This window comes from Carassius gibelio, chromosome B10 (genome assembly GCF_023724105.1).
Source record: "Carassius gibelio isolate Cgi1373 ecotype wild population from Czech Republic chromosome B10, carGib1.2-hapl.c, whole genome shotgun sequence".
Classification (NCBI taxonomy): domain Eukaryota; kingdom Metazoa; phylum Chordata; class Actinopteri; order Cypriniformes; family Cyprinidae; genus Carassius; species Carassius gibelio.
Genome location: NC_068405.1, coordinates 19,666,924 through 19,739,012, shown reverse-complemented (window position 1 = coordinate 19,739,012; position 72,089 = coordinate 19,666,924). Strand labels below are relative to the sequence as shown.

The window sequence follows — 72,089 nt, the reverse complement described above, 5'->3', positions numbered from 1 at the left end:
GTGGGCTCATAAAGCTGTTTGAGTAATCCGAACAGGTGATGTTTCTAACAGCTGACTGGCTACAATAGCATGGCTTTCTTAAAAGCAGAGTCTGCTGCTCTTGCCCTGACAGCGTGGATGACCTCTCGTGTGGGTCTTTTGTTGGTACAGTGCCTAGAGAATACATCCATTTGCATTTTACAATTGTTTAACAAATAGTCAACCATGGCAGGCTATTATCCCCCGCTGTGACCCCAAAACACATAAACACACATACACACACAGCTGTGGCCTGGCACACAGGGGTTTGTTCTCATTTACACAGGAGAGAAAGCATGCACCAGCTACATCTGTGAGAATCTGTAAACAATGCATTAATGCTACAGAATAATAGATGGATAGATGGATGGATGGATGGATGGATGGACGGACGGACAGATAGATAGATACATAGATAGATACTACAGAGATGTTGTTGAGTCAAGGACGCAGGCTTTGCAATGGTTTATGGAAACAAATAGTTTGTCTCATTAACTTTATTTTACATGTCTGCTCTCAGTAGATCATTTTCAGGTAAATTCAGTGGGCAGTTTAAATGAGTCAAGGCTCCACTTTCCATAAATCATTAGAGAGTATTTTAATGTTTCAAAGTGACTCTGTTCAGAAACTGAGTCGGTTGTACTCCAAGAAAACATGTTGCTCAGAGTGTGCTATGAAATGATTGCGGATAGAATTTGCTCTCAGACGATTCTGATCAGGTTTTTGATTGCAGGCTTTTGTACTTTGTCACTTTTGGGACATTGTTGAGGTGACATAATGGGAATTTGTTTTTCGCAGAAGAAAAAATCTGATAAGCAAGAGATTTAAAGTCTCAATTTTGTTCTCTGTTTAATATAATTGCTGTGTAGGAAAAATAATTGGGATATTTGAATTTGTTGATACAATGCTGGCTAATTATTTTGTCAACTTCAAATGTTATAATGTATTAACTGACAACTTTGATATTTTAGTTAGTTGACTAAACTTAAAATTTTGCATACACTGTAAGTTAAAAAAATTATTTATTTACTTAATACAGTGTATTTGTTATCTGACTGAATGAAATGGTATGGGTATACGGGCAAGAGTTTTTTATTTGTTTATTTTTTTTCCAAGGAAAAACATTTATCGGTTTATTTAATTATTTATTTTTAATTTTTTTTTCCTAGACAGTTGTCAGATTAAATGGGAACAAACAAAGACTTTTGCTTGAGTCTAACCCTAATAATCAAAAAATGCCTCAATCCTGAAACTATGTACTGATTTCCCTAATTATGATATTACAGAAAATTTGAATGAAATTTGAGTGGTGCAATCCATACATTCCTTTTAAAGCTCTTATTGTATTTGAGCAAGTGTCTAATTTGAGACTTTTATTCTCTTAATAACTTCTGGAGAAGCTGACACTTGACACTCAAATAACTGAGGTCACGTTCTCCTGAGTTATGAAATGGCAAACTCTGAACAATAAAAATTTCCTCAGGGTGGCCATAAAAGCATCCAGTTTGATCTCAAGGCGGGGGTGAGGGGAGGTTTTGTGTATCCAGCATAGGCAGAGTTAATGTGAGGGGTTAATTCGGGTCTGGCTTTCATTATTTGGACAGTTTTATTGCAGTTGTCTGCACAGCTTCCTGTGTAGTCCCTACACAGCTGACATTGGGCGGTCAGAGCCAGAGACAGTCAGACTCAAGAGTTTACTAGTAAGAAAATGCTTTGCATATGAGGATCCGTGTATGTGTGTGTGTTTGTGGATACTGCTGTTCTTGTGTGCACTGGGAGATTCCCTCAGGGCCAGAACAGGTTGCAGCTGTACAGAACAGTGTTGTTGAGACATAAGAAGTGTGCATGAGTGTGAGTGTGTGTAAGTTCACTGTGTTTGTGTTAAGACAGCTGATGCATGAAATGGAACTCAGGTAAGCGCGGGGGCCCGCGGCTGTCTCATGTCTTCCACTGAGTGATTTTACTCTGGCGCATTGATTCAGTTTCTCACAAGCTCACAGCATGCAGGAAGAATCATCTGACCGACAGAGGCCTGATGTTTGACAGTTTAACCCCTCAGAAAGACACCATGCAGAGAGGGTTACATTACATAGACCAGCAGACACATAAACAAACCAGCAGAGGGACTTTTTGAATTAATACATTTTAATTCACAGTTCCCCAATTTAGTTAATTTTCAATCTAAATCTATTTAATAAATTGTTACTTATCGTTACGTACGTATATATGAGCCTCATGTCGCTCATGTCAAAACAAATATCACTTTCTTTCCTGCAGAACACTAAAGGGGCTGTTCATAAAGTTAATAATATATTTATTTATGTATTTATTAGGGTTCTGAGTTATTAAAAGGCTTTAGAAAACTCCTTTCAACAGAAGAAAGAACCGGTTGAGGTTGATTAAATGATGACCACGTTTTCAATCTTAGGGTTAACTATTCTTTTGACTTGCTTTCTTTTTCTGCAAAATTTAAGAACTACATCCACTGGTAAAATGAGGACACAAGCCCCATTCAGAGCCCATAAGTGAGACCTGCAGCTTGTGTCAGCCAGCCGAGCATTCTGGGAACTCTGAATAATAAGTGTTTAGTCCTGATCAATGGGAGCCACCGCGCTGTTAGTGGCAAAATCAATACAGTTTTCTTTGCTATTACAATGGGCTGTCTTGTTGCAAATGAGCTCTGAAACAGAGTTGTCTGGAAGAGATGTCGAAGCAGAGCAACCTGCAGAAGTTCAGAGTAATAAAGAGGTCAACAGCTTCCATTACTGCTGCCGTCTGCACCGAGAACAGTCATTATATTCACTGTTTGCTGCTCTTTGTGTTTCCTTGTTCCAGGAAATGAAGGTTGAAAGAACAATATGACCAACAAACATTAAAATTGCTGTTTGCAACCATTTTATTCCCGCAGTTGAACATCATACCGTTCAAAAGCTTGGGGTTTATTGTTCATGTTTTCGAAGGTCTCACCAAGGCTGCATTTATTTAATTAAAAGTAAAGTATTGAAATTTAATTATTAAGGACTTGCGAGTTTCGATTTGGTAAATAACAATATACCATGGTATGTTGGTTAATATTTTTCTAGCATGCACAGCCTTCACAGCAAAAAAGAAGGAAAGAAAACGTTTCAGACTACATTTTGATAAAGAAAACTTTCTTGCGCACTGATGAATCATGTGCATTAAAACTAGAGACATTTTATAGCATTTCAAGACAACATGACATCCGGATCGAAAACTCTATAAAATGTAAATTATTGAAATGAGATTTTCTGTGGGCATCTTGCCTCTAAATCGAATGAAACATGAGTATGTCGTGAGCTCATGAATCAAATGCAGTCAGAGAGTTCAGCTCACTGTGAGAGGCGTACTCCAGCTGAGTGACCTTTAACGCAAGCCCCTCGATGAGACAGGATCGTTTTCCCCTGAACAGATCCATTAGGATTCTGTGTGCCACTTTATGTGGCTGAGATGAGAATGGTTGTGTCTGTGAAGTAAAAAAAATTGTCTAGATGTTTGCATTGTTGTTGGCTTCAGGAAACTTCTTTGGTGCAAATAAAATCAATAGTAAGTTTCAAAAGATGTCATCACAGTAATGTATTTTTCTCTGTCTCAGATCCTGGTCCATTTAGTTCTTTTTCAAACCTTGTTTCTTTTGTCTCTGAGGAAGGCTCGGGGTTAATGGCACAAATGGTTCAATGCATAGTGTGATCCCTATCGTCACACTGCCTGATAAATGTGACCTTGCTGTGACCTCTGCATGCAGAGGACTGACATGATTTTGCAGACTCAGGCACTGCAACGATCTTCCATTATCTGTGTGTTTAATATAATGCCGTCAATAATGAAGTGTGTGTTTTTTTTTTAAAGGGACAGTACATTGAAAAATGAAAATTCAGTCACCATTTACTCCTGCATCTTGTTCCAAAACTATGACTTTATTTCTTCGGCAGAACACAAAAGGTGAATGGCATAAGATATTAAATCTAGCATTTTTTGAAATATATAAAAATAAATGAGATTGTGCTTAAAAATATATAAACTTGATTCTAACTAATATATACTTAATTCTTCTAATTTTTTCTAAAAATAAGACATAATATCTTATGTAATTTTGCGTGAAGTTGAGTAAATGCTGGCAGAATGTTCCCTTTTGCCTGAACCATTCCCATGACACCTCAGTCATACAGAGCTCATATCCAGATCACAAAACCCACTGCACTCTATCTCTATCTCTCTCTTCCTTATGCATCTATTATTCATCCAGTCTTTTTCTCTCATCGCCGCACCTCATACTGCCAAAACACTGGTGCTAATAAGGCTCATAGCTTTCCTCGATGATTATGTGTGACAGCTTGGTCAGGAATTAGCCTCACTTTCACCCCTCTGAGAGGCACAGAGTGCCGGTGGCGCCCCGCGGTCAGTCTTCTGACACTCCCAAATGGAGTCAGGCCCGAGAACTGCCTGGATCCAGCACAGCCAGCCTCCTGTGCCCGGGGTCTGGCCCGTTCTGTTTGTTCAGCAGACATTTTAACCTTCATCTCAGAACAATAAAACAAGAATAGAGCGAATGTGGGCGCGTGAAAGAGCGAGACAGTGGGGGTATTTGACACATCTCCTTAAGCCACTGTGTGCTTTATTATCTTTGGCAGGCCTTATTGGTCGTGCTAATCAAGTGAACGATTTGCCACCCTCATTCCCGGCAACTGACAAATGCGTTACGATCCGGGGGGAACGTGCGACCTTGAACGTGTCACCTGCGAACCAGCTGGTGCTCTCTCTGCCAGCAGGAAACGACCTTTCGGAGGTCAATAAACTAAATAATTCACAAAGGTTATTCGCTTTGCGCTGAACGCACAACAAATCTGTAACTCCTCTGCAGCTGGACTCATAGCACTGATCTAGTTTCGATCACGTTTGCGACACAGGACGTATGCTTGATTTCTTTGCCCTCTCAGACATGAGCACCTCATGAATTATTCAAACATGGCTTTGATGTGAAACACTTAGTGGCATTTGATAATGCAGGGTGTTTATGATGTGTACACTAACTTCACAAATTTGGCAGAGATGATGCAAGGCTTGGCACTGATGTCTGTGCTAACAAATTATGATCATTGAAGTTATCAGTCTACAGCTGCGAGCCTCTCCAGATCACACGATTCCCATATGCATGAGGTAAGAGAGGCAAACGTCATGCTTTAAAGGTAACGTTAAGAATGGAAACATCAACGGCAGTAGCCAATGAGATGGAAGCTGTTCTGTTGTTTAGTAAGTACAACATTAATCTTTCACAGGATGGACGACACGACAGCCAGCCATAACTTCTGACAACTTTTTAATCTTCTCTCAGTACCATAACATACACAATATAGGCTCCACACATGCTATATGCATTATAATGTTACCGAATAGCACCTGATACTACAAAAATGTGCCAGCAATTCACACTACTGGACAGAAAACACATCTGCTAGTGTTAATAATTTGTTATCATTGCTAGCCAATTGTTATAACTGAGTGGTAAAAAAAAAAAAAACTAACAAAAAAAAAAACTTCTGTATTTGTTTATTTATTTAAATCAGTAGGGTCACCTAAATGTAAATGCCTAGTTCTTTCATGAAACTCTAGATGGCACAGGCTGATGATATTCACAGCTTTAAATGATTTGGCACAAGCTGATTGGTTTATGTTGCATATGCAATCAATAAATTAGCTGTTTTACATTTAAATGGCTGGTTAGCATCCAGTTGAACATTTTGCAGCACGCTCTGAGAGTTTCTCTAAAACCCTCCACCTTCCCCAGCTCCACCTGTATATATCTGCTACGGGTTATTATATATGTTATACGCTAATATATGCTAGTTGCAAATCTCTTGTGGTAGTTTGTTGTTGTCATATTTCATGCGTTTCTTTTCTTAATTTTACTGTTATTCTACAAGCTGGCAGTCTGTGTCCAGTGCCTATTTCTTTACACAAGTCGTGAGCAATAAAAATGTCTTTGTACTCTTTTAACCAAGAGTTGTGGTTTGTGTGGGTCTTAATGCATCCTTGTTTTGATATAACTAAGGTGTAGTGTATTACTAAGATTGAATCACTGTGGCCAACCCCAGCAGGTGGGGTTTGTCTGAAGATTAGATAAAACAGGCGCTGGCTTCCATATGGCAATGAGACTCAGTAAAGATTAAATATGTTTACTTACCCTTGGACTAGGTACGCCAAAGCAAATGCATCCATATGACTTAGTCAAAGATAATGACTAATTCATGATACAGTTCCTCACAGGTGTTTATTGGATGGACTTAAATGTCACCATGTAATTCCCGTCTGCGTCAGGATGGCCTCAGTGTTTCCGCTGGCCTTGTGCCACTCTGTAATCATACACTGCATAACTGATGTCTCAAAGCTGCTGAAACATCAGTATTTTCTAGCAGATGCAGAGGGGTTGTAGCTGTTACATGCATCAAAAGCTGCACACACCTGGCAGCACGCTGCAGGATATTTCTCCTGGACGCAGGTCTGTCTGCAGTAATGACTGTGGATCCAGTTGTGATGTCTGGGAGGATGTGTAAAAGCACAAGTGTCATGATTACCAGAAAAAGTGCTTATCTAAATGTTTCTGTCTCATATGTAGTGCTGGAAAATATCCCACTGATTTTACTGAATCAGTGCATCTCTAATGGTTCTCTTAACAAAGCGCTTTAAAGGCAATTCCGTTCTAGGGAATCATTTCAAAACTGTTTGAATTGGTTCAAAACAGCTCTCTCTCTCAAATATGTAGAATAAGAGCCACCCCACCAAACCCTAAGTGCAAACTCCAAGATTTAATAGATAAAGATTTAATTTCATTAGCATTATGTGTTGTGACCGGATCCATCCATGATTCTTCTGAATTCTGAACTGAATCCTTGAAAACTAACTGCGTGATTTAGTTGACCAATAGAGTTTGATCTGGAGTTTGCACAAATAAATATCAGAGTTTGGATTACAATGTCCGATTCATTTTAAATAGTCAGCTCTTCTCAACTGGTTTTCTTTTTCATATATACATAGGTTTGAAAAAAATCTGATTCATTATAGTGAATCGGTTCATTCAGACGGATTTAAATGATTCACAAAAGGATTTAAATCCATGCAGAACATTTAAGGTCTTCTTTTTCCTAGTGGAATTTAGTTTAATTAGCTTATTCATATAAATTAACTTATATTCTATTTTTTTATTTTTATAATTCATTTTTCAGTTACATTTAATGTAAATCAATACTGAACTTTCAAGAGGTCTTACTTTACAATAAAAACTGTATGCATACATGGAATTATGAATTTGAATTGCGGAAGCAAACAGAATGCAAAATTTCTTCACGCAGTGAGAGAGTGAGAGAGGAGTACGTGAGTGAGGGGTGGGGGAGAATTTCACAGTGTGAAGGACAAAGTTAGTGACCTGTAGATTATTCAGAGGAGGCCATCTGAAGGTCATACTGAATATTTTATCTCTCTGCTCTCCATAATTTGCTTTCAGCAGTTGGAAACTGTTTAATCACAGACGGCCGCGTAGAGGTCATCCTTACATCAACATTTGATCTGTTAGCAGCATAAATTATAGAGGAGCTACAATTGCTTTTTAAACAGCAAAATATTTGTATACGACCAGATGTCTTGTAAGCAGACGAGTTTTTAAAAAAACTGCACATGGTCTTCACAGTAGAGGTTAAATTTGTTTGCCAGACATAGATAACAGTGGGCCAACGAGTGGTCCAAAGGGCATCGCTTTCACACTATGAAGGGTCACAGCTGCTATTGACTAAAGCGCAAGGTTGATGTGTCTCATTTAAACTCTATTTGTATCTGTCCGCTCATATTTATTCTATAATACTAGCCTAGAACATTCATATTTCCATTGTACTAATCTGGAGTTCTTCATTTATGTGCATTTGAGGACACTCACACTGAAAGCAATATGTCATTGATATCACAGAGTCATGGAAATGGTACTTGTGTAGCAGTGCAGTCAGCAGTCATTGATCTGCAGTGCCGTATGCTGAGATTTCCCCGGAGTGAATCAGCCCAACTGCCTGTGAGTGTCTCAGAGGGACCAGAAATACGTCTGGGACTGCAGTGCTGTCCAAGTGCACTAGTATCACTGTATCTTCACTGCAAGTAAGTGGTGTGACACTACACAACTAGACTGCACCTATTAAATTACTGTGACATAGGGTGAATCACATGAGCTCCACTTCTATTTTGATTTGCATTTAGTGCAAGCTACGTATAAACTGCATGATTATGGTTCCAACATGTCAGTATGATGCTATACTTATATGCTGTCCTCTAGATATGATCCTTATACTCAAAATAAATAATTGCTGCCTAAAATTGCTTGTTTAACTGAAACATGACTTTACTAAACACATAACATATTATCTTATAGTTGTATATTACTGCCATATAATAGCTACTGATAATAATACTTCCTTATTCTGACACTAAAACAAGCATTTTTGAAAGGTTGCTTTGAAACTCTATGCACTGTGAAAAGTGCTAAAATAAACTTGAACCACATGTTACGCAAATCAAAGTTCTTGCTGTCAATTTACTCTTAATTGGACCACATACATCAAAGGAAAATATATCACCCAAAAATGAAAATTCTGTCATTAATTACTCATTTCCAACATGAAATCCGTTCTTGGATTTCCTCAACAATATCTTCATTTGTGTTCCGAAGATGAACTAAAGTTCAGATTGACATGAGGGAGAGACAGAATTTTCATTTTTGGGTGAACTTTCCTTTTAAATGATTCGCTAATAGAACTGTAAACATTTTTTAAAGATTATGAAAAACTTTGAAATACTTTATTATTATTACTAGTATTATTATTACTACAGATAAACAGTCTAAACACCCTCGTGTCATTAACTTATACCTCACAGTAATGGTTTGTGGTTGTGGACCTAGCTGAAAAATGACCCGTGGTTCAGTGAAGGAGTCATTTGAGTAATGACTCTCGATGATGAATCATCAGTGAATCATTTACCCAAATGACTCATTTGAGTGAGATGATTCACTTACTGAGCGAGTCTGCTTTAAATCACTGCACAAGTGAGATCAGGAGTCACGCAAATCGTTTTGACTGGTTATAAAGATTTGTTTTGTAAGAGAGTTTTTCTGTAAATCAGACGTCACTGCTTGTGTTCTGTCCGGGAGCGCACACTAACAGGTTGATTTATGTGACAAAACGGTATATTGCAGCAAAGTGTTCCTGAATAGATTTTAAATCATTTTTGTTTATGTTCTTATATACTTTTTTGGTTCATATTTCCTGTAAATACCCAGAAGTCTGAATGCACATTCTGATTTTGTTGGATCATGTTGCTTGTTTTCAATATAGACGTAGGAGAGAGAAAGACAAAGTGAGCATATGTGAAAAACACAGAGAGAGAAAGAGAGAGTGAGAGAGATGGTTGTTGTGGACTGCAGTCTCCCCCTTGAACAGGGAGTTTTATCTCTACTACATACGGCCTGTTAAAACGGCCTCAGACTGTTCCATGCTGCTCTGATAATGAGCAAACAGGGGCAATTGAATGTCAATGCCCCCGTGGGAACAGAGGAAATGTGCCCGGGGGGGCTATGGCCGCCCCCCACCCCCTCCTCCCCCCTGAGCGGCCGGTCTAGAGCGAGAGAGAGGCAGTGTAACCTTGCGGAGTTGTCTCTTTGTCCTCTGATCGGCTCACTGGGTGGGTCGGGGGGGTTCTCGCTGACAGCTGAGTTTCCCCCACAGGTGGGCCTCATGCAAACAATGCAGATTGGGCTGTTTTAAAGTCACAGGCTGATTTTGACCTTCCAGAACTTCATTAGGACGTGACCTTTGGGTGTACTTATCATTCTAGACATGGGTTGACATATTTCCCTCAGTTTGGTTCAGAATGTCGTTCCAAACCTGAATGCTGTTATTTTGCCTGTGGAACACAAATAGATGGGTATGCACATTTTTTCAATACCATATTGTTTATGAGCTGATATTAAAGTTTATAAAATTGTATGTTATTGTCCCTTAACATAACAAATGTAATACTGGCGCATTTTCAACTGAATTTAATAGAAAAGCTTCAAAAATTATGTCTGGTCATGAGAACCAATAATGTGTGATCATGTAATTGACATTTTATGTGATGCAGTGAAAGCCGTCATATATTGGCTTGCAGGCCAAGTTCAGTCAAAGATATCAAACGGCTTCAGGCAAATAAGTTGTATGAAACCTCTTGAGGGTGAGTAAATATTGACAGAGGTTAAATTTTGAACTATTCCTTCAAAAGTAGACTTCCTTCCATTTTCCACAGTCAAGCTGAGGTCTGTAACACGTGTCCTAAACACAAACACGATCCCCTATCAACCACAACATCAGCAATCCGACACGGACCAGTACGACAAGAGAGGTTCAATAACTCGATCCTTTTAACGCTCAGTAATAAAATCTCACCCAACTGTGTCACTTAGAAAGCCGATACACTGTCCTTTACAATGTGTCTATCTCAATCTGGAAGGATTCTGATGTGCAACAAAGTCCACAAGGAAAAGCGTGCTTCTTGTACAAAAGCTTGCCCTACAAAAAAAACGTAGCTTCTCCAGAGAATGGCGTGTTAAGTTAGAAACAAGGCCAGACGCGACATGACAAGAAAGATGTCAGAGCGTGTTTGTCACCTGATGAGAACCATGCCTTGGTGTCAGTAACAACTCCGATACCTCCTCTGAGAAAAAGATCTTCGGGATCGCAGTAAGAAAAAGTTCAGAGAGGGAAAGAATAACAGCGGAAGAGAGTGCTGTGATGGCACATTCAAATCCCAAGGCTGCGTGGAAATGTTTTTACAAGGGGCTCTGTCCTTTCCATCTGATAGTCAAATGAGCAGAAGAAAAGCAAAGCAGCCCCTCCCAGACCACTCGCTCCCTCTCTTGTATCCAGGGATTAACCAAAGACCACAAAGTAGGTCAAGAAGACATGCTCTGAAAGCGCAAGGAAGGATAGACCGTGAACCACCTCTCTGTGACAGGCCAGGACTTGTCCTTCTGCTAGATTTCGCCTCACTTACTCACACGTATGCACACCAGCGGCAACCTAGATTTCAAATTTGAGTTGAGGCACAGAAGTGACAGCCAAAGTGTTTGAGAGCCTGAGAATGTAGGTTAAATGCTGGAGATGTAAAGAGGGACATCTAGAGTAAATACTCTTTTCCCCGTCAGCCACTCGGGAGCTTTTAAACTTATTTATTCATGAAACGACAAGCTCAAATCACTCATCACTTTTGATTAACGCAGGGAACGTCGGTTCGGAAACCATTTTCATGACGTGAATGCACTAGAGACCCTCGTCTCATCTCGCACCTTTGGATTCTGAGACTTTGTGTGTCTTTGAGCCTAAGGGAGCCAAAAAAGGATTTTAAAATTGGATGAAATCACCTCCCGCCTCTTTCTGACACATATCATGGAGATATCAAGGGGCTAACGGGTGCTCAGACGGACTTTGAACCTCTGTGAGTGTAACGCTCGCTTTAATACCTGCGATGATCAGACACTGAGCGCTCTGAAAGCTTCCTGTTAAAGATATAATCCTGTGAGGGCTATTTTTAGACGTACATTTGGAGCCCTGCAAAAACAGAATATTAAATCTCATGCCTTCACGCCTGTCTGATTATTTATGAATACATCTTTATCTAGGTCATGACTTTGGATGCTGTGGTGATCACCTGTGTCATTTACTCTCCGCTTAAAGGAATGGTTTTAATAAAGCCTGATTCATGTTGTGTTTATTATTATTAGAATTATTTTAATTATTTTTTTTTTTTTTGTATGTGTTGTTTTTTTGTAATCACTGGATATTCATGTTATTTATTTATTTATTTATTCATTTATTGCATTTGTATCCCAGTTTGTGTTGTGGGTTTTTTTTTTTGCTTTTGCATGTAACAATATAAATAGATTTTTTATTTATACATTTTTTTATATATATTGCCCTTTGTATCCTGGACCATGTTGTGTGTTTTTTTTTTTATGTTTTCGGATTTGTTTTTTTAACTAGATTGCCAGATTGTGTTATGTTTTTATCTATGCTTTTGCATGAATAATTAATATATATATATATATAGATGGGCAATTTAACATGCTTTCCATTCATCTTTGCATTTAATTCATCTTTGCATTTAATTCATCTTTGCATTTATGAACCTGAAGTAAAGAATGTTAATGATGTGAAGAAAAGGGGAGGCAAGTTTCAAAGTGCAACACTGTAATCCAGCGAAATAATTCAACAAATAACCATATATTGAGTAAATCATGTTACTCAAGAAGTTTAAAAAAATTCAAGTTTCTGTGTTTTTTAAGTCAGAATCTATCTCTCCCTTGAGAGAAACTTGACTCTTGTTTACTTATCTTTTTGACTTTTTGTCATTCTTCTACCTAATTTGGTTAGAACAAACTGTTTTGTACAAATCTAAGAGAGTAAGTTTGTATCTGGTGACATTCAAATGGTTATTGCAAACACCTTCCAACCTTAATGCACTCCTGAGTGTGTGTTTACGTTGACTGCCGTCTTATGTGTCTAAACAAAAAGGTCATTTGAAGTTTCAGAAGTTTGAATGGCACTGTTTCATTAGTCGCACCTGTAGTGTGTCATGCTTCTGAGGTTTGTAGAGCTTAAGATGTATTGATTTTCATTTTACCAGTGAGCTCTTGCTGCCAGCATGCTTGTTTTCCTATGTCGTCTCATCTCATGTCATATCTTTTGCTCGTGTTGATCTCTCTTCTTCTTTGGCCACCAGATACACAGAGGTTAATGCATGGATGGGGCCAGAGGTCAAAGGTTAATGTCCTCTGACACAGCGGTGTCTTCCCCTTGAGACAGTCAGGCGTCTTGAGTCCAAATGCCCTGGGTGACCTGCTGGACCTGTAGAACCAGAGAATAATCCTGGCAGAGTTTAATTTTGTATGGTAAAACTGGATTATACTTCAGTCTGCCAAACTCGTTTGTGACAATCAGTTGAATCTAGAAATAATTTGATTTTGAAAGGTTTTGAGAAGGCAGTTTGGAATAATTAAAAAATGGAAGAAAAAATTGAAGAAATTAAAAAAACTTTATTTTTGTGAATTTTGAGCATCAGTACTCAAGTCTTAAGTGTCACATGAGACATCAGAAATCATTATAATATGCTGATTTGGTGTTCAGAAATATTTCTTATCATTATAAATATTGAAAACAGTTGTGCTGCTTAATATTTTTGTGTTTTGAGGCAAAATCTCTTCTGAAATTCTAGTGGCAACATTTTAAGGTTATTGATTTATTTTCTTCTAAGGACAATTTAAGCTAAACTTTCCATCCGGTCTCCATTCCTTCTCTTTGCTGTCAGCAAGAAATAATTGAGCTAAAGCAATCTCATTTGTGACTTTTCTTTCCGTGGTTTACATGTTTGAACAGGTTTTATAATCATGTAAATAAAAGATGAAAAGATTGATTGTAAATATATGTTTACACTGAATGCAAAACCTGCCAGTACATGTTCCCAGAATCTCCCAAATCTGTAAAATGCCTGTGATGCTGTAAAGATGATTATCAACAGGCTGAATTGCAGATGACATAGTCCATAAAGAATATGTTGACGATGGAGGCCAATGAACAGAAAAAAACACACTTAAGCACACATGTGTCTCTGTTCTGAGGTCAAAGGTTGGCGTTCCGTGAACCATGGTTCTGTGAAAAGCTTTGGAGCACAGGTCACCAGCTCGAGATGGTGAAGGAAAGAAGGGCGGATATTGTATCTCCATTCATGTGACATTTGAGGTCATAGTTCAAAGATGAAAGGTCCCCTAAGTTCAAAGGTCAACTTGGTGAGATAGCACTGAAATTGCTGATCCAGTGTGTCTCCACGATCCAGGAACTTGTAGATGAATCACACTTGAAAAACATGGATTCATACTGAAATGCTAAAAAAAAAAAAAAAAAAAAAAAAAAAAAAAAAAAAAACAGTGCTCAAAAAACAACAACAACAACAATTCTGTTGGTGGACAAAAAATATTCAATATTCAAATCTAAACCATCAAAACAACATACTGTGTCAACTTCTTGTTATACTGTACTGATTTTTGGAAAGATGGAAATTACCCGTATGTTAAAATTATACGTCTTTGTTCTATGATAAATGGCTTTTCTGTTTTGTTCTGTCAGATAAGTTACAATATAAATATTTAAACATTTTTGCTTATACAATGCAATATATATGTAGCCGCAAAGTTTTTGTTTTCCTTAGATTACTCAGATTATTAATGGTGAGAGGTGAGGTCGCGCGTCTGGCTGTGCGCGCGCCCGCACGTACACAAAGCGTCTCCTGTAGCTTTAAGCTGCGCTCGCTCACTCACTCAGCCAGGGAGGGATAGAAAGAGAGAGAGTGTGTGGAGGAGGAGGAGTGTGAACATTGCGGAGTTCTCGGGGATTCCGAGAATACACAGTTCAGACTCAGACCCGACAGTCGGTGATGGAGGCCGACAAGTTTTTGGACTCTACTTCTATTTGACGCGGCTCGCGGCTCACGTCTGCGCGCAGGAAACGCTCAAGCTCGGTTAGCGGAATCAGGTACGTGTCGAGACCACTCGATGCCCGCCCAGCAGCTGGAAAGACTCCGCTGCATATGACTGTGGTGTTTGCTGTTTATTGTGGTCCTAGGAGGTACTGAGAGAAAAAATGGAACGTGGGACTCCGTTTACACGGGACGCGTTCTTTGGTTTATAAACAGGGCGCCTTGGTTAAAAGTTGAACTGTTTTTAACTTGACACCGCGTTTTGAAAACGTGAGACCAAAGACGCAAGAACGCACGCTGTGTGAATCGCAATGGTCGCTGCTGTCATTTAGTTTCCATTTTGTTTCTCTGTTACAGTCAGTGCGATGTTACCCTTTCACTTATCTGCTGGTTTATCATTCATACACGAGAACTGGTCATTTATAGCTCTGTGTTTCCAGGCCATATCTTTTATAATATTTTAGAATTTAATATTATGTAATGGAGCGTGAGAAGTCTTGCATGTGATTTATTGTGTTGATCTTGACACTTTCCTGTATTTATGATCCATATATATATATATATATATATATATATATATATTTATATAAAAGAGCTGTCATTAAGAGCTGTCATTAGTAGTCATAAAGTCAATACTACTTTTTGTTAATCTCTTCAGGACAAGATCTTACCTTTTACCAGACACACATTTTGGACTTTTTATTGTTTATAGTTTTCATGTATTTATAATTTTTTTATATATATTGCCCTATAGGTTTCCTGTGGCTTCAGTCAATAAAAATGGGGTAGACGAGGTCAAAGGTTGCAGTTTAGAGGTGGTCAGAGATCATAGTTAGGGTTCAGTGTTGGTTCAGGTGGCTTTGTTTGGTAAAGGAAAAGACCAGTTACTGAAAAGTGTTTGTCTTGGTCTGTGGGAAGAGCATAGATCTGCATGTGTTTTGAAGAAGCTGATTGAGAGACAAGTTATTTAATCAGTTTTCTTATCGGCATTTTTTCAGTTTGTTAGATCAACAATACAGGTGCAAAATGTCTCCAAATACTCTGCTGACATAGCAACAAGATGGGAAAGAGTCAGGCTGACAGCACTATGTGACCTGTTATCTGGCTTCTTTAAGATTGATACTGACTTGAAATGATGCTATCACTGCTAGAGAAATGAAAATGAACACATGGCGACCTAATTTCTCAGAGGGGATGTCAATACAGTGAACTGAGAGTGGTTAAAACTGTGCTGGGTCATCGTCATATTAAAAAAAAGTTTCCTATTGTGATGTCTGTTCACCTCCTTCTGGCTTAGACCTTTCTTATTGTGTTTAACTTTTATCCTAAAGTGGCTTTTTTTATACAGTAGTACTCAAACACATGGTTTTAGCTTGTGCAACACAAACTTCATGGTGTAACGTGTCATAAATCCATAGAAGCCACGGGCGCTTTACACTCATTAACAGGTCAGTTGACAGCTCAGGGACACAGTGGTTGCGTGTTTGTTCCTTGTGCAATGAATCTTGTTTTATACAGGGTATATCAGTGATAATAGGTGGCCTGGAGATCAACAGGAAGCGGTGCTGTTTATACGAGAGGTTTTGTACATCAAAAGAAGGGATGGAGGTGGTTGTCTGGCTTAGGGAATTGAAACGCTGAGACAGTATGAAATACAAGGCACAGATTCTTCTCTACTCAGCCTTGGGACAGAGGCAGGGCTTTCATTTATAGAGATGGATTGATTTTTGCTGATTGATTTACTGTAAACGATTTATAGTTTGCTGAATTTGCGGTGGAGGTTTGCTGGGAGATGCAACTCCGATAAATTGAGCATCACCACACATTAGAACAACAGCAGTGACCTAAACACAGCAACCAGTTGACCAACCATTACATTTTTGAACAATTCAAATTAGGTTTGGGCAATATGGAAAAAATATCATTTCACGATTTGATCAGAATTCTTTGTCATGTTGGATCTACTATAAGTTGCAAGTTGTTATTTACAGCCAAACTAATTTCCCTATTATAAAGACATAGTCTTTCAAGGTAACAAAAAAAAAGAATGGCAGATATTTAGGCCAAAGAGGGCGAAGATAAAAATCTTTGTTCTTATTTTTTAATAATAAAGATAAAAGAATTACAAAGATACACGTTACAACTACACATAATATACAAATAAAACAAACAGTGTTTTATTTGCAAGTACCATATGTGTATTTGGCAGGAGCATTCAAGAAATTGCATGAACAAATATAAAAATAAAACACTATATAAACTGATTCCTAAAGCAACTGTATCAAATTTCTTCAGTCAAGAGCAGTGAGTTATTTTTCTCTTTTGTGTTTTGTTGTTTTATTAACGTTAAAGGAATAGTTCACCCATAAATAAAAATTCTGTCCGCTGTCTGTCAATTCTGTCATAGTGCTTTATTTTTATACCAACATTTACTCACTTGGTTTTAAACCTGAATTAGTTTCTTTCTTCTTCTGAACATAAATGCTATTTTGAGGAACATGGAAAACCAAACAGTTGCTGGTCCAAAGTGACTTCCACAGTATTTTTTGCTACTATCAAATTGTGACCAGCAACTGTTTGGTTACCCACACTCTTCAAAATATCTTCTTTGTGTTCAACACAAGAAAGAAATTAATACAGGTTTGGGACAACATGACAGTGACTAAATAATGACAGAAATGAAATTTCAGAAGTCATTTTCATTCCATCTTGCAAGCAGGCCTAATGCCTGATAAATCCGTGTTTGTGAGCTCAGCGCTGCTTAGTGCTCAGCCGTTACCGGAGACTCTATCGCTCCCTCTCTAACAGCGCCTCCTGCTGGCATAAAAATAATTTGCATATTTAGGGGTATGTTAGGCTTCGGGTGTATGTGGTGCTCAGTGAAAGTGCAGGTCAGGCCAGTGCGTGAATGAAACATTTAAAAGCACAAGCAAATAATGTGAGAGTAACTTTACCAAGGAGTTAACACTGCTGTGAATGCATGTGGCGTGGTACAGTATATGATGGAGGCACCAGAACTGCAGCTGATACTATAATATTTCTTCAAAATCAGATCGTGGAGACATTTTTATCGTCCACGATCAAAAATCGTCATATCGCACACCCCTAATTCAAATTATAAATTTTATTCCCTCTTATGCATTTTGTATACAAATTTTGGCATAGTTAGATTAAGGGTCAGTATATTTATGCAGTACTCTTTATCATTGGCAGATACCATCTAGAACTGGCTGTAACTAGATGTTAATCTGGCCTTGTTACCATTTAGCAGCTAATCATGAATGATTTGCAAAGAATGGTGAATGAAAAGCATGTAAGTCACTTGTAAAGCCTCCAAAACTGACAAATGCTGATCCCAAGAAACACAATATCAACGTGATATACATGATATAGTTAATTTAATAGAATGACCCGGCTGCCCTTTAACTGCCAGCTGTATTTCTGTATTGGCCACTATGTCCTGAGGCGAGATGGACCTGGAGGTCAAGGAATCCTGGCAATTGGGTTCAGGAAGATTTTACTGCTCCTGGGGGACGTTACTAATGGTGTCTTATTTTAAGCAGGCTATATGCTGCGCTAAGTGAAATGCCAGTGATTCTAAAGTTGTAAGGCTTAGTCGTTTGTCTCTCTCTGAGCTGAGAGATGAATACATGCAGATTTTGCAGTCCAAGTCCGCAGCGTGCCAAGCTGTCCTAACCATATTAGTGGCCTGTCCTTTCAGAAACCTTCAAAGTTCTGAGAAGGACACAAACCCTGCAGTAATGCTGAAGAGATGAACACTCTCAAAACGATCTGCAATCAGTGCATCAGTACGACATTCGCAGAGCTGGCGACATGAATGATCCCGGCTTCATTATTTCTCTCATCTGAAAGCTTTCAGATCATACAGGCCTAAGTAATTAACTAAAGAGGAGTTTTCAGAATTCATGAATGAAAGATGGATGTGTGGGTTATGAAGACTGCTGCTTGAGGTATGGTCCCCATTGACTTTTATTTTATGTGCATGAACAGTTAGCAATCACAAATACCTTCTTTTTTTCTCCTGCAGAAGAAAGTAAAGGCTCCGATATACTTTAAATGAAGTTCATTTTTGTTCTTCGTTTGGGGGCAAAAAGAGGTTTGAAAAGGCTGAGCATTGGTATACTGTATTCAAACATTACAACACCCCTGCCCTGCTGGAGGCGGGGTGTAGATTATTATGTGTCGTGCCGCCCGAGCGTGTGCCCTAAAAACCTCAACGATACAATGATTCAATGATGTGATGATAAAATGTAGATTTTTCTTTTTTTGGTCTGAAAACTTTAGCATGATGTGAAAAAAATATTGTTCATTTATTTTATTAAACTGGGTAAACTGTTGCACCTTTTTATATTTTATGTGGTGTTATGAATTTATTTAAAAACAAAGATTAATGTTCTTTTGGCATTTCATTTATTGCATACCTTTTAAATTCACCTACAGAAAAAACGGCAGCAGTAGCTGTCATGGCTTTGGAACACTTGCATCGGATGTTTGCTTTTTATAACTCGTGCTTCGTTGCAATTTCTTTTTAGGATTTTAATTGTCAGAATCGTAAAAGTCTCTCCGCAAGTGATAGTACAGGTGCGGATATATTTGTACCAGCTCAGCTATTCGACACTCCAGTGTTCAAATTGCTAATAACTTGGTGTTGTTGCTGTTCTAGATGTTGTTCTCCTTTCTGAACTCTGTGAAATGAGAAATGAAATCTCATGTCAAAGAAGGCAGAGTTCCTGAACCCACCCAACGATTGTGTAATTTTCACGGACCAGTGGAAGCTCATAGGTGTTTTGGAGCCAAAACGAACTCCCCAAGAAAGTACACTCTGGTCAGCTGTTTCGAACTGCTGAAACAAACTCAAAATGAACTTCTTTTTTTTTCCTGATTTTGTTCGAAATGACGACACATCAGTTTGAAGTATATGAGGGCGTTAAATCATGCAGATTAGGAGTGACCCAGGTTTAAATAAATGATGGCAGAATTGTCTTTTTTTTTTTTTGTGGAACTGTCCCTTTAAATCACATGCTGACTTTCCTCTACCAAATCTGATCACGAGTAGTGACCGGTATAAGCAGCAACCACTTGTGATGGAATCACGTGAGATGGATGTTAATACCAGATGTAAACCGGGTCTTTGTATTTTTTTGCAGCTTTGATCTAATAGCTTCCTGCTTCTGTGGATGTCATGGGGGCCTTTGTCAAGCGGACTGTTTCTGCTAAGTCTCATTTCATGCAGAGGTCAGGAGTCAAACACAGTGGAGCAGATTTACACTGCCTATTTTTTTATTTTTTTTTGCACAGAGCGGCACGCTAAAACCACCCGAAACTAATAAAGTCCTGTCACTTTCGGAGCAGCCCACCCATCACTGGCCTCAGACTGCTGAATCACTTAAGACTTACTTAAAGGGGTTAAAATGAGCTGAGCTGTTGCCAGGCAACAAGGGACACCTCAGCAGCCACTGGATGTGGGGTGTAGCTATCTGTCCCTTATGCACAGCCATTGTCGAAAGCGTTGAAAGATTCTCACCGCATGCCCGTGCTCTCAAAGCACTCTAATGCTTCACACAGTGAGGCATGCTGGGATATATTATTATGGACTGCTGTTTGTATGCACTCCTGCCACAAGAAGTAGACACGAGTGGAAAGTGTTGGATTTTTTTGTGTTGAACTAAGACCTTCTCCATGTGAAATGCAATTCCCGTGCGTTCACGTTCACGCTCTCCGCATCCCAATCAGCTGCGGGCCGTTGATTAGTTGAGTTTGAGCTTGTGTCTTTCTATAGTTTGGGAGATGCCCTTGGACAGATGTCCTTGTGTCCTAGCGGACCGCTTGGGGCTTATGGAGAGGGTGCCTGTTTTCCTGGCATTAACGCGTCTCTCTGACCTTGACCTGACTGAGTTGACCTGAAAGCTTTTAAGTAACACTCTAAAGCAGGATTCGGTCATGTGACACCATGTGAAGAGCTTACGTGCCACAATTGACTAGAGGTGTGGGTGAGAGGTTTTTTCATTCATATTATAAGTTAACAGCTTCACCGCTGTGCATGATGAATATTGATTCAGTGATTGATTTTGCATAACACCAAAATGACAAATTGTGGTGGACAAAGACTTTGCCTGCAGTCTGGTCTGTTCTGGTGGAAAGGAATATTAGATCTAATTCAGTTGTTTTCGCAACTTGCTACATAAGCTAAATATGGATAGAAATATTCAATGTTGATATTTATGTATGCTATTTGGCTCTGAAATGGTTTTAACTGTGATGTATTATTTTTATTTTTTTTAATTGGCACTAAGTAAGACACTTTAATAATATTGTTGTTGTTGTTGTTAATAATAATAGTTATTATTATTATTATTAATATTACAATATTATTACCAATAATAATAATACATTTGTTAATTATTCAATATATTTATAAGGAATCATCATTTTAACCAATTAATCACCGTTACAAAGAATGATACAAAAAGTTATATATTTATTATTTGTTGTATTTATTTTAAACATCAAAATTTAATAAATGCATCAATATTATAATAAATATGATAATATTTTAAAATCTAATAGTCTATTTTCTAATAAATATTTTATGAGTATATCATAAACAAATAAAATTCATTTTGGGGTTTTTCATTTTTGCTTGTTTCTTTTTCTTTTGTATTTTTGCTAATTTTTTTGAAATGGCCTGAAAGATTCCCAGAAATGAACTAAACTTCCCGAGTCTATCAGCATTTTTGCTGCTATAGCTGGTATAAGGTTCATGTACTCCCAGCGCACTGGGATCTGCAGAGTTTGCCTTTTTCACAAAGCCGCTGTGGTGGAGTTGGTATTTTTCACAGTTATAACAAAATCAGTTCTGCTCCAGTGGACCTTTTGGTGAAGCCAGAGTTGAGTATTTGAGTGAGCTAATGCTGAACGCTTGTGTGTCTGTCCTGAGACTGGATGAGGGCCATGTAGAAACTGGTTCACCTGTGGCCACTGACCTGTGGTAGATGTTTACATGTGCTGTCGCTCTGTTTGTGTAAGTACATTTACATGGCTGATTCAGTAGCAAAGGCCAGGCGGCTCACATAGAGCAGATCTTTTCTTTAAGCCACCTGTCTCTTTGTCCAGGGCTGCCCTTGTCAGTTATATTAAGGTATGGCTTGCCCTAAATACACTTAAACAGGTTTAATAAAGGTCAATGATCAGTTTGACTAGGCTGCTTGTTGTTGCCCTTTAGATTTCTTTACGTGAATGTGTTGATGTAATGCAATTTTGTAGATTTTAATTTTAGCTCATTGATTGCTTACCCATTCTAAAGTTTTTATTCACATTCTAAAGTCAATCTTACGGGCAGCATTTGTCTTTTTAGGTGGTTGTTTGTAGTGTTAAATATCAGGAAGGCCAATATTAAAGGTGATTTTAATTTTTTTTAGATAATTTTTAATGAGAATAAAAATTTTGAGAAATTTTCAGCAATTTTGCACATATTAAATATGAATACAGCATTTGCTGAGATGTGTCCAGGGTGTTTAAGTTTAAACATGGAAAACCATTTGTTTTTTGTCAGAGACAAACAAATTCGAGCTTGACTTGTTGTCATTGTGAGCCTGATCGATATCTATTTATATGTATGTGTTTGTGTTGTTTGCAACATGTTCTCACCTTACAATAATGATACATAAGACATTCACTACACAGTCAGCACAACACAACTCAAAGTTCCTTTTATGAGATATGACTAAGAATAAAAAATTATAATAATTAAAAAAATAAAGATTTTTGTAATTGTATTATTTTATGTATTTAAAAATTTATTTTATTTGTAATATTTTTATTTTTATTTCTTTTTATTCTTATAACAATTTGTTATATAGGCTAATTACATAATTGATTCATATATATATATATATATATATATATATATATATATATATATATATATATATATATATATATATATATATATATATATATATATATATATAAGAATAATATTTATTTATTTATAAGTAATATTGATTATTTGTCAGTTGAGTGAAATTTGAAACCTGAGTTTTTGTCTTTGTTAAAATGCCTTGGCTGGTACCTAGGTAAACTTGGGTCCTTCAGCTTTTGAGTTGTTGGCATGTCGGTGTCTTGTTTTCACTGATGAGGTCATTTTCTAAATGTCCTGAATCATAAATTGTGTACGTGATGTGTGTGATTCACACACTGTTTAATGAAGGCATGTGTTGGGAGTGTTCCTGTCATCTGATAAGACCCTGTTACGTCACTGATGCGAGGAGCATGTGCTCTCTAGATACTGGGGTTAATGAACCTACTGTAGACTCTCTCTCTCTCTCCTGTGTTAGTGTTTTCTGAGCTGCCTGATCAGACTCTGCAGCAGTCTTCATACACTCTCTTTGAGAGGGAAAAAAAAGAAAGAAAAGTGGGCCATGGTGACCTATTTTTCTCACAGTTCAGGGAGGCCGAGGGTTGCGGTGCTGCAGTCAGTCAGAAGGGGTGCAGGGGCTGTCACCAGACGCAGCCACACAGAAGTGGGTCAACGGCAGGAGCTGTGTCTTGAGAACGGCTTGTCAAACAGTAAAGAGAAGCTGCAAATGAAGCACATATTATAAGCCCAAAACTGTCCATGAAGGCCTCAGGTCTCTCAGGACCTTCACACCCATTGCCTCCACTGGGACAAAATACAATATGGTATCAGTTACAGTTCAGAAACAATGGCTATGCATTCTGTACATTGCAGCTAAATACAGCCATCACTCCTCTAAAGGAGTATCTCTTTATAGAGATTTATCATTTTATTTATATATACTTATTTTTATTCAATTTTGTGTTACTATACTATATCATTTCAGTCATCGTTCAGAAGATTTTTATTTTCATTTTGATGTGTAATATATTTATTTGTTTTATTATTTATGTCAGTTAATATTAGATGTTTATTGTTTATTATTTATTATTATTCAAATGTAAATTTATTTATTAAAAATGTAATTTAAAGAATATAATTTTTATTCTACAAATCTAAAAAAAAAAATTTAAACCTTTTAAATCTGATAATTTTTTTTTTAAAAAAGCTAAAAAAAAAAAAAGCTGCAGTCCAGATTCATGTACACTTAATAAAGTGCCTCTTTGAGACGGATCTCAGGTCATGAACTGATTCTCTCACTGGTCTCCTTAAGCGTTTCCTCAAAGTCGCTGAATTTACGAGGTGACACGCACAGCTCGAGTCAAGGTTTTTTTTTTTTTCATGTTTCAGGGTAATTAAGATGACATCAGTATCGCCACACTGGTGAAAGCCAGGATTCATGGGAGAATCACTGCATCATTATTACGCTCTTAGACACAGATCCCAGTGGGCGTGGCCTTTTATGACTGATTGTTGTTTTTGTAGAACATAAAAGGTCAACGGATCCATCAGCCTACTGAAAGAAAGACACGGAGCAAGAGACAGGACTTTGAACACCAAAAAGCGTTTCTTTTTGAATAATGACCGTTTATATTGCACAGTTCAATATTTGATTTAGGCGAGCTATTTGCATCTAACAGGCACAGGGAGACTTTGACCCTACCCTGAGTTTGAGTACTTGAGATTTTGAGTTGTGGATCTTATCATAAATGCTGTGAGTAATGGAAAACAGGTCAGCCTGCGCTGGAAGTGAGGGGTGCAACTGTAAAACGTGGCAATCATAACAACCTCAATATTAGCTCTGAGTGATGACACACTACTGAAATGACTCTGGTCCTTCTACTTTGTGAGAAATGTTAAACAAAAAACAACCAACAACAACAACAAAAAAGATTTTGATATGAGCTGCTTTATTTTTTATATGACTGGTTTTATTGTTTGACAGTGTAATGTTTTGAAAACTTGAAATGTAAACGGATGATCTGTTTTATCACAGATTATCATCATGGCTTCCAAAGTAGGGTGCAATTATAATGTTACATTTAATTGACTTTATGATTAAACATAATTTCATCATAAATATCTAATATCTAGCTGAAGACAGGTCTTATTAGCTGTGCAACATATATAATTAAAATGACTGAACCAGTTTCAATTCATGATAATGTTTTTGCCACTTTTTCTTTACATGTATATTATTTCCTGTCAGTTTTAAGAATTTGTACAACATAAAATTATTATATTCAATATTAAAGCAATGATGTTAATGATTGGTGTGTTCTTGTTAATAGAGTTATTATACTGAATTATACTGTAAAAAAATGTATTTTGTCATAAATAAAACATTAGAATAAGTTTTTCAGTCTTTCTACTTAAAAAAAAAAAATTATTTGTGGAATTTACTAGCAATTTCTGAGTGTTCAAACTAAATGTTTCAAACGTTTCTTTTTTTCTTTTCTTTTTTTTTTCTTTTTCAAGTGGTAGAATTGTCCTTGTTATGGTACCAAAATGCCTTTCAATATAACATTTTATATTTTTTTCATGATATTATCTGTTTGTCAATCACGATTATAATCATTAATCATTATATTTATATTAATCAGTTGAATAATAATTGAATCAGTTGTATAATTGAACTTAATGAGCTCCATTACTTGGATAAAAAAAATGCAGCATAGAACAAGTACTTTTTGTAAAAGTACTGGAAGTATTTGAATAAAGTGTTTATTTATTAATATTTTTTATCTTCAAAGTTGTTTCATTAGTGTTTTAAAAGATATACAACTCAGAATTCTTACCATTTTACCATTAGTTTGTAAATTGTCTTAAAGACAGTTTTTAAAATACGTATATTTTGTTATACACATTTTTGATATACAAATTTTGTTTCATGATCTACTCCTATACTGTGTATTATCATGTTAGTCCACTTCTCGTCATGTCTACTGTTAAACCATGAAATAATCACTGTAACATCTCTTTAGACTTACTGCTTCCCTGCTCACTTCCCTAGTTTGAGTGTGATCTAAGAACCCATGGACTGATGCATTGGCGCGAATGACCTTTGGTCTAATTGAGCATATCGTGTTGCGCAGGGATCGTGTCCCAAGCAGGGCCAGGTGGGTGTTCCCGCAGTAATCTGATGAATTCCAGCGAAGGTGAGGAGAGCAGTGACGTCTCAGACTCCTGCGTGCTGCCAGAGGAGTCCATGGCAGATGGTTTCCAGCAGGATCACATATGACATGCGATAACGTTACAGTCAGGAAAGGTCAGTCGGCGCGGCACTGCAAAGTCTCCCGCAAAGGACACGATCCGCACGTTCCTGGGCAGGCAGGATGCATGTGCGTGTGTTGTGTTCCTGTTAGCTGCGTGGCAGGGTTAGTGTTTAAACATGACATTTTTCCCCTCTTCCCCCACCTCGGTGTCAATGTACAGAGGACAGACCAAATATTTGTTTAAAGTGATGAACCTTGTGCATCCAAGGACACTGCATTTGCATGATGATAAAAGGCGCTTCATGCTCTCCTGTAACACTTGCAGTGTGTAACTTTTCTTTTTGTGTCATTTCTATTCTTCAGAAAGGCACTGGAGATGCATATTAGTCCAAAACTAAATCTCAGTTTTAGTAATAATAGTGCTTCGTCTTTAACAGTAAGCTTATTTTATTTCAGTTTCAATATTTCTGTTTTAATCTAATATTTATATTTTATTTAAGATAATAGAATCTATTTAAATAGTTTTAAGAATAAAAATATAATCCTTTCCTTAAATAAAAGAGACAAAAAATGTAAGTTATAGTGATACACTTACAAAGAAAGTGAAAGGTGTCAATGTATAAAGATTAAAATATTCACGGTTTTAATAATATAGCCAAAATACACTCACCTAAAGGATTATTAGGAACACGGTTCAATTTCTCATTAATGCAATTATGTAATCAACCAATCACATGGCAGTTGCTTCAATGCATTTAGTGGTGTTGTCCTGGTCAAGACAATCTCCTGAACTCCAAACTGAATGTCTGATTTAAGCAATTTTGAGCACGGCATGGTTGTTGGTTCCAGACGGGCCGGTCTGAGTATTTCACAATCTGCTCAGTTACTGGGATTTTCATGCACAACCATTTCTAGAGTTTACAGAGAATGGTGTGAAAAACATCCAGTATACGGCAGTCCTGTGGGCGAAGATGCCTTGTTGATGCTGGGCCGACTGATTCAAGCTGATAGAAGAGCAAATTTGACTGAAATAACCACTCGTTACAACCGAGGTATGCAGCAAAGCATTTGTGAAGCCACAACACGCACAACCTTGAGGCGGATGGGCTACAACAGCAGAAGACCCCACCGGGTACCACTCATCTCCACTACAAATAGGAAAAAGAGGCTACAATTTGCACAAGCTTACCAAAATTGGACAGTTGAAGACTGGAAAAATGTTGCCTGGTCTGATGAGTCTCGATTTCTGTTGAGACATTCAGATGGTAGAGTCAGAATTTGCAGTAAACGGAATGAGAACATGGATCCATCATGCCTTGTTACCACATTGCAGGCTGCTGCTGGTGGTGTAATGGTGTGGGGGAGGTTTTGTTGGCACACTTTAGGCCCATTAGTGCCAATTGGGCATCTTTTAAATTCTACGGCCTACCTGAGCATTGTTTCTGACCATGTCCAACCCTTTATGACCGCTATGTACCCATCCTCTGATGGCTACTTCCAGCAGGATAATGCACCATGTCACAAAGCTCGAATCATTTCAAATTGGTTTCTTGAACATGACAATGAGTTCACTGTACTAAAATGGTCCCCACAGTCACCAGATCTCAACCCAACAGAGCATCTTTGGGATGTGGTGGAATGGGAGCTTTGTGCCCTGGATGTGCATCCCACAAATCTCCATCAACTGCAAGATGTTATCCTATCAATATGGGCAAACATTGCAGTTCTGAAGGCGAAAGGGGGTCAATCACAGTATAAGTATGGTGTACATGGGCAATATGAATGTTAACATTCATTTATGTTGGTTTTATATAACTTGCCATAACATTTATCCTAAAACGACCATAAAAGTGATAAGAACTTAACCCCTCAAATAATGCATAATTTAAATAGACACGTTTATATAAGTGCTTTAATAACATTAGAAGTCTGCTTTGCGATCCTTCAGGCATTAGGCCCGTGCACTTTCATTGTAAGTGCCTCACTGTAACCTTGCTTCTTCAAATAAAACAAGGGACGAGTCAAAATTATTCTGTGGTAATCAGCGTTTTGCCAAAAATGCTGTCAAATGAGCTTAACCTGTAATGATTCCAGAATCTTCCTGTAAGAAGCCGTCTGGGGATAACAACACACTTGGACACATTTTTTTCTTAGAAAGACACTCATGCAAAAACTCAAGATGATGAAAACCAAAACCAGCTCGTCCTGCTATTTGCTGAGATGGATGTTATCTCAAGAGTTTGTTGGGGGGCTGCTAGGAACATTATGTAGTTCTTCTGCTAAAAAAACAAAACAAAAAAAACCCTTGTATTCCAAGTCGGCCTGGCTAGTGTCTCAGATGCTGTGGAGAGTAATCTTATTCCCTGAAACAGAGACAAACAATCTGTGAATGAAGGTTAAAAATACACCAGTGAGACATTTTGAAATTCCGCCTCTGTCTGAGTTCAGTGTTAAGGTTAAAGATCTAGCATTCAGATAAGACTCACCCGCTGGGGAGGAGATAACAGGCACGCAGATTGAAAAGAGAGAGAGAGAGACATTTGGGGTGGGGGGGGATTTGAGATGTCTATCTGCCAGTGTGAAGGTTTTTGTCTTGCAGATCCAGTTCAAGGACGCCTGCAGGCAAGGCAGCCCTGACTGTGCCAGCGATGCATCTCAAGGTCACATGCGCTCACCCTGTGACTCTCTGCAAAAACAGGAAGAGGGGGAGATTGGGGGCACTGTAAAATCCTTCATTTACCCCCACCCCACCCTGATTAACCCCTCAATGTCTTCCTGTGACCACGGATATTGTGGCTGCATTTAGGCGCCAGTCAAGGGCTGTCTTTGATTATCCTCAGATGCCTTGAAACGACTCTGTAGTGCCACATATTCCGGTGCAGTCAGGAAAGAGGGTGTGTGCGGTTTGAAAAAGGGGCTGAAATGGAGGGAGAGAGGTTTTAATGGAACTTAGCCATCCAAACGGGCATGCTAACCGCTTCCTCTTGTGCTTTTAACTCGTGCATCCGTCTTTATCTCTGGCGATTAACGGTTAAACCTCCATTAAGTCTGCAGTCTCACTGCCCTAGTGCCCTGTGGTCACACATAAGCTTAGTGTAAAATTCCCCTGTTTCACGTCACACGGCTGTTTGTTTGAGTAGTTTGGACTGGAAGCATCTTTCTAGCGTTGAGAGAGCATTTAAAGGATTAGTTCATGACTTTGTTTTTCTGTATTTATATGTGCATACTTTTACTAAATTCTACAATTATTTAGTAAAAAAAAAAAGTATATAATGTTGAGAGAGTGTTTAAAGTATTGTTTTAAAGTATGAGCTGCATATATGATGCTTCTTGATCAGTATATTATTTCCAATTTCTCGTTTGGTGTTCCACAGAAGAAAGAAAGTCATATGTTTTGAGTAAGTCAAAGTATAGTTTTTCTTTGCGTGTTAACCTCTTAATTTTAGAGTGAAACTGGCTGACCTGATGGTGACTTCGAAAAAGAAAAGCAGCGGTCATGTGCTTGAGGTATCTGTGCCAATCTAATCTGTCCCTCAGGCGTCCGTTATCACCGTTTTGCGACTTTTCGATTAAAGGGAGAAACCATGGAGACTAAATGATCAATAACCACTGTCACAATTCCAGATTCACTCCATCGTAAATCTTCCACCGGCTGGCGTCAAGCTCATTTAATTTCGCTGTTGCAGATTAGTTTCCGTCTTACTCAAAACAGAAGTGTTTTGAGATGATAAATTATACAGTCACAAGAAATTTGTCAACAATTTCCATGCACCATGACACACCGCTGAGACCAAAGTGATCGTCTTTGCAATGCATTGTCCTAAAAACACACATACCCAAACAGACACGCATAGCACAGGAAGGTCTGTAGCGATGGCGGGGGAAGAGCATAAATCTTTAATATTAACGAGTCTTGCTGTGGCAGGAGACCCAGCAGCTTTGTCCCTCTCTCCTCTCGGCGCTCCTACGCTCCCTCGTCATTTAATTAACAGTAGGGAGATTATGGAGGCCGCAGGCCTGTGAAGATCTGATTTAAACATGGAAATGTTAGACTACTGATGCTCTTGGCAGAAAAGAGGAAGTGAAAATTGGATTTGGCCCTCCAGTCTTTCTATATAAAAAAAAAAAAAAAATATATATATATATATATATATATATATATATATATATATATATATATATATATATATATATATATATATATATATATATATATATATATATATGATACAAAAGTCATGATTCAATACATCACAGTGCTTAACAGCATCATAATTGGGATTGAAACTGCAGCATGTGTGGAAGTGAAACTTTGGTTCAGTTGCATGTTTCATGTCAATATTTTTCCTGGTATGGCTTTGGCCACACTAAGAAAAGCAGAGTTATTCCTTATTTAGATGATCTGCTTGTTCCTTAATTGAGAAGATTATATATATATAATTTGTAAAAATATTGTACAACAAATTATTAGTACAAATTATTGGCAAACAAGTAAACACAATTTTTATGTTAAAAAATCATATTATACACACACATATATATATATATATATATATATATATATATATATATATATGTGTGTGTGTGTGTGTGTGTGTGTGTGTGTGTGTGTGTGTGTGTGTGTGTGTGTGTGTGTGTGTATATGTGTGTATAATATGATTTTTTTAACATAAAAATTGTGTTTACTTGTTTGCCAATAATTTGTACTAATAATTTGTATTAAATTATGCAAATTACTGTTTTAGACCCTTCTATATATTGATATATTATTGGATCAACTGTTCATCATGTGTATTTTTGGAGATGTTGGAGAAGATGGTGTCTGGTGCTGGATGAATGGGGCATGCCGGTAATCAGGTTCCAGTGCCTAGTGGCTCAAAACCTGGAATTATTGATCCTTGTGTGTTGCCCAGGCTCTTGCTGTTTCCTGGAACCGAAGCGGTTAATGTTTCGCTGTAATTGGCACCCACAGCTGCTCTCCAGTTCGACAGGGATGAGTCTGGAGCCTCAGCCTTGCATGACAGCTGCCTAATTGGGCATTCTCCCCTTGTGGCAGGTGCCTCCGACTCCAGCAGGGCTGCTGAAGAATGGCAGAAGATTACAGATGAGGACATGGTGACCCTCTCTACCTTCCGTTGGTGTGGGGGGGCGGTGCGATATAGTTCAATGCCGTTGGGTTACCAGAAGGATGAAGTGAGAGGGTGGGGCTCTGCCAGGTGGTGGATGACAGAGTGTCACATGACAGTGTCAGTGTGTCAAGGGCGCAGACATCAGCAGTGCTGCGGCAGCCTGTTTTTTCTCTTCATTTGTTTTGAGGTTTGCACTCTAGTTTTATAGCTCCTGGCTGTCTTCACACATCAGTTCGGAGAGGATGGCAGCTTCCTGTGTGTTCCTGTGTGCTTCTTTTTCTACTCTCCAGCTGTGTGTGAAACTGCCAAGGTAAGGTTGTGTCCTCTTGTTAGAGGCGATTAATGATACTGGATGTGTAAAAAGTGAATTATTCCTGCTGATGTAAAATGTGCTGTTGGGTTTACTGTCCTGCTGCCCTGTTGACCACAGAGCAGAGGGGTCTAACAGCACAGTGGCTAGCCATGGCCATGCTGTTAGTTACATACTCTCAAACATTGAGCCCCACGGCTTATGTGGTGATGTGATTTTGAGTTCCACTCAACACATCAAGTCAACATTTCACGTCTTGTTTCTTCTTCTGCCAGTCATTTTCTTACACCGTTTCATTGTCATATCAATAAAAGAGCCGTGGCCTAGCAGTTAGTGGATGCTTTGACATGCTGGATAGTAGTTCTGGTGCGCATGTGAACCACGTTTGAATCTTGGGGCATTTTCTGATCCCATCCGCATCTTCCCGTTGTTTCCTGATGATTTTACATTAACCATTAAATTAATGCAAATTAAAGATCGATAAAGTGTAAAAGCAGATTAGTATAAAATTGTTAAAATAAAATACTTTTTAATGTTTTTGAAAGAAGTGTCTTATGCTCACTAAGACTGCATTTATTTGATAAAAAATACAGTATGAAATATTACAAATTTGAAGCACTTTTTTTCTGTTAAAATATATTTTAAACTGCAATTTATTCCTGTGACAGCAAAGCTGAATTTTCAACAGTCTTAAGTGTCACAAGATCCTTTAGAAATCATTCTAATATGCTTATTTGCATGGAAATATTTTGTATTATTATTAACGATGAAAATCGTTATTCTTATATAATATATTTTGTGGAATAGAGTTTTTCCTAGATTATTTGAAAGTTCAAAAGAATCATGTAATGTGTCCTTGCTGAATAAAAGTTTACTTTTAAATGGAAGTGTACATTAAAAAAATGTGTCCATCAGGATTGAATGATAATTGTATTCCAAAGGGCCTTTATTTATACCAGCATGTATTTTTATTTATTTATTTTTTTTTTATTTATTTCATCACTTTCATTGTTTCGATTGTGGAAAGAGGACAGGCTGTGATGGCGGGAATGGGATTAGGGAAATTCTATGAGCTGGATTTGAATTTGTGTTGATGACAAATCATTTTTTAACTTTTATTTATATATTTTTTTTGTGTGCAGATAGAGAGCGAGTATGGGAGGTGGGGTTTAAAGATTCTTCTCCACCCCCAAATTATGATAAATAGTTTTTCTCCTCTGACATACCTTTCCCCTTGAGTGTTTATATGGGTGACTGCTCATGTGTTTCTTTGGTGTTTACCTCGGGCGCATCTGTACCTGTGTGTGGTGGCTGCAGGTGCGTGTTTGGTTTCTGTTTTGTATATTCCTGGCTGTAAATGTGTCCACGTGTGTGTGTGTGTGTGTGTGTGTGTGTTTGTGTTCAAACCCGGCCATGCAGCTGGGGTTGTACTTCAGGTTTGACTTTCACCTTGTTTCCCCCGTAGCTGTTTTGAAAGTGTCGAGTGGAACGACCGTGTAATCTGTATCCACACAGCCTTGAGGGCAGCAGTGATCAGCCCAGCTGTTTTCTCATTCCCTCCAGCCAAGGAAAAAGTTGAAATGTTTGTTTGAGTGAATGCGTGAGAGCGGATTATTTGTGTGTGTGCGTGTGTGTTTGGAGAGAGAGGGATTCATTAGTATTCTGCTGAGGAGTCCTGCCGGTAGAGCAAATTGATTACCACACTTCACCTGTCTGAGCCTCCTGAGATCTGCAGCGAAGACGCCTGCTTTGTCTGTGCTCCCGTCGCCTCCGTAACGGAGGGCCGCTCTCATTAGCCATAATTAAACAAAGCTTATAGTTGGGACACTGTTGTCTTACGTAGTTCTAGAGAGTGTGAAGATTGCTGCTATAGTCCTGAGGGCTTTCTAGAAGAGGCGGATTCTAGCAGTTGTTAAGGTGTTTTCTTGGAGGGGAAATGGATCGTTTGTGCGTTTGTGTGTGCTTTAAATTGAATCATCCGTCTAGGTGACCTTTGGAGTAATACTGCAGTAGCATGGGAATTCATATCTGTGCTAAACACCTGTAAAGTGCTGAAGAATGAATCTGAATGCACCACATGCCATTCAAAATGGTATTCCAACTTGAAGTAGAAATGAAATCCGAATTTAAACTAGAACCAACGTTTGAATTTGAATAGAATGAATTAAAACAAAAATCATGAAAAAATAAAAAATTTAAGAACCCTTTATTTCCTTCATTTCATGCCATTAGCTGTAACATTTCTTTGAATTGCAATTCTGTAAATTCCACTTCCTAGCATTTGCAATTCAAATTCCAGTGTATCTTCTTGTGGGAATGGCCAATTCAATTCAAAGCTTAGAGGTGTAGCAGGATCTGTGGTGTAGTAGTAATAGGAGCAGCGAGGAGCAGGGGAAGATCGATTTGGAACTGCCTGTGTTGTGATTAAGGAGACAGCGGGTGAGTAGATATGGAGGAGTTGGCAAGTGGAGTCAAAGTGTTTTCTGCGAGTAGCAGGAGTGTGTGTGCTCTACAGCCCCAGTGATAAGAGTGGAGAGTGAATGAGATGCTGTTATTGTACTCGGGTGGCATTTCGTTGGCAAGTTCTGCCAACATTTATGCCAGCTGGAATGATGTGCCAAGAGGAGGAACCCAGGTGCTTTGTCTTTTCATTGGTTAAGTGCACTTAATCGATTAAGAAAATTAATAAAAGCTCTGTTTTGAATGTAATTTCTAGCTGTATGCTGAAGTTTATAAATATGAAAATACTGGAGTTCCTTGTGAGCCGAGCAACAGAATTTAATGAGCTGTAGGAAATGCTGACCTTGTGTGATTATATTGTATGAACTTAATGGAACCAAGTAATTCAATGTAAAATTTCGACTTGAATTTTATTCCTTTGATTGTATTAATGTACCATATTAATTTATATTTTATTTTGAAACATTTACAACCCCTTTTTGTAAACTGCTCCGTCAAAGTCTGTTTTTGATGTCTTTGTGTTTCTTTTACTTCTGCCCCCCCCCCTCCATTTTTACAACTGATTTAAAAATTCTAAAGAAACAACAAGTTTAATTTGTAGTGTTTACTAACTGGTCATGTTTCTTTAAATAAGATCACCGTCAAAGGGCATTTGTGTTTTGTTTCTTAGCCGTTTTTTTTTTATTTCATTTATTTATAGCAGACTCCGTTTGCAGAGCTCCATGGGGCTGTTTATTTGCTCTACGTTCTACTTCAAAAGAGCAAAAGTTCACTGACGTGGACGTTTCAGTCGTGTTTGTTGAGGTAGCACGTCGCTCCCCTTATTACATTTTTTTTCAAGCCATATTGGATTTACAAACTCTGTCCGTCGTATCTGAGTGAACACCAGCTGCCTACAATAACATGATGGAAAGCGATTCACACAGCTCCCTTTCCTTTACAATTTATTTAACCTTGGCTTGCCTTTAACGCCGGGGAAGCGAATCTGGTGTCAAATATTAGCGATACGCACAGCAAGGACTGGGTTGTCACTTTTTATTAACACGGAGAGCTTTGCATGGTCTCCAGCTGTTGCGTGCACTGACACTCAGACATACTTGACCTTGACTCGCAGCACTGTTCCTGCGGCTCACCCTATTTTTAATCATGCATTTTAAATGGTGCAAATGGATTATGGTTCCTTATAATGGGGATCATTCGTTAACCTTTTTTTCTGATAGGGTACTTTGTGGGACGTGTTGAATTCCAATTAATATCCTACCCCAAATGCTGGGATCGCCAGATTGGCTTTGGACATCAAATCCCTGACATTTGCGTCAAGAAGTCCAGCGTTCACAGTTAAGGCCATTTTTTTGGGTCCAGCTCCTCGAGGGAAATTGCCTTTCAGCCACTGATGATGGTTTGACCTTCCTGCTCATGGTGTCTGGGAGAGCAAAGAAAGACGCCCTGCCATGATAAAGCTTCCTGTCTGCCGCTGTTCCCTTCACTACTGGCTAGTGAAATCACTTAAAATGCTGTTGGGTGTGAATGTTTGACATTGTCAGAGATAATGGATAATCACTTGCAGACCGCTGGAGGGAGAGAGACGGAGGGGAAAAGAGAGCGAGGGAGAGAGAAAACATATTTTGTATTTCTTGTGCAAAAGGGTCATGTGTGGGAAAGGCGAATGGAGGGTATGCTTTGAGATCGCACCTTAGATCTGTATTTCCTGTCCCATGTATACCTGCTTCCTCGCAAAATAAGGTCTTGTGAAATACAAGTCTTTATTTGCTGGAATCTTTGATTGAAACTCAGAAGAAAGAAAGTTATATAGGTTTAAAGTGACATGAGGGTGAGTAAATGATAACAGAATTACAATTTTTGGCTTGACGATCCCTTAACGGTTTCCTTTAGTTTTCATTGGCGAGATCTAATCTAGCATGTTCCGATTGTAGCCCAGTATTGATTTGTCTTGAATGATGTGTTTACTTCATTGTTCTTATGGTCCAGTTTTTCAGCCTGTCTTGTTTATCTTCTTTATCCACCTGTCCCAAGTTTGAACTTTTATTTGTAGGGTAGCAGCACCTCCTTTGGCGGGAAATTAATCTTAATCTGCCACATTAAGATTAGCGCGAGACGTCCGATGGCCCCGTTCTAGCAGGTTGTCCTCTTTGTTGTTAAATTTAGGTCAGTGGCCCAGGCTGATCCTGTAACTGAGACTGAATTAGTTATTGAATTAGTTTTCCTATTTTCTGTCCTTGCAGTCGTAACCTGTTGCACCCGACCTTTGCAACTTAATGCAGTTTGCATCAAATTTAAATGCTTGTGACCTTGTGCTGATTCTTGCAGGGTTTTCCTGTCACGTCAACTTGAGGATCTCAAGTTGCTACGGCACATTCAGGATATTCCAGGCGTGAGAATGCTGGTGAATTGCTGTAACCGCATCCCCAGCTCAAGGTCGAGCTTAACTCCTCTGCAAACCGCTGTAACATGTTTAACCGATGCTGAAGGGGCAGGACATGGAGGGTAAGAAGCTCTCTGGCAGCGGAGCACTGCTTAAGGGGAGCTGGAATCCTGTATTAATTAACCTTTGTGGTGGTGGCCCTGACAGTGCGAAGTCAGGAGTGTTTATGGAAGCAGTTCTGACAGGGTTCAGACCTGTCGAGCGAGCAGCCAGCGGTGCTGTCATGTTATCTGATGCCATGACTCTGTGGAGGAGAGGTCTGACAGGTGTGCCATGTGTGCCCCTCTACACCTGCCAACCCTGCTGAGCCACTACTGGCCTGAGCGTGAAGGGCTGCTGACAGCCGTTTTTGAATGGGTATTCACTTCTTTAATCCAGTTATGCCAGGGAGACTGTCGTTTCTAAGAAAGAAGAAAAACTTATTTGACTGAATTTAACAATAGTTTCAACATTTTTCTGTCATAATGTAATATGGTATTTGCACACATGTGAAGGAGTCTTTTTAAATGTTGCAGATGAATTTTGTGAGTGACTTTTGTGAGTGACTTTTGTGATATAAGTGGACATCTTTAAGCAGAGCAGGCAAGAAGTTGTCCATCTTACTACCAAAGTTTAAGCAAATATCTATCTTTTAAGGAAACTTTTGTCTGTTTAAAAAAAAAAACCTTAAGAGGTTCACCTGATAACTCTTAAATGCTCAGCAAATAATGGACATAAAAATACCTTCTTTACACATGAGAACAAACAAAGAGAGGTCCTGAAAGGTTCTGAAGAAAAAGTTGGGAGGCAGAGCAGTTTGACTGACAGTTGCTGCAAGAATGTTCCTATAAAGTTAAGTTCCTATTGTCAAACACAAGTTTATGTTCACTCTGAAGTTTTCTTATTTTGTTCGAATTTAATTAGTTCTTCTGTGATGATTGGTTTTGACAGAGACTTCAAAGAAAGTTACAGTGGTTATTTTGTTGATGCTGGGATGTTGACACCTGTCACTCATGTAGTGTTTTCTTTTCTTGTTCTGTAGGTTCCCGTGTGGCCACGTCTGAGATCAGAAGAGCAAACAGGCAAAACACTGAGCTTTTGGTTCCTCCCAGAGGATCTCCCAAATATAGAGCTTCTGGTTCATCAGGACAAGTAAACCTCCTCATTCCTCTGGTTGTGCTTACAGCATATTTCAAAGCAGTTCAGATTTACTCATAGAATGCGCAGCGATGCCAGGTGGGTTTTCGGGCTTGAAATTACAAATACCCACTGGTCCTGTATGTAAAACTCTTTGACTGAAAAGGACCAAATTTCAAAGCACGGTTGGAGTTCTCTGCTCTCATCATTTATGGCACAGATCTTACTAACACATTTTCATTACTTGTAAAACATCACATCAGGGCATCCTACTATTGAACATGACTCATGGGGTGGAGTCTGGCCCTGAAACTCACCAGGATTCTGCTGCTTTAACATATCTGGAAGGTTTGCTAATGCATCCGGTCACCACTGGACCTGCTGCCACTGTTACACAGAGGTCAGAACCTGTCCAAAACAATGAAGAGAATGTCAACAGAGTGACTAGGGTGTTTCAGCTCCCTAACCATGGCCCCACCTCACAAGACAAGAGTAGCCCACCTAGTGCAGCCTCACAGCACCTTAAAAAAGCCAGGCTGCTTCGCTCAGGAGCATGGAGTGAAGATGACAGCCAGAAACGAACAGGTACTGTAGCAGAAGTGAACGGACAGAGAAAGGAGCACTACAAAGGAGGCCTGGATGGCTCGGAGCAGGGGGAGAGCACCTTGCTGGCTTCTCTGCTGCAGTCCTTCAGCTCTCGGCTGCAGAGTGTCGCCTTGTCACAGCACATTTCTCAAAGCCACAAACTGCTCGACGGGGACAGTAGTGTAAGTGCTTCTGCTGATAAGGAAACCTACCAGAGTTACGGCACGGCATCAGGCCACCTAAAAAGCCTCATGAGGAAAAGCAAGCAACAGAACCATAACACAGTGCCTTACTGTCGGCAGAGCAACCAGAACCGAAGCTCAGATTCTCCTCATTCTTCTCAAAGCTCTGCACAGCCCACGAGCTCTGAATCCATGTCCTGTACTGAGCGACTCAAGGCTGTTGTCAGCATGGTACGCACTAGGTCCAGTCCAGCCCCTTCACCCAAGCCCAGTGTCGCCTGCAGTCAGCTGGCCTTGTTGCTGTCCAGTGAGGCTCATCTACAGCAGTACTCCAGAGAGCAGGCCATAAAAGCACAATTAACCAGTAGATCAGCCAGCGAGAGGCTAGCAGCCATGGCTACTCAACAAACGCAGGATAAAAGGCCTCCCAGCATGGGGCAGCCAACAACTGCCCCAGACATGCTAAGCTCCTTAAATGTTCAAAACGGAACACTCCGCCCACCAGCTGTAAACTCCAGCAAAAATATCCCTTCCCTTTCCTCACCCTCCATGAGACCCCCCAAAGAGAGACATGGTCGACCACCACAAAACTGCAGCAGCCTGTTGCTTCTACTTCTGAACAATCACAACTCCCAGCAGCAGCTCACCAGGAATGGACACCTGGAGGATGACTATGGTATCCTCCCGAGTGGGGCCTCCTCCCTGCATTCTGACAGCGAATACTCCAGCCAGGATAACAGCCTGACCAAAGACAGCAGTGATGCTGAGAGCTTCTCCAGCTGTTCCCCCATCGACCTTTCCATGAAAAGCAGAGCACCTAGCCAAAAATCCAAAGCCTGCTCTTCCTTAACCCCCTCTGTGGATAAGCTCACAGAGTCTCTCATAAACAATTGGAAGCCGGAACCTTCTGTGCCAAAGGTCCATGAGGCCACAGATCTGGATACCAGCCCAGACGTGAAATCCCATGATAAGGTCACTCTAATGCAGTTACTGCTGGACCGCAAAAATAACGAGAAGGTAAACAAAAGTTCAGATAATCCTAGTTTGCGATCTGACACACTAATCAGCAGCTCTACTGCAGGCCCACGTAAAAGGATTGGCACAACTGAGGACAGCAGAACGCAGAGTCCTCTGAACCGGCAAACAGCTACCTTCAGCTCGATCTCCCCTTCATACTCCTTACCCTCACCCCATGCCCAGTCCAGTCCCTTAGATCTGTGTAAGTCTAAAGCTCACGTAAGTGAAAAGACACTGGAGCCTCCTTTCAGTGCCAGCAAGCTACTACAAAATCTGGCCCAGAGTGGTAAAAACAACTTGTCACCCTCTCCCCTTCACAAGCCGACAAGCAGAAGGCAAAGCCCAGAACTTGAGCTTGACAAGCCTCAGGCACTTTTGGATCAACTTGTCTTTCCACACAAGCGGAACAGAGCCTCCATGCTAGATGGAGGTTCCCCTTCTGCTCTCCCAGCTCCTAAATGTGAGCAATCACCCTCTGCCTCAACACAGATAGAAAACCTTCTTGAGAAACGCACTGTACTGCAGCTTCTCTTGGGAACAACTTCCCAGAAGGAAAGAACCAGTGGGCACAGAGTCTTGGAAGTAACCTCAGGGGGACTGGAGAAACCTCAGAGGGGCTCTGTCAACTGTGACAGCTCAAACGGACCTTCTCCGCAACTTAAGATCAAAACTGAGCTAGTAGAGGATAATCTCTCATCAGATAGCTCTGATGATGGGGTGCACAATCAGAGACGATCATCACAACACTCACCTATTGCTGAAGCACAGGGTACAATCAAATCTGAGCTATTTCCTACAGAAACAGCTGCTAAATTTGGACTTCTCAGCCATCTTTTGAAACAGCAGAATGCTACCTACCATTCAAACCCATATACCAGGCTCCTCGGGAACTCTGTAAAAGAGGAGCCAGTGGATTTTCATAGCCCCGTTCCCAAGAAGAGAAAACTGTGCATTGAGCTAGCAGAGCACCTAAGTAATGAACTCTGTCAGCCATCTCGAAATACCACTAGTGACAATCTGGTGTCTAGAAAACCTGAATTTAATGTTAGAGGTCTGGCAAAACCAAAAGAAGAAGAGTTAGTAGGGATTCCTAGGAGCAAAACCCCTCTCTCCAGAGAAAGCCAAGGCTTCAATGTTCTTAAGCAACTCCTCCTGTCAGAAAACTGTCTGAAAGAGCTATCCCAACCCAGAGGGACCCCAAGTCCCTTCATCCCTCAGGCAAACTGTACAGCCAATGGGAATTTAACCCAGTCTTGTTTCCCTCAGGAGTCATCGTACTTACCGTGGTACCCCTGTTCTAGCAGTACAAATTCCAAAACAGCACCTGCACCTGTTGATACCACTGGGGGGTCGCTAGTTTGGGCTAAGGGATCTCCTAAAGCCAGTCCTAAACCTGTTAAAAAAGAACCTGAGGGGTCTCCTGGAGAAATTTTTAGCAGGGAGGGGAGATCCAGTACAGACTCGCCCCCTTTAACCAGGTCTAATCCGATTCTTTACTACATGCTTCAGCGGGGAAACGGTCAGCTCAGACCTGAGATCCGGGATCAGGTGGAGCCGGCCCACTGTGTCATGGGTGACAAAGTAGAGTCGTGTATTGACTATGAGCACAGAATAAACTCTCCTGTCCACAGACAGACTCCGAGCTAGAGAGAAGAGAGCCTAAACGGCTCTATGGAAAATTGGTAGACATGAACTATCAAAGATTGAGAGAAGCTGAAGAACTGTGCGTATGGTCATTTGACTATAATATCTGTTTTTTTTATCTTCATTTAAAAACAGAACCTGAATAAATGTAACCATGGGACATGGTAATTCAGTTTAAAACTTTGGCGTATTGTCCATTTGTTTGATGTGTTATTTTTTTTTATTGAAGGTGATTCTCCATGATATAATTATTTTGTATACACATATTGGAATGGGTTTTTTTTCTTTAGTATATATGCTAAGCTAACTGCTTTGTCCAGCACAATGTAAAATGTCCACCACAAAAAGCTTTTCCTTTTTCCACAACTGAAGAACATCCTATTATATGTATTATTGATGAATCCAGAAATGTTACTGCTAATTTCACACTATATTTATCTACAGCCAAATCAGGACCCTTTTCGTTTTATTGAGGCAAAGAAAATTGTACTGTCTGAGCACAATATTAGATTTGTGCATTGAAAAGTCCAGTTATAAAGTATATTTTCATACAGCAGAATTTAAAGGAATGTCAGTGCAATCTATCAGGTATCTTTCTTGTAAAGCTAGCTGAGGTCAAGAGGGTTTTCACGTTATAACAAGGCAACAACATTTACTGGAATGTTCTATAATCGTAGCTTAGTTAGATTTAGAATGCTTTATTTTTCATCAGGAATGAAACTATAGCTGTTATGTGGTGATAATGGCATGACGTAAAAAAAAAAAAAAAAAACCTGAGTGTCATATTTTTAGCCAGTGAAATGTATCTTTTTACAATTTCGTATAATATGTTGTTTTGTATCTTCTAAAAATCCTATATGTAGCATTCACACATTTAAGGTGTTGACAAGAATTTGAATATTGAAAGAGATGATACAGTTTGTCCACCAAAGCCATGAGGGGTAAATATGATATTTATGGATACTGTTTAAATCAGACACTCTACTATGAGAAGGGATTTGAATTCAGTCTGATTCTTTTTATTTTTTATGTCCACTTTATTTGCATCTTTTTTTTTTTTTTTTTTTTTTTTTTACAGGACCATCACTTGAGTCTTAAACATTATCCAACAACAACAAAAAAAAAAAAACAATTACAAATTTTATTCCACATTTTCTGTATGATTCATATGTTTTGACAATGATTAGATACATTTATGTAAATATTGCTTTCAAGATAACTATTTTGTATTGTTCAAGAGAAAGAAAAAATAGTTTTTAACGTCTTGCGTTGTACATAAGAAAACTGTAATAATGTAAATATGGGTACTGGAGGATGACACTTTTCTGCATGTCTATGTTGTGCTAACGATAATCTTTGTTCACATCTACTGCTCTGTCCGAGGCTCTTTGCTGCCTGTAGCATGCACACGCATGGGGAGTCCCTGTGTTATGGGGAAATGTCAAGTCTTAAAATAGATGTTTTTATCATGGAGAGATGGGTACTTAAACCATAATTGTCTGTAAATGCAGTCCTTGACTGTTTAAACCTGCGGAAATATGTGCATATTTTTTCCTGAATGGTTTTGTTTGTTCCCGGTTAAAAAAAAAAAAGAAAGAAAGAAAGAAAAAAACTAAAAACAACATTGCTTTGTTTAATTTAGAGACAATCTGCAATGTTGTGGCTCTGCATTGTGAATAACTAAAAAAACCTTGTTTTCATATAATCCTGTGATTACTGGAGCCTTTTGGTTTTCTTATGTTCTGTCTTTGGTGTTTATTTGCACTGATAGCGTAATAAAAAATTGAAATGCACAGACCTGAATGAAAGTTTGTCATCTTTTGCCTATATTTACATATGCTAGGTTACAGCAATTTTTGATAAAGAACCTTACAATGAGGCCAGAGGTCAAATTTGAACCCTTGACAGTTGTTGGTTTTACAGATGAATATGAGTGAACCAATCAAAAACAAGCTTTCTATTATGAGGTTGTTGTTTTTTTACTGCTCAGATGTACACAGAGCATCTCCAGGCAACTAAGTGTGAGAATCAGGTTAACCAACACTTAACTTTTGAACCACCAGCATTCATCGTGACAATCAAGTGAGTGCAATATATAAAAAGGCTTTCCAAACTGGTATTTGCATGACTGCCAGTTCTCAACAATAGCAGGAAAGAGATGGTAAGGAGGATTTGGAAAACATTGTTTCGTAGTTATGGGAAAACAGGTAGTTGGCTTCTATTTTATAAAGTGCCTTGTCCAACCATTGTGAGAGAAATGCATTGATCCCAATTTTGCACTTCCTTTCGGCCACTTAAAACAAACGTCAGAATAAACATTTCAAGCCAAAATTGGGGCATTGCATGCATAAGGATTATTACATTTGCCTATTGTCCTATACATGCATTTGTAAGAAAAAAAAATCAACTATATATTAAGCCTAGAGGCATTTATTTTAAAGAAAAATTACACAAGCACACATTCTATGAAAAATATTTCACAGGGTTACTTTGTTAGGTTTTAAATTACACCATATAAAACAATAGAAATGAATAATATATGCAAAAATGACTCCGAAAAGGGAACTTTTGATATTTTGTTACCATTTTTAAGTGTGAGGAAAATGTCAGACTTATTAAGGGTCTGCTGTAAAGTGATTTTACATTTCACTGCATGTTTCCACTTCCAGTCTCTTTTTGAAGGAGAGGCTTTTGTCTGCCTTCTTTCCCCTTCCTTAATCCTCTAATGAGGTTTCTTTTCTTCAACTTCACGTAACCTTTCCTCCATGTGAACTTCTCCATCCAGAGATGCTTATCATGCTTGAACTGCCAGTAACCCCCGGTTTCCTTCTGGCTTCAAAACAGAGGAGAGGGCAAAGGCACAAGTCACGTCTCAAGTCGAGGTCAGTGTTAAGAGCCCACAAACGGCCGTTTGTCTGTCTCACATCCTCTGATATCCTGGACTGTGCCGGTGGACGGGGAGTTTGGAGGCGGCCCAGAAATCTACTTACAATTTAACTCCAGCCCACTACACAAAGGAAATGGTTTGGTCCTCCAGGAAGACAAAGTACTCGGGTCAGCAAGGTTCAGCAGGTTGAGATGGAGGTTTGGAGCCGCTGTTTGGATTTCCTGCATTGAAGCACGGCCTCGTGGGTCAATGTTTAACCCAAATCCATCGCAATCCACAGCTGCTGGTGGAGAAAACACTCATTCACAGGTGCTTAATTACATCTGCTGCACCGATTCTCATGCCTTCCTCACAAAATTGGTCTTTGACAAGGAAATAATTGTGTAACGTTAATTTTACACTTAAGGGACAAAGCTTTATCTATCTATCTATCTATCTATCTATCTATCTATCTATCTATCTATCTGTCTGTCTGTCTGTCTGTCTATCTATCTATCTGTTCATTCATTCAGTTGTTCAGTATCAATCTATCGTTTAGTAGTTCACTAGCCTTCTATATATCCATCTATATTTTCTTTGTCTGTAAAATCTAAAATCCTTTGAAATTCAAATTCAAGGCTTATTAACAACCCCACAAAAATTGAAAACAAGCTAAATTTCCAAAGCCAATTTTGTCTCAACAAACTTTGCTTTTATAGTTAGTTACTTGAATGTGGGGCCATTTAAATTCAATTGATTTTAATTCTGCTTCCTTATAATTCTGTATCAGTTCAAATGTAAGATATTAATTTTAATATAAAAATCATTTTCACTTGATTTCTGAGTGCAGCACAACCCGTGTTTGTTGCGATTATGTTCTTTTTCTTTTCTTTTTACAAGAAGCTGCTTGAAACAAGGTACATTGTGAAAAGCCTTTGTAAATGAAATCAACTTTCTTTTATATGAGCAATAAGCCACTAGAGGCTGTGCATTGTAGCAATTTTTCTCCATCTAAGGTTGTTTTTTTTTTGTTTTTTTTTTTTTTCAATCTGAAGGCATTTTTCCGTATGGACACAAACAGCCATTAACTGTGGTCAAATCCCTCTAACACACTTTCTTTAATCAGTGTTGTGTGTTTCCATTGTTTCACTCTCTCCCCTGTGCTGGATGCTGGTGAAGGTGAGCTTCTTGAAGTCTGTGCCAGAGCCTCACGGGTTGTGACCTTTGTCTCTCTCGCTGACATCTTCAGCTCACTCACTGTGGTTGATCTGCAGTTGCCCTGCAGCTGTGACCCCCTTCCTCCCTCCCTCCCATTTCCCAGCAGCCCCCTCTTCAAAGGCCACCAGAAATGTGACAGCTGGCAGAAGAACTTCTTCTTTCATTAAGAGCGCTCACTGAGCCCTGTTGTTGATCGCGGGCAACTGGTGGTGTGTTGACCTCGTGCCACGGAGCATAAAAGAGCTTAAAATTGATTCACACTTAACTTATGTTGGAGTTAACATTTCATGGCTTAATGGCACAATAAATGGACTGGTACTTCTAGTTCAGTGCTGGAACAGATGTGGTCTTGTGACCTCTGATAAAGTAAGACGTTGTTCATGATATGAGAAAACCTTGAATATGCAAACTCAGTCAAACGATTTTAAGTTATCTTTTCAATGAAGATCTTACAATTTACTTTAATAAATAGAACAATGATTACGTCTGAGAGCAGATTGGAAATTAATTATTAAGGTGAAAGTGGTTCTTATACAGTATGTTCAAATTATAATAATTAAAACTGAAATTAAAAAAAGGAAGTATGATTTATTAAATATTATTTTATGTAAATTTGTGTTATATATTATTATACAGTATAGTGGTCTCATTTTTTTTGACCCTACTTTGTATAATATTAATAAAATGCAAATATTATGTTTTTCATTTGAATTATAACAATTAAAACTTGAATAAAATAATTAGTAAAGATATATAGAATATATTTTATATATTACATTTTCTCTTATTGTGACTGCAGATATTGAAGAAAGCTTTTATTTAAATTTTTATATATTTAAATAGAAATAAAATTGCAACATTCTGAAAAATATTCTTTTTTTATTATATATTATTATATAACGTATAATTAACCCCACTTTGTATAATTTTAACAAAGCACAATTTAAATATATGAAAATATACGATGTAAATATATAATAATATAACATTCTAGATTCCCTTTTGTAATAAATTTATGTTTCCAGATTTTTAAGAATTTTATTTATTTATTTTTATTTTTTACAGATATTCTATGTATGACCAACTAAAATTCAACTTCATGGGTCATGGACTTTCAGTCCAAACATTTCTACAAATCACTTTTAAATGTGAAAGGGTGCTTAGTGTCAAACAATCTCACTGAGGCCAGACTGAGATTAGAACTATTGGTTCTGAGTGCAAAGGTCAGCGAGTGACTGCCATAACCAACGCATATCTACAGAATATTCCCAAAGATTCTTTTCCACTTTCAACTTTGAGGAAATTCTCCAGACTGACCTGCAAATCCTTGAATTAGGCTCCATATAAATGTTAAGAGAGCTCAGAGTTGAAACAGAGGTGAAGGTGAGATTTATCTGATTTAGTTTGATTAAAAACATGAAATCTTCACTGTGAATTCTTTGTAAGTATCAAGCCAAGTTACTATGAATGCTATTTTTAATTTAAATGTACAGATTACAGCTTTAACATGAACTCACATTGCTCACATAATTGCATAATGATATTTTTTTTGTGACTTCTGACCTGTAAATAAAAATCTTTTGTAACCAGAGAGCTGTGCCTAATTACAGTACAGTAAACAGTTTTGATATTCTTCAGATTATTACTGTATATACATGCTGTGAAATATCCCACACTTTAAGGATCATGAGAGACCAAACTCCATATACAAAGGAATTCATAAAAAAAAAAAAGGAACAGGAACAGTTTCTACAGGATCTGGGACAGGGCTACAAAATGACACTTGAAGTAAAACACTGGTGATGCAGAAACTTCTGTTAAGGTCTTGTTCTCATTTATGTGACAGATTCAGTGCTTTGTGCTTCTCTCGCTCTTAAAGATAAGTGCATAGCTTTTATCAAACAAGGTCTAAAAAGCACAAACATCCCAGCCTCCCATTAATGACTTCTTGAGTGCTCTTGGCCTTTACTCTGTTGCCTGGCTGCGTCAAAGCTTATGCAACCTTACATTGACTGAAAACATGTTACATGAGCGCCACCTGCTGGCAGGACACGGAGTCTATCTATTTCTATCTATACGGAGTCTATATCTCATTTCAACACTTTATTAATAATCACATGGATATTTAATATTTATAAAAAAGGACCTATAAATCAACATTAAGATTAATTTTTCAGACTGCACACTAATTAATGTAATAGTCTGTGAAGGTTCATACTTACACTTTAATAATAATTAATACTAATATATATATATATATATATATATATATATATATATATATATATATATATATATATATATATATATATATATATATATATATATATATATATTACACTCTCTCTTTTTGTGATTGCAGAAGAAAAACTGATGAATGCATGGCTATATATTCATAAACTGTCCAATATAAATTAATATTAAGATGCATCAAACTAATTTTACTATTTAACTAATTGCTTTAATATTCAGTTTATGAAGGGCCATATTTTCACCTTAAAAAATTATAAATACTAATAAATAAAATTCGTAGAATGTATTGTATATAACGTGTTACACTTTTCTCCTTTTGTGAGCAACAGTATTAAAAAAAATATTAAACACATCACAAACAATTATCATTAAAACATTTAATTTGAATTTAAAGGAGTTTTAGATGTTCTATTCGACCTTATTTAATTAATTGCTTAAATAGTCAGTGAAGGGCCATACTTACATTTCCCTAAACAGAAACACAGTTTCTCCTGTGTGAGAACTTTCAGTTTCGTTTCATGACTGTTACAGAACTCACAGTCAGCTGACTTTGGTCTGTTTTTATGAAGCAGTGTTTACCTGGAGCAAATTGTCACATGTGGTTAATGTTTAAAAAGCATTACAATTCACTAACATTTTTTATAGCTTAATGTTTGCTGGCCAAATGCAGTGTTTTTGTTTGTTTGTTTTATATATTAACTGTTTAAACAGTTTTGTGAATTATTTTGTATTTCAAAATCGTTTTACAAAACAACCAATAATTGTATGGTTTCCATTGTGACAACTTACCCCACACAGTGTGGCAGTATATATTTCCTTGTACAGACCATCGTATTTTATTTTTGGGAAATAACGTCGTTTTTTATTAGTCACATTTTTACTGATTGCATGTGTTATTGCTTTATGTATATAGTGTTTGGTTTTGTTTATACTCGTTTCGATGTGTGCGTGTATGGGTGTGTTTACTCCATTGCTGTGACGTAGGCGCGGGCGCGTGTGATTCAGACCCAGCTAATGGATGTCAGTGATGTCAGATGTGTTTGTACTCTTCGACTTCGTCATGGAGCCGTTGCAGCGGGGATGACTACAGGGTTTTTTCTTTTTTAAATTCTTCCATATTACACTCCTCTAATTCCTGTATGCTCCGTTTTTACCCTCGAACCTGAGTCCATTTCGTCTAGAACTGAACCGGCCATGACCGTGGAGCAGAATGTCCTGCAGCAGCACTCTCAGAAGGTAACGCTCCCTGTCCTAACGCACAAACCCGGTTCGGTCCGGTTCGGCCCAGTTCGGTTAGTCTCGGCTCTGTTCGTTTGTGTAATAAGGAGGTTTATGGCCGCGTTGAAAGTTCCAGTGGTTCATTTTGATTGCTGAGGCCTAGTGTTAGCTTCACATTAGCCGCGCTTCACGTTTCTGTGTTTGTTTGTATTTGCTGGACTATTTATACGTACACACGTATGAGTTTTAAATCACTTAAACAATTAAAAAAAGAAACAACTTTCCATAGAACAGCGCAACCCCGCTAAACTAAACCATAATCAGGCGCGTGTATGCTAACAGCGCTAAAGCTACTATAACGTTACTTCCCCATCAAAACTCTCAATAAATACCCCGCAACGTCTATGTGTGACTGTCCAGAAGTGTTAGGATACATCGTGTTGAGTTTGTGTTTGGTATTGCGGGTTTGTTTATGTTCTGACACCCACACTGCTGCTTCATGAAACAAATTCACACTTTTGCCCTTTTGTTTGTAAACATTAGGCGTTTCTTGTTGATTTGAGCCATATATTCGTGTTGTCTGTTTATCGAATCGGTTTTAAAACTTTACATCTTATCTTGTTGGTTTGTGGTATGTTGATTTCAGTTTCGTCTGTTTGTAAACAGACTGTTGAGTAGATGTGTAATTAGTTTATTTCTTCTTCAGTTTCATCAGTTCATAAACATTATTCTTCTGATTTGTGTGGTTGTTTCATTTGTTTGTAAGCATAAGGGCTTTCTTGTTCAAATTCGATTTAAATTTAATCATTAAAGATTACATTTAAATATCATATGTTTGTAAATAGACTCTTGACGTATCTTATTTTTGTTTTATTGGTTTATTTACTTAAAAAACGGCTTTTCTTGTTAGTTTGTTTTATTGTTTTTGTAGATTAAAGTCAAATCTGTTTGTAAACACGTCTGTTTTTTTGTAGTAGTTCTTTAACATAATACACCTTAAGTGCTCACTGAGGTTGTTTTGGTTTTTAATAGTATTATGATCTATTTAGTTAAGTAGGCAGATCATTTATCAGAGTATTATGCAGTAACTGAAGAAGTGATCTTCATGAAACTGAATGAGTTACAGCAGGTGGTGGGGGAATATAAAACTATGTATTTCATATAAACTGAAAGTGAACAACAGGCTGTAAGTTTCAGCACCCCTGATTTGGCTACAAGCTTGTGTTGCTCTATCATGTTACTGTTGTGTAATGCATGTTACATAGCCCATCTCAGGGAGGGGTGTGCCACCTTGGAAAGTGCACGCTCCGCACATACAACATTTCATGTCATATCTTGAACGTAAAGCATGCAGTGCATTAAAAGGTCAGTGCAGCATCTGTTAGCCGCCAGCTATTAGTTGATGTAATGATGTCACTAACTCAGACTCATGAGGCAAACAGAAGATAGTTTGTAAAATATTATTCGGTAGAGCCCAAAGTAATGGTTAGATGAGTAGAAACATCAGTCATATTGTATTCCGGTCTAGGGAGGAGTGCCGTTCCTCCCTCTTTTGCCTAGCACAGTCTGTGTTTGACTCATGCTGTTCCTGAACGCAGCCAGGACTGAGATAAAGGGCCAGTACTCCCAGCCAGAGGTGTGAGATGTTGTTCTGAGCGCTCCTGAGTGGTGTTGGTGACAGCAACCAGTTGGATTCTGGCCTTGCAGAACCGAACTTTTAATATTTGATCCATTTGGAAACATATTCTGCCAAAAACACCCACTTAGACAGGAAAAAACATGTAATATATGACTAATACGGTTTGCTTCTTTTTTTTTTATTTTCTTTTAAGAGTGGGTAGTTTTGAGAATAATCAGTTGTGCTCATGGATATCATATTTATTTATTTCACTGCTAAATAAATAAGTAAAAAGCAATAAAAAATACATTTTAACATCACAACATTTTACTGTACAGTGTGAAAATGTATATTTTCCTTAAGAGATTTATTATTAGTTTATTAATAACTAGTCACACATTTTTTTGTGTTATTGATGATTAACTTTAAGCAAGCATTAAATTACTGAATGTAAAAAAGTAAATTAGTATGTATAAAATATCCTTCAATATGGAGCAGTATAGATGGGATGAACAGTCATTGCAGAGATTCAATTTGAGTTTCTCCTGTGTTTTTCTTACAGCACCAGCAGACATTACTGAACCAGCTGAGGGAAGTTACTGGAACTACAGATGTTCAGCTGTTACAGCAGGCACTGCAGGTGAAATATCGGTTTCATAAACTCAGTAGCTAGTATGGTATCGCTCATATCCTTTATTTTCAACAGATTTGGTAGATACAAATTTGATATTATTTGCTCAAAGACTAGTAGATTTATAGTGCATGTAATGACAGGTGTTTGAACATCTGTATTTTTGTCCAGGCCAGTAACGGTGACCTAGCTGAGGCAGTGGCCTTTCTCACTGAGAAGAATGCCAAGGTCCCGCAGCAAGATGAAGCCACCTATTACCAGACGGCTCAGATCAACAATGATAGATACATCAGTGTGGGCAGCCAAGCTGACACAAGTACGTATTTAAATCTCAGAACAATGATTGGCCAGAATCCAGGGGAAGGTTGCACTGCTCTGTGATGCAGTGCAATCAAATGCCATGACGCAAATGAAAGCTGAGTGAAGAACCAGCTGTAAATGCTCTGTTCCTGACAGCAATCTCCTATAGATTTCAATCTGTGCCTGTACTTAAATAGTGGGATTTTAGGAATGATTAATTCACTTAAAAACTGCAGGAGTAAATTAGCACTGCTGGGTCGAAACAGAGAATTAATATGTATTCCACACACCCTGCTGAAAGGAAAGAGATACTGAAATGAGACATCAATGTAACCCATAACAGTGGGAGTTCTGGCAGCCCTCTTATAAATACAAGCACATCTTCTCAGAGAGTCAGACCTTTAAAAAGCCAGTTTGCCACTCCTCCCAGCTTGCTTCAAATGATGATGAAATAATCTCTAGTCCTGCTGCTGAGAAAATGCTGACAGAGGGAATGTTAGTTTGGCATACTGCATCATGTTTTTATCTGAGCTCTCGACATGCACTTAAACCATATTCAGGATTTTCTCCATCATTATGACCAGTGTGTTAGAACCTCTTGACCAGCCGATTATTTGAGTGATGTTTAAAATTTTCGATGTTCTCGATTAAAGTGTTCAAAATCCAGTGATCACCCTTATTTTAATATTTTTGAAATCCTTCTGAGTGAATTATATGTGGAGCAAACTATTTTTCAAATCAAATTTATTTGTAGGCCTATAGCACTTAATACAAAAAAGATTGTTTCAATGCAACTTCACTGTAATAAACAGAAAAAAATCTGTGTGGATGCTTTTGCATGTGTTTTTAAATTCAACATTAAGTTTAACCATTATTAAATCTTATTATATACTATAATTTAAAATATTTGTATATTTTAATATCATATATTTGTATGCAAATTAGATAAGTAGATAAATATAAAAACACACATTTATCTTTTCCTAGTTATCATTTTTGTTCACTTTCAATGTTCTGTGATTGCTTCAGATGTAATAGATCTCACTGGAGATGATAAAGATGACCTTCAGAGGGCCATCGCTCTCAGTCTGGAGGAGTCGAACAGGGCCTTCAGGGAGACGGGCATCACTGATGAAGAGCAGGCTATCAGCAGGTGGGGGTTTAATTGTGCTTTTACCTTATAGCCTGCCGAACATTTTGTATTATTGTAGATTTTAGCAAAAAAAAAATATGTTCATTACTGCTTTATATGTGGAATAACCAGACAGGAGTAAAGTTTGGTGTCTTTGTGCTTCAGAGTCTTGGAGGCCAGCATTGCTGAAAACAAGGCGAGCCTGAAGCGCACGCACACAGAAGTATGGAGCGATTCACCCAACCCTCACGACAGGAAGAGGCAGGAGAACTGTCCCGTAGGACTGAAGAACGTGGGGAACACGTGCTGGTTCAGTGCAGTTATACAGGTCAGTGTCAGCCACTGTGATTGCTTTAAAGTTAGAAACACATTTGCTTATTTAATGACCTGAAAAACAACAAATGACAGCTTAATGAATTAATTCTAATTGTGTCTTATTGCTTGCATAATAATCCAGACAATTTGATTATGGTAGTCCCACATGTGTTTCAGTCTGTATCAAGTCGAGTGGCCTTGTATTGCAGTTATCAGTGCAGAGATATTGCTGTATCAGTGCTGTTAATTGCATCAGTATATTTAATTAGGAGAAGATAAAATTATATATGTGCATCTAGATGGTACTGGGTCAAGTTTAGAGCACTGGGGTAGAAACTATATAATAAACAACACTCATATGTTTGGGGTCAGTTAAAATAAATAATACAATTCAAACTTTGATTTAGCAAGGATACATTTAATTGATCAAAAGTGATTATTAAGACATTTATGACATTACATTTACAAAAAAATAAATCAGTTTCAACTTGAACTTCCTGTTCATCAAATAAAAAAAGACTTCTAAAAAACAAAAGAATCTTACTGACCTCAAACGTTTAAACTGTGTATACAGTATTGCTTATTAGCCGAATTGTATGTTATTTACTATTAACAAGCATCTTAGCACATTAATATAACACAATCTTTTGTGTTTGTATATCTGCTTTTTAAAACAACTGCAAGTCCTGCTAAGGCCTGATTGTTTGTGTCTGTTATACGGTGTCAGAACATGAACCATGTTGATAGCTGAGTAATGATCGTTGAGTGCTGTCACATGCTGTTTACCTCCTGTGTGTAACCTGACGCCCGAAGAAGCCCCCGCTCATGTAAGAAGCCCAGCCGCTCTGGCGCTCACAGCTCTATGGATTTATAGATCTGGATGAGGAGACACTAAATGTGTTAATCTGTCACCAAAAACAATCCATCAGTCATTCACACAACGAAACTGCAGTGACACTTCAACTAAGCTTGAGAAAAATGTGTTTGTGGGAAACACATGCTGTCTTTTTATTTTGTCAAACCAACATATCATCACAAGGTTATGTTGACATGGTTTTCTGTTGCACACTGTTCTCAAATACTGATCATTATCTTTTTACCTATGTATTTCAGTCTCTTTTTAACCTGCTGGAGTTCCAGAGGCTGGTGTTGCATTATTCCCCCCCTGCACGGGTGCAAGACTTGCCCCGCAATCAAAAGGTGAGATTTCTGTCCGATAGCCAGCTCGCATGCCATAAGAGCTTCCACTTCTCTCCTGTAACTGTGACCTTGCTTGACCTGGTTGGAAAGTCTCAGTTACATGCTGTGACATTATCGTACTGTTGCAGGCCCTGATTTTCGCCTGAAGCAGAGGAAGTGCTTTTTCAAGGTCTCTGTATGCTAGCTGTTAAGTGTCACATCAGCTTCTGTGTTTGGCGCAGCAGGTTAGCTGCTGTCCGTGTGATTTCTTTCCTCAGTATGTTCCTCTGGGGCCCCGAGGGTCAGCAGACATGGCCGCTAATCTGAGCTTAACCTCAGCTACTGATAGAAGACCTCAGAGCCCTGGATTCATCCTTTTCTCTCTCTTTATTGCTCCTTCTTTTCATCTGCTGGGTCGGTGGAGAAGCTCTAATTTTATAGACTTTAAACAACTTATGAATTAAAAGTGTCCTTTGAAGAAGAAAATCAGGATGATGTGATCTGGTGTAGGTTTCTGTCTCCTGTATGACTTTGAGATTTTTGTAAGGCATCGATATCCTTCCTTGAGAGCTGACAGACCTAACTCATCAATTCTTAATCATCCAGTGCTACTCAACTTTTTGCTATCATATCCTATATCAATGTTAAGTTAACATACAACTGATAAATATTACATTTTTATACATTTGGCTGGCATTTAATGTCAGTTATGTATTCCTTGGGAATCAAACCCATGACCTTGATGTTGCTTGTGCTATGCTCTATTGTTTTAGCTGCAGGAACACTTCATGTGTTATGAAGGTTTTAATTTGTTCTCCATTTGCTTTTCCATAGGAGCACAGGAACCTTCCTTTCATGCAGGAGCTGAGGTGCCTTTTCTCTTTGTTGGTGGGTTCCAAGAGAAAGTATGTGGACCCGTCTAGGGCCGTGGAGATCCTCAAGGATGCCTTTAAGTCCAGTGAATCGCAGCAGGTAAGTTTTATATACATTTACATACAGTATATAGTCTTAAATGTGCTGGTGAACTAGGTATTGCAGTCCAAATTCAAAATATTGGAGAGGGTTTCTTTTCGGCCGGTCCCTTTTCCTCAAACTTGATGCACACACATGTCGCCGGATTGACACTCTCACCCCTTTTGTTTGCCATCTTCCATGACTGAAATGAAATACACTGTGTTTCCCACCAACTGGCAACCCAGTGTACCGAAATACAATTGGGTAAACTGGCAGTGGGCGAGTTTCACAAACCAAAACAGAGACCGACATTCTGGCCTGGAGCGCACATTTTCAAAGGAGAATAACTGACTGTAGCATTGTTTTTCAGATAAACAAATGTGTTAAAAATAGTCAAAAATCTACATGCAGCTTTAAATGTACAGTACACCTTAAAGTCTTAGAGAGCTTACAATAGAACAAAAACAGTGTTTCATTCCAAAGATCACTGAATGGGTAACATTGTGATGTAAAATGAAATAATGACCCTTTTGATGCAATTTAAAAAGTAGACTCATAAGTGGGCTTCAGGGAAAAACAAAAATGCTGCAAAAATCATTACACTTATTGAGCTCTCAATAATTGTGCCATGAGTCTATCTGTTTTATACACCTTTGATTAATATGGTACATCACATTTTAGTGCCACATTTGCACTTAGTGAGAGCAAAAAATTCTAGGACCAATTGAATCCAATTGAAACAAGAATACATTCATTCAGGATTTGGATTGGTGTTTTTGTATGTACAGCAGGATGTGAGTGAGTTCACCCATAAACTCTTGGACTGGCTAGAAGACGCGTTTCAGATAAAGGCAGAGGAGGACAGGTAAGACCATATACATCTCAACAGAATATCTGATCACCCTTTCACAAGCTTTCCACTATATCTCTGTGTTCCTGTGTCATATCAGTCAGAATGATGTACGACCGCACCACAAATTCAGCTGGAACAGACATTAATGATGATTAATGTGCTACATTAACCTGTTTGACTTCAATTAGCACCGTTAAATACCCACTGAAGGCAGTCCTCATGTGACTCCTACAGCCAAAGGACACCGACTCCTCTAGTTCAGAACATTTCCAGCACCATGTGACTCCATGTTTGCTCTTGTTCTACACAGAGAGGGAGAGAAGCCGAAGAACCCGATGGTTGACCTTTTTTATGGACGTTTCCTGGCTGTGGGTGTCCTGGAAGGTGAATATTCATCAGCTGTATGAGTCTTCTCTCCTAGCTAATTATAAGTGACCTTGTGTTAATGTTATGTGGAGAACCCAAGTTCTAAAACGAAGTAATGGTTGTTGATGTGTGAGTGACGTTGGGCTTATTAAACATGGCAGCACTGATCATAGCTGGTTACATACAGACAGTTTAGTCGGTGAATATTTTACATTGGCAAGATGTTAGAATCTTAAGATTTCTTGCATGTGTACTTGTCTTGTTCACTTGAGTATTACATTTATCAAAATATTCCTGTAAATCTAGTAAAACCTCACAAAATGTCTTTACAAAATGCAAAAGTAGACAATAAACACAATAACATTCATACATTAAGTAAGTGTAGGGTCAGTTAGTAGTAATTGTAGTCAGCATAGATGCATTAAAATGATCAAGCAGTGACATTTGTAATGTTACAAAATATTTCTGTTTCTAAATAAATAAAAATCATGGTGTCCAGTCTGTCCACAAAAATATCAATCTGCACAACTGCAGCACTGATGACCATATTAAGAAATGTTTTAAGCACCAAATAAGCATATCTGTATGGTTTCTGAGAGATCATGTGACAATGAAGACTGGAGTAATTGCTGCTGAAAATTGCAGCTTTGAATAATGTACCCAAATAATAACAAATGTAGTGTAATTCAAGTAAAGTGTGCATGAAGGGAGCATTTAGTTCTCTCTCATTTACGTTTGTGTACTGCATAAAGCATTTCTTGCCAAAACCAAAACAAACTGGCATGTTTGTTTGGCTATTTTTTTCTTGGGTATGACACACTTTTACAGTTCTGTATCCATATGGTGGCCACTAAATAAAGAGATTGCACTCGTAAGATTATCACGTTGCAGAGCATATTTAAAGACTATGATGTGATCTTATTTGTTTTTACAGGAAAGAAATTTGAGAACACGGAGATGTTTGGGCAGTACCCTCTCCAGGTGAACGGCTTCAAAGATCTGCACGAGTGTTTAGAGGCAGCCATGATAGAGGGAGAGATTGAGTCTTTGCATTCTGCCGAGAACTCCGCCAAATCAGGCCAAGAGGTTTGTAGATTCCGCGGTTGTCTCTTTTTTTTCTATCCCTTCCTTTTTTAAATATATCCCTTCTGTCTGCTGCCCAATCAATCTTTGAGGTGAAGAAAAAGAAAACATGTGACCTCTGACCAAGATGTTACATAATGGCTTTTCAGTCATCAGTGCTGCCCTGGGCAGATCCCTTTGCAGCTGCTTCCTGCTAATTACTTCAGCTGAGTGCAAAGAAAGAAGGAGATTCTCTGGTGTACATTATTCTGGGCATCAATGGGCTGGGATGTTAATGGAAGCCCAGCACACTGTGTCTCTCTCAGGGCTCAGAATGTGATCAGGTCACCGGTGTTCATTTCAGCTGTCAGCATGTTAGGCGGAGCTGGGATTGGTCACATGGATGAGCTTTTCTTGGAGCATGCTGGAGTTAAAATACTGCTAAACAGATTTCTGGAAAGTAAATAGTTTTAAGAAATGGCAAGAAAATACTATATTCAGAGAAAATGGAGTGAGAATTTTTATATTTTAAATAAAATTAGTAAAAATTATTTAAATACTTGAAAGTCATTTTCTCACGTTCATTGATGTCATATGGGCAGAAAAGACATTTAAATGTAGTGTTCTTATATACAAATGTTTGACGTGTGTGTGTGTTTTTCTTCGTCCAGCACTGGTTCACAGAACTCCCACCAGTTTTGACCTTTGAACTGTCAAGGTTCGAGTTTAATCAAACCTTAGGCCGACCTGAGAAGATTCACAACAAGCTAGAGTTTCCTTCCATGCTGTACATGGACAGGTTAGTGCTATCTCTTTTTTAATAATTTTATACTACAGTTTATAGTTTCTAGTTTTTTTTATATGTAAATGTTTTTTTTATTATTATTGTTGTCTGTGATTTTGAATATTTTGTAAAATCTCACATTGTCTTGAATCATTTCCCAGTGGTAATCCAACCAACATCAGTGGTGTCATTGTAATATTTGCATAATTGTTTTTTTTTCTTCCATTTAATTAGCATGCTGTATTTTGATTGGCCTTTTCTTTCTTGCATTATTTTATTTTTCTGGTAGTTTTCTTAACATGTCTGGCGCACTTTTAGAGTCCAGAATTAAGAGCTCCAACTCATTTTCTGTGAACAGAGTAAAAAGTATTTGCTTGTACCTTTGCTGTAAAGTGGACTTGAACGTTTTTTGTTTTGGTTTGTTTCAACTTGTTTCTTGATTCCTTAAGGATTCTGTATACTCAATGCAAAATACTTATGTCTGCAATTGATTCCAGGTACATGGACAAGAACAGAGACATCACACGGATAAAACGAGAGGAGATCAGAAGACTAAAGGAGCACCTGACCGTTCTTCAACAGCGACTGGAGAGGTTTGTTAACTCTATTTAGCCTCTGCCCTGATCTAGAGATAACTTGCTGTTAACTTACATAGCAGGAAAATCTCAGCTTTCAACATGAAAGAAGCTTTTAGATTAAGAAAATATGAAAGTCACATTCTAAGTTGTGACTGTATTTTTCATGAGTAACATGATACAGGCTGACTAAATGTTTAATATTTTTCTGCTGTCAGTTCATAGAAAACTAAACCTTTTGCACATTTGTGATCCATTTTTCCTAAATTCTCTCTGTGACAGGTATCTGAGCTATGGCTCAGGGCCCAAGCGGTTTCCTCTGGCCGATGTTCTCCAGTATGCCATGGAGTTTGCGTCCAGCAAGCCTGTGTGTACATCGCCTGTGGAGGATATTGAAACAACAGCACCACCTGGTGCCACGACTGCACAGCTGCTACCTCCAGCAAGGCAAGTTTTTTTCCACTCGTTTCAAAACTGAACATTTATTTAGAATAGCTCTTTTGTTTTTTGTTTTTTTTTGCTAATGCAATGCATTTATGAGATATTAAGTGTTTTTGTGCATGGACTACAGCACAGGAGAGCAGCCAGATGCATCTGTTCCACCCGAGTGCTCCGGCTCTGGTCCACAGGCCCAACAGCAGCAACAACAACAACAGCAAAGAGTTTCGATCCATAAACCGTTCACTCAGTCTCGTGTGCCGCCAGATCTACCCATGCACCCAGCCCCCCGACACATCTCCGAGGAGGAGCTGCGGGTGCTGGAGGGCTGTCTGCACCGCTGGAGGAGCGAGGTGGAGAATGACACCAGGGGTACAAACACGCATGCATGCAAACATAAACTTATACAGCCCTATTTCTCTTTCCTGTTGCTTTGGGCTTCGTACATTTACATGTTTCTTTCTGGTGTGTGTCAGATCTGCAGGCCAGTATATCTAGAATCCACAGAACCATTGAGCTTATGTATTCTGACAAGTCCATGATGCAGGTGAGAAGCTTTTCGATTTTTCAGATTGTTTCAGAAATATTCCCAAAACAAGTTCATCTTGTTCATGATGATGCGTTTCAGGCGCCGTACCGGCTGCATGCTGTTTTGGTCCACGAGGGTCAGGCTAACGCAGGTCACTACTGGGCGTACATCTTCGACCCACATCAACAGCGATGGATGAAATACAATGATATTTCGGTGACAAAGTCATCCTGGGAGGAGCTGGTGCGAGACTCGTTTGGTGGATATCGCAATGCAAGCGCATATTGCCTCATGTACATTGATGATAAAAAACCCTTCCTCATTGAAGGTAATCTAATCTTCATATGCAAATTAACTCATTAAGTAGTGTCTTATGAATTATCAGCACAGCTAATGAGCGGAGTAGTGAAATCTAAAGGCTTCAACTTTCTATTCAAGGATCAATTGGAACTGGTGATCAATTTGTTACTTTAAAAATAAAAATGTAAATAAATAACTTTTCAAATGGCTAAATATATAAAATAGTGTTTAATTAATTTATTATTTTAAAATTAAATATTAAAAATGCAATTTAAAGCACAAAATATTTGAATATTTTATTGTTACAAATATGATTTAAAATATTCGAAGTATGCTTTATTAATCGTTTGTTAATTTGATTAAAAACAATTGTCACATTTAACTTTTTTTTTTTTATTATTAATAAATTGATTCCTTATTTTTAATGACACTCCAAGTCTTCAATAGTCTATTTATTTGTATTTTGGGGACAAATTGTCCCAATGAGGGTGTTTTCAAAGAAGCATTATTTTTTAAGTGTTACAATGAAAGCGTTTTTTTAGTTGTAGGAATTGGTCTGTTAAAATCATATTTGGGATGCTGACTCCATGCTTCTGTATATCTCAGAGGAGTTTGATAAAGAGACAGGGCAGATGCTCAGCGGCTTGGACAAGCTCCCTCCTGATCTGAAGGAGTATGTAGAGGCAGATAACAAGCTCTTTGAGAGGGAGATGGAGGAGTGGGATGCTCTACAAGCTCGTAAACTCCAGCAGGAGAAACTGGCTCTGGCCGCCGCCAGTGTGGCCGCCCAGCCCATGAGCACTGAACCCTGCCCTCCAGACAACACAGGTGAGCCTTTCACATGTCTTAATCGGTGGCCATACCATCTGAAACAACTGTCCTGAACTCAATCTCTGCTCCCTCAGCAGCCCCTCAGCATGACCCAGAGTACATGGAGCAGCAGTCGCCCACCGGAGACTCCAAACACCTGCAGGAGGACACGGAGAGAGCCATCAGCAAAGCCGCAGCTGAGCATGATGAGAAGAGTCCAGAAGCCCTGCTCAACACAGTAAGACATGCATTAACACATGATGTACAAGGTCTGAGTCCTTCAGACGGTTCTGGAGAACAAAACACTACTTAAATAATGCGTTTAGAAGGTTCTGCTGTTCTGAAGTTGTAGTTGGATGGCTAAATGTATTTGTGTCTACAAATTAGAAGAAATGCCAGTAGGTTTAAATTGTTTGTATTTCTTTTGTAGGATGTGAAATTTGTGCTAGTTTTCATCTCAATGTTCATTCTTTTTCCATCTGTCTTATAAACACACTGGACTTTGGGTATTTGGTTCTAATCACTCAAATATCAAAAATAGAATGAAAAAATCTCTTTATCCATGTTGTGTTGCATTTGTGCTTTGCTTCATCCATTAGAATAATGTGCAATTTAAAAAAAAATAAGTATGCAGTCATTTTCTTATTATGCAATTAAGGTTCTTACTTCATTATATTACTCTTTATGTACTAGATAGAGAAGTTCATGTAGCTTTAGCTGATGAGGTTCTGTGGGTTTTGGTGACGATTAAGATATTTCAGTGCTGATACTGATGAAGTGTCAATATGTATAATTCAATGTTAATCATTTGTAATTATATTTTTGTAGGTCATATACATTTAGTTTTTAAAGTTTTATTTTTCATTTAATTTATGTGTTGTTTTCAGCAATTAATTTGTAATTCATCAATAATTAAATGTAAACATTTATATTCTTGTAGGTGACATTTAATTGGTAAGGAGATTTATTGGTTTGGATTGGAATGTTTAAGAAGAGAAAACAAAATCTTAATTGTAAAACAATTTGTATTTGTAGAGTTCTGCAACTAATTTGGAATTAATCAGTAATTATAATAAAATGTTCATTAACATTTTAATTATATTTAATAGTGTTATTTGGTGAAACAGATTGAGTTCTGTTTAAGAAAGCAAAATAATATGTTGTACAGTAACTTGTATGTGTTGGGTTTGACAATTAAGTTGTAGTTCACCAAAATGTTTTATAATATTATAATTAAAATATTTGTAATTGTTTTCTTTAGGTGAAACATTAAGTTTTAGGTAGAGAAAACAGTAATTTTATGTCGTGTTTTCGGCAATTCATTTGAAGTTCATAATCTATAATTAATATATATTACATATTAAACTGGGATAGGAGAAACTATGAAAAGACATCTATGTCGAAGTCATTCATAAGCTGTCTCGGAGGTTGCATTTGTTTTCAGTCATCGAGCTTGTCTTATTTCAGAAAAGTTCAAATGAAAGTAGCAATAGTTTGATTTCCCTGAATAAGAAAAAAGGTTTGGGGCGGAGTTATTTGGTTGTTCAGCCAATCAGAAACATTATCCCAATTGAAATCGGTGATGTTAGTGGCAGATAACACTTAACACACTTTAGCTCTAAGGTTCCAAATCTCGTTTATTAAGTGAGATTTATAATGGTGGTAAAAATAATAAATAAAAAAGAAACTGGATAAGAACTGGATTAGATGCTCTCTCTCAGTACTTTTGGCCCACTTTCTCTTTCGGAGAGGTTTTTTTTCTCTCTCTCTCTTTCTGTCTCTCTTAGTCTCAGTCATCACATCCCGACAGCGAGGTGACCTCTGACCCCTGTCCTCCCCTTGACCCTGAGCAGGACGACTCCGCCTCCTCTCCGCCCGCACCTCAGCGGGTGGTGGAGGTGGCCATTCCTAATGTAGGAACCTTCGTCATTCAGTCGAAGGAGGGAGGTTATGATGATGAGGTAGAGTCCAAAAAAAGACTGGTCATGAGCGTGCAGCCCTAAAACTCCCAGCATCCTTTTCACAACCTGCTCTTACATGCCAAACCCATTTCAGATTAACATTATATGCAAGTTACTCCCAGTGGACTCCCAAACTACTAACATTGCCCCCGGTAAAACGTTACAAAAGAGAAAACCTACCTGTCTTTTTTTTCTTTTCCTTTATGAAGCATGTAGCGCAGGCTTCGGATCATTGTGTTATTTATTTTCACATTAATTTACCATCTACAGAGCTCACTATGGTGTTCCTTACTTAGCAGAACACACATTAAGCTGCATGACAATCCTGTTTTGAATGTTTAATCATCTTCAATGGTTTGGCTTGAGTTCGTTCGCTGGTGGCTGAGCTGTGGTGTGATTGGCATGCAGACTGGCCAATGAGAGTTTTGGAGGCGTGGCTGGTGTAGTAATATCCTTCCCTCCTTGGGCAGGCGATGATGACCCCAAACATGCAGGGTATCATAATGGCCATTGGCAAATCCAGGAGTGTTTATGACAAGTGTGGGCCTGAAGCAGCGTTCTTCAAGGTACATGACCTGCTGCATGCCACACCCCCTGTGCATCTCATTAGTTAGTTGACCACACCCCCTCTCTGAGCATCTCATTATCTCTGTGAGCTCACTTTTTACACTGCAGGCTATGGAAAAACCCTCTGCATTCTGTTATGCTGATAGGGTTCTTTATTTATTATAATTTTTCATTATCTACTGTGTGCTGGTTTTGCTCACACCTAAGATTGGATCAGTATCAGCCTTCATTTCTTTGGTATCAATAGTGATTAAATGAAATTACTGCCGTCAATATAAAATTCAGTGTCAGTTATTCTTATTTATTGTAGGTGATAGGCATTTAGTTCTGCTTATAGTGAAAAAAAAACTCTATTAATTTTTAAAATAATTTGTATGTGTAGGTAATTAAATTAAATAATTGATGTAATGTTTTCTATATATAATTCCCACTTTGCTGTTCAGTTCAGGTATTGAAACCGTTAAAAAATGAAGATCTTGAGGTACTGCAGTAGGTTTTAAGTGTTGGTTTACTTTGTCTTCATCTGCTGTCAGCTGAATGTAATTGCTGCTGTGTTATAAAAGGTTGTTTTAATCTAGCATTGGTTTGGGTATCTTTGACTATTCAGTATTGTGTACTTTACACAACATAGCAAACGAAGTTGAGTGCTAATTAAAACTTTAAAGATGACTCCATTTAAGACAGTAAGTGAGAATTGTTTGTTGTCTATTGGTCAGAGAGTGACTTTTAGATTTTATCAAGGGTCCACAGACTGAAAAATAGGCTAATTTGGCTAATTGTGGCACTTACAGTCATATTAATTAAAGGTGGGGTAAGTGATTTCTGGTAGCCAGTGATATTTCAAACCACCAAAACAAACAAGCCCCTACCCCAAAAGTGTTTCGCACCAATTTTGATAGCTTTACCCCTATTTTGATAGCTCTGCCCCACACATACGTACACAACCCAGGCAACGATTATAACACACGGACATATTCAAGCAAAAGCCAGCATATATTAGTTCTGTGAAACAAAGCAAAACCAATGTTACTCCCCTATCGAGAAGAAACAGAGCAACCTCGGTGTCTGATCGCAGTCCTTTCTGCTCCTTGTGTTCTCTACAGCGTTCTCTCATATTTACACAGGTCGTACTTCTTGCCTTATCGTAAGCCTTCTTTAGTTCCGCAGACATTTCCCTCTTTTGTTTTTTATCTGCCATCTCTATCTTTCTGTCGTCATTAGGCTCATTAGGCTAATGTCTGTTCTGTGCACTGAGCACTTGCTCCTCCGCATCATGAGTAGACACGCCCCTTACAGCTGATTGGCTACAAGTTTTGGAACTCTGCCTGACTCTAAACCTTTTATGAAAAAATACATACCCCACCTTTAATGTACATTGCCCCTGTAAACAAATAATTTCTAAACTTCTCTCAATAGGCCTCTGATTTGTGCTTTCACTTGTTTTCCAGCTGTGTATTTTCACTTTGCACGCAGTATGTTATTTCTACAGCTAAAGATGTTTTGAGTCACATACATTAAAACCACATGCACCAAATCAATCATTATACTACATCTTGTGTAGATGGAAAGATACAATTATTTTCTTGTTCATGTGCATTTCTAAATTAACACATCCATCTCTGCATATCTCTGACTCTTTTTAATTCTTTCCCATTGTCTCTCGACTTCTCTCTGTCTCTAACAGGCCATGAAAGTAGAGTACACTCGTTTACTGAGGTTTGCTCAAGAGGACACGCCCCCCGAGAGGGACTACCGATTGCTGCATGTCATTGTTTACTTCATTCACAACCAGGCGCCCAAAAAGATTGTGGAGAGAACTCTGCTCATGCAGTTTGCCGACAGAAACCTTGGCTTTGATGAGAGGTAGGAGTCATAAGAGTCTTAATAAAATGACTGCTTTTTATTTATTCTATTAATATTAAATTAATTAATTTCATTCCATTGAGTTTTTACTTGATTCTACATCAGATCATAATGATTCCATACACACAACACAAAACTAAAAAAAGTTTTATAATAATTTTTAATTATTTGAAGACACTATATAATATTATGCTCCGTTGCATTCCCTTTAAAGTATTCCCTTCATAGATTTCTAACCCTGTAAAATTAATGGAAATGAATACATTATCATTAAAGGTACAGGTTGTAGGACATTAGCACTACCAAAACAATAACAATCGCATGGTTTGATGACGCTGAGGAGGAGCATGGAATGATGGGTCTTCTACCCAACCGCTGACGGCCATCAATCAGACGGAAAGATAAATCATAGATTTAATTCTGCTCCACTCCATTGCTCTTCAGTCTTTATAAAATGTATTTAAAAAATAGAGTAAAACATCTCCAGAAATCATGAAATTCAGTGGTTGAAAGCTGTGTGAACTTTTATTTTTTTATTTTTATTTTTTTTATTATTATAATTATTTATTTTAAATTATTTATTATTAATTAATATTTTTTGGTAAAAATATCTTCTTCTTTTTTTAAGGATCCAAATACTTGGGGCCACTTTATTTTTAACAAGCTTTCTTACACATTTGGCCCTGAAATGAACTTTAACTTCACTTATGAATGGCGATTTTATTATACAGTTAGTTGAGCCTCAAGTTTACTAATATAAAAGACAAGCATTAGCCACACACAATGCTGTAGCTTGACAGGACCACCTCACTGATAACTGATTGAAGTGAACCCTCTTCCAAAGGCCAGTTTTGTCTCGAGCCTCCCAGACTGACACAGACAGTGATTATCAGCTCGTCACAGCAGTCACTGCTATTTCTGATCATTGTGTTACCGAACAGCTTCCTGTCTGCGCACCCGAAAGGCTTTTGTCTCGCTACACAGTCTCGAGTGCCTCCAGAGCAGACTGCACGCTCCGGTGAAGAACGTGATCCATATTCATAAGCAAATTGATTTCTTTCTCCTCTATTTTGAGCGAGTTAATTAGATTGATGTGCGCGCGGCCCCAGATGACACGCTCTCTTTCCATTTTGTTTTGGGTAATAAAGTATGATTCATAGCCAGAGGATGCAGCTCATTCCTGAGAGCATCTCATGAGTCACGCCTGAGCTCTAATGTGGCGGCCCTGTTCTTCCCTGCAGGTGTAAGAGCATCATGAAGGTGGCACGTGCTAAACTGGAGCTCATTAAGCCTGACGAGGTGAACATGGAGGAATACGAGGTTAGTGAAGTATAATCGTTTCCTCACTTACCCGGTGAAGCAGGGAGGCTAGCCCCTGGCGGGCCTTCACTTCTAGAGTCCAATAAATATTTCCTATGTTATAGGTTATATCAGTGTGTGGACAATACATGTTATTTTGTTATACAAATGCATTCACACACATGCATGTATTTATTTAAGAAAAATAAGTTATGTTTTATAATAAAAATAAGTTAACATTTATATGTAATCTATACTGTATTAATATAAATATATACATGTAAATACATATTTTGTTTAAAATGTATACTATAATCACGCAGTGTTGTAATTGTTTAATTGTACTTCGTCATTTAAAAAAATAATCTTATGATACTTCACAGATGTGGCATCAGGATTACAGGAAATTCCGTGACACAACAGTGTTCCTGTTGATCGGCCTGGAATTATTCTTAAAGAAAAGGTGAAGCTCTTATCTTTAATTCTTGAATTTTCTTTTCATTTTAGATGGACATTGTCAATCGAAACAGGTGAAATGGGGGAAACGGCCCTTACCAGAATCCTTTTCTGTAATATCACCACTAGATGGCAGCATATTCTGCTTTATCAACTCAAAGCAGAACTAAAAACTAAATGTTGCCACAGTCAAGAAACATTATCTTGTAGCGTTTTACTACTTTCTTTATGCTTTATTAGGATTGCAAATATAAAATCCATATTAATATGTTCTTTACATTTATTTTATTCCAGTTACGTGGATTCATTGATGTACCTGATCTACGCCTATCAATACAACAAAGAGCTCCTGGCAAAAGGGCCATACAGAGGCCACGATGAGGAGATGATCGCACATTACCGCAGAGAATGCCTGCTAGTAAGTGAATCGACCACCTCCTCTTAACAGGGATCTACGACCAGCTCAAACTGTGCTCCTAACAGCTCTCCTAACAGCTCTCAGTATTTTTTTTGTGCCAATGCACACACTTTCCTGTTAACATTGTTTCTAACACTAATGACTGGAACAAATCTGGTTAGCATTTCAGTACAGAGTGCATTAGGGGCGATAGTTTGCATATATGTGGTTTTGCAAATACAATTTGAATAAACATTTTATCTGTCAAGTCCAAAATGCCTTTTTCATTTCCTGTCAAAGTTCCACTTGGGGGTAGAGCGTTTTTCATTCTTTGTGGCATTTGGATTCACTTAGAATTAAAAGCTGAAAGTTGAAACTTCTATTTGTTGCTGTAGTAAATCAATTGTAATAAACATTTGCTTTGACTTTGCAATCCACTGCCGTTCTCCCCATCTATGTACCCGGTGACCCCCACACGGCCATTGTGCTCCTAATATAATCATCATCAGTCCTGGAGTAGGAAGCGTACTGGACTCAGTGCGTAAACACATTAGAGGGAAGCACGTCGTTGTCCTTGTTTCACCTTTTGCCAGCACTGCAGAGGACTTGACTTCATCTCAAGCTGTGCTGTTTACCCTCTGCTCACTTTAATTGAAAATACTGCTAACATTGACATAGCTAATGTGCTGCAATGTTTTTCTCTTTTTCGCATTCTAGCTAGTTGCTTGTTCCAGTTGAGTGGCGAAAGGGGTTAGAGAGTTTACCTGCCGCATTCAAAGTTTGAGAGTGTTTAATTGCGTAGCAAAGAACATCACTTTTTGCGTCAATAAAAACGTTCTTGGATGTGGAGGATGTTTCTATGTATTGATTTTTGTGGACGCTTTTTTTTGTGTGTGTGTGTGTGTGTGTGTGTGTGTTTCGCAGAAGGTGAATGAACACGCGGCTGCCCTCTTTGAAACAGGCGAGGAGAATAAAGTGAACGCTGGTCTGAGCATCATGAACGAGCTGGTGGTGGCCTGTATTCCACTGCTGCTGGTGGATGAGATGGAGGAGAAAGACATGGTGGCTGTCGAAGACATGAGGAACCGATGGTGCTCATACCTGGGCCAGGAAATGGAGCGTAAGTCTTAGGGGTCTTAGAGTCTTTTTTTATTCACAGGGTCACTGTCAGCTCAGTTCTCAATTTTGAAATCAAATTCAGTATTAAAGCTGTGTACAAAAATTAAAATTCTGAAAGTTTTCTGGATGATAGTGTTCAATGTGAGTTTCACATCTAACCTTATATGTATGTGTCATGTTACTGCATGTCAAATTCTTATATTTAATCAGTAAACACAATTAGAGTTATAAGAGACTATAGGGCTGTTACCAGTCAAATTAAACCATATTTGACACAGAAAATGCATCTGAAGTGGCGTTTAGATTTATTTGCACTGACTTAAATGCACCTCAAAGGTGGGATGAATGCATTTACACTGCACTTGCATAAATAAAACCATAAGATTGTTTTAAAAACTTTTTTTTGTTTTACTTTTATTATTTTTTTTATTATTTTTAAATGGAATGATTAAAAAAAAATTATGTAAATGTTTAACTAAAATTGACAGTAGGTGGTGGCAAGTATTAATAAGCCATTGAATAGTTAATTCAAACTATTCATTCAAAACAGCAGATTCATTAAAAAACAAATTTACGGCATGTCAAAATTACTATAATTTCAAGATGACAACATGATGTTCTGCTTGAAGATGATCACCCTAGGACTCATAACTCTGGCACTATCAATGCCTAAACATATGCCTAATGAATCTGACGTGGTCAGGTGGTTGTAGTTGTAGTTGTAGTTGTAGCTCTTAGAAAATTCCCAGTACTCAAGTTGTAATTACGAGCTGGTATGTCATAATGGTAATTACGACATGACGTGAATGTAGCTCAAGCAAGTAACTGGCTGCATCTGAAATCGCATACTTCATTACTATATAGTAGGCAAAAAAACTGAATATGAAAGAGAAGTCAGAATTCACAGTATTCATAGAAGAGCAGGCAACCCACCTACCCTGATTACTTACCACTTCCACCGAGATTCAATAGTGCACATTCAGTGCACACTTTACTATCCCATGAGGACATGGGAAAGGATTTTGTGAATAACAGTGTAGCAGCAACTGACTCTAGTAGGTCACATGACCTTGACAACATGAAGAATGTAGTGCATTCATACTATATAGCACTTTGTTTTAAAGAAATTACTTATTCAAAAGAAGTACTACCTACTGAGAGAGTATGCCATTTCGGATGCAGCCACTATCTTTATGAATAAATCATTGAATCACTCAAACAAATCCTTTACAGATTTATTTAGGAATGAAATACTGTTCTCTGTTGCAACTGTTCTGATGTGGCATTATTTGGAACTATTTTCTTTGTCATTTTCTCAGAGACTACAGTGTATTCACTGAACTTTCCGAGTGCTGCACTGCTCTAGCATTTGACTCCCATCTTCTCTGTCAACCACTTTCCAGTTAATAGATAATTGTTCCATCTCAAACTTGTCTTTTTCTTCTCCAGCTAATCTCCAGGAGAAACTGACCGACTTCCTGCCCAAGCTGCTCGACTGCTCAACTGAGATCAAAAGCTTTCATGACCATCCCAAACTACCTTCATACTCCACGCTGGAGCTGTGCGAGCGTTACGGCCGGGTCATGACATCACTCACCCTGAGTCGAACCCCCGCAGATGGCAGATGAGCTGCGCAGACTTCATCTCCCCTCAACTAACACATGCCTTCCTTAAAGCAGGGCTTTCCCAAACCTACCAACCTTTCCTTTCTCTTTTGCTGCTAGAGATTTTACCTTATCCTTATCGGTATTATTAATATTATTTTGAGGATTCTGTTATATTTTAAAGCTATTGCAACAGCAAGAATGGTGTGAAACTGAGCAGAGACTAAGAAGAAGCATTAGACGGATAGTTCACGCAAAGATAAAAGTCTAGTCATCATTTGTTTACCTCATGTTGTTCCAAACCCATATGAAAGGGAGATGTCTAGCAGAATGTTCAAGCTGCTGGGACCAGAGACAGCTGTGGATGGAAAGAAGAAAGTTATATGGGCTCTAAACTACTTAAGGGTATAGAAATTAGGCTGAATTTTCATTTTCAAGTGAACTATCCCTTCAAAGCAAAGAATGGTATCATGATAGTGCTTTATACATTGGCGCATGCAGCTTTAGCTTTGTGAAACGAGGTTGAGGATTCATTTCAATATTTAGGTTTATTTTAGTTTTATTTTCCCTCATTTACCCTTTCACATAAGAAGCAGGTCAACCTGCTGCGCCACCCTCAGTTACAGTGTTACTGCATTGTTTTGTTTAGTTTTTTCTAAGGACGGTGAGTCAAAAATCTGGAGGCTCTTGGATTGGTCTGCAGACCTGACGACTGGGACTTTAACACAAGTTTTAAGTGCTGTGGTTGGCAGCCATGGGACATACTGTGGCTTGTTAATACATTGAGAGAATAAAGTTTTATTTATGGCTCTTTTAGGCCAGATACATATTTTTTTAAATGTTCCTAATCTTTATTGAACTTCGCATTGAATGAAACTGTGCTGTGCTTCTTTGGGTATCTCAAAGAGAACAGAGTATGTTTTCCCCATGGACTCGGATAGATTTGACTGCATCTGAATCCTTTTGAGACTCTTCCTGAGTATGTTTTTCCAAAAGAAGTTTCGTAGATACAGAAAATGCCAAGTATTGAGTAAAAAGGCACATACACTACTACTTTCCCAAAGAAAACTGATAAATACACAGTACTATACTGAATCTGTCCTTCACAGTCCATCGTTGTGTATTCATAGTACAGTGTGCAGCGTAAACTTGCATTGTTGAATTGTTAGCTTCAAGGGGGATTTGATGCCAAGCATCAACAAGAACTAAAAGTTTAGCATTCACACTGGTGGAAAATTCCTGAATGGACGTACTCCGCATTAACATTGTACATACACCCTTGTTTTTGTCAAAAAGTGTGAATTTTTTTTTTTTTTTGATCAAAGCAGCTTGTTCAGCACATATATTACTTTAAAGGCTATTAAACAAAGCTGACACAAATAAACAAACCAAAACCCACTGTAAATGCATGCTTCTCTCTGATTTAATGCTATGCTCCACAACTGAGCGACCTGTGGGAGGGGGTGTATGACCGTGGCCACGCCCAGTCTGTTAAATTTTTTTTATATATTTTTTTATTCTGTTATTGCACTGTTGTAAATTCCTGTTTGATGCCGTTTTTCCTTACGTAGGTCTTCTGGTTATCATGGTGCAATACGTTTGAGCAATTCGTAGAAGCCATCTTTAAAAACTGCAAGCAGGCATAGGCTTTCTAGGAACAGTTTTATTGTATTAGATTTCTGACAGAGCCGTGCACCCAATGACCCACTTTAGAGGGAAATAAGGTCATTGATGGCGAGATCCAGAGCAGTCACTTTATCACGAGATTAACCAAAGACTTGTTTTCTAAACCGAGAGTAATGACTGAAGGCAGTAATACAATTTATTCTAATGTGCGGATTAACTGCATACATTAATCTATTACCTAGATCTAGCCTAAAAACCTCATTACTGTGCGTGTGCATTAACCAAAGGTAAGATTAAATGTGTTGAGATTGTTAAATTATTTTTTCTTCTTCTTTTTTGTAGTTAGTATTTTACCATGCTTTATTCAGGTAAAAACTACAATCAATCACAATAAAAAATATACATTAAAAACTGTGAGTTTCGTAAAGATTTAAGTGATAGACGTTGTTCATGACGTCAATTTGGCGCGAAGCAGTGTAATAATCCGCGCGCAGAGTTCTTTGACGACGCTGAATTCTCAAATTCGCAGCAGTGTTACCTTATCGAATTTTAGCGACATTTGTTAATTTTTTTGAAACAAAAAGTGGTGATTTATCTTCTCTGGATAATATTTAGGCCAACTGAGGGACATTTCTACCCTGACTCGTAGGCTCCATAAAGATTTTTCAGAAGGTGAGTGACTTTTGTTTGTTTACTTCAGCTCAAACTAAACATCCTAACTGACAGCTGAAATACCGACCTCAATCATAACATTCACAGAAAATAAAAATATATCACAAATAATGTTATCATCTCAAGTTTGGATGCTGATGACACTTGAAGAATCTGGAAAAAATTTATATGACACTCAGAGGAGGCTGGTTAGCTCGGGCCAAATGTTTATTTGTAGTTATTTATTAAAGTAAGGTTAACCTATTTAATCATTTTAGAATTTTCCTTTTTGTACTGGTAACAGAATTTGATAGAATTTAATAGTTTAATTTTATATAAATTTGTATTAAAAAAAACAAACAAACAGAGAAATCTTCCTCACATTTAGAAGAGGAAGACGTAAACTTTTAAAGATAAAGTTTAATAAGACATGACTATATGAATGTACAATAAATAAGATAATCTGAAGCATTATATAATGTAGTAATGTTTCTTAATAAGATTCTTTTTTTTTCTGAATGACAACCATACAATAATTCATGAATTTATGTT

General features: G+C 38.2%; 2 protein-coding genes across 10 annotated transcripts; both read left to right on the top strand.

The window, feature by feature from the left end:
- Positions 1–14,376: 14,376 nt before the first annotated feature.
- On the top strand, positions 14,377–42,391 carry nrip1b (nuclear receptor interacting protein 1b). 4 transcript variants are annotated; one of them, XM_052567276.1, is made up of 4 exons: positions 14,391–14,630; positions 35,935–36,111; positions 36,197–36,406; positions 37,071–42,391. In XM_052567276.1, exon 4 carries the CDS (start codon positions 37,447–37,449, stop codon positions 40,594–40,596), a length of 3,150 nt encoding a protein of 1,049 aa, XP_052423236.1. In that variant the 5' UTR covers positions 14,391–14,630; positions 35,935–36,111; positions 36,197–36,406; positions 37,071–37,446; the 3' UTR covers positions 40,597–42,391. The 4 variants fall into 4 exon arrangements, with proteins under 4 accessions (XP_052423234.1, XP_052423236.1, XP_052423235.1 ...); XM_052567275.1 differs by having other exon boundaries at positions 35,935–36,406; XM_052567274.1 differs by lacking the exons at positions 35,935–36,111; positions 36,197–36,406 and having other exon boundaries at positions 14,377–14,630.
- Positions 42,392–47,899: 5,508 nt separating this feature from the next.
- usp25 (ubiquitin specific peptidase 25) lies at positions 47,900–70,089 on the top strand. 6 transcript variants are annotated; one of them, XM_052567059.1, is made up of 26 exons: positions 47,901–48,166; positions 50,329–50,406; positions 50,569–50,713; positions 51,727–51,850; positions 51,995–52,157; positions 53,258–53,344; positions 54,158–54,295; positions 55,066–55,142; positions 55,441–55,514; positions 56,431–56,582; positions 57,230–57,357; positions 57,840–57,935; positions 58,200–58,364; positions 58,489–58,727; positions 58,832–58,902; positions 58,984–59,212; positions 59,791–60,012; positions 60,093–60,232; positions 61,782–61,955; positions 62,426–62,521; positions 64,207–64,385; positions 65,627–65,705; positions 66,068–66,147; positions 66,435–66,558; positions 67,462–67,657; positions 69,106–70,089. In XM_052567059.1, the coding sequence occupies exons 1-26, from the start codon at positions 48,125–48,127 to the stop codon at positions 69,282–69,284; spliced, it is 3,477 nt and encodes a 1,158-aa protein (XP_052423019.1). In that variant the 5' UTR covers positions 47,901–48,124; the 3' UTR covers positions 69,285–70,089. The 6 variants fall into 6 exon arrangements, with proteins under 6 accessions (XP_052423022.1, XP_052423019.1, XP_052423020.1 ...); XM_052567060.1 differs by having other exon boundaries at positions 47,902–48,166; positions 55,069–55,142; positions 60,090–60,232; XM_052567058.1 differs by having other exon boundaries at positions 47,902–48,166; positions 60,090–60,232.
- Positions 70,090–72,089: the final 2,000 nt, after the last annotated feature.

What these genes read in the sequence shown, in the direction of transcription:
- nrip1b (XM_052567274.1), top strand. Translation starts at nt 37,447, where the DNA reads ATGACTCATGGGGTGGAGTCTGGCCCTGAAACTCACCAGGATTCTGCT.
- usp25 (XM_052567058.1), top strand. Translation starts at nt 48,125, where the DNA reads ATGACCGTGGAGCAGAATGTCCTGCAGCAGCACTCTCAGAAG. An exon ending in AGTCCAGTGAATCGCAGCAG is followed by an intron (nt 54,296 to 55,065) that starts GTAAGTTTTATA and finishes TTGTATGTACAG; the next exon opens with CAGGATGTGAGTGAGTTCAC. An exon ending in AAAACCCTTCCTCATTGAAG is followed by an intron (nt 59,213 to 59,790) that starts GTAATCTAATCT and finishes TGTATATCTCAG; the next exon opens with AGGAGTTTGATAAAGAGACA.